This window comes from Neomonachus schauinslandi, chromosome 16 (genome assembly GCF_002201575.2).
Source record: "Neomonachus schauinslandi chromosome 16, ASM220157v2, whole genome shotgun sequence".
In the NCBI taxonomy this organism is placed as follows: Eukaryota; Metazoa; Chordata; class Mammalia; order Carnivora; family Phocidae; genus Neomonachus; species Neomonachus schauinslandi.
In genome coordinates, this window is record NC_058418.1 from 12,354,477 (window position 1) to 12,421,566 (window position 67,090).

General features: G+C 53.0%; 6 protein-coding genes across 12 annotated transcripts in view; 2 read left to right on the forward strand and 4 right to left on the reverse strand.

The window, feature by feature from the left end:
* Nucleotides 1–2,459: 2,459 nt before the first annotated feature.
* LOC110590332 (cytochrome P450 2F5) lies at nucleotides 2,460–25,390 on the forward strand. The gene is made up of 10 exons (XM_021701109.1): nucleotides 2,460–2,472; nucleotides 15,134–15,325; nucleotides 15,420–15,582; nucleotides 17,911–18,060; nucleotides 20,927–21,087; nucleotides 21,422–21,598; nucleotides 21,994–22,135; nucleotides 23,032–23,219; nucleotides 23,814–23,955; nucleotides 24,979–25,390. Exons 2-10 carry the CDS (start codon nucleotides 15,134–15,136, stop codon nucleotides 25,158–25,160), a joined length of 1,497 nt encoding a protein of 498 aa, XP_021556784.1. The 5' UTR covers nucleotides 2,460–2,472; the 3' UTR covers nucleotides 25,161–25,390.
* Nucleotides 25,391–28,159: 2,769 nt separating this feature from the next.
* Nucleotides 28,160–31,641, forward strand: LOC110590192 (cytochrome P450 2F2-like). Its single transcript, XM_021700946.1, is given in 10 exon segments — nucleotides 28,160–28,336; nucleotides 28,961–29,123; nucleotides 29,551–29,700; nucleotides 29,947–30,107; nucleotides 30,319–30,355; nucleotides 30,358–30,485; nucleotides 30,572–30,713; nucleotides 30,808–30,995; nucleotides 31,174–31,315; nucleotides 31,397–31,641. Coding segments are annotated over 10 exon segments (1,533 nt in total).
* A 62-nt stretch (nucleotides 31,642–31,703) lies between these two features.
* EGLN2 (egl-9 family hypoxia inducible factor 2) lies at nucleotides 31,704–40,428 on the reverse strand. 4 transcript variants are annotated; one of them, XM_021701043.2, is made up of 6 exons: nucleotides 40,341–40,414; nucleotides 38,257–39,329; nucleotides 33,429–33,548; nucleotides 32,903–33,039; nucleotides 32,621–32,688; nucleotides 31,704–32,357 (listed from the first exon to the last, which is right to left on the reverse strand). In XM_021701043.2, exons 2-6 carry the CDS (start codon nucleotides 39,091–39,093, stop codon nucleotides 32,302–32,304), a joined length of 1,218 nt encoding a protein of 405 aa, XP_021556718.1. In that variant the 5' UTR covers nucleotides 39,094–39,329; nucleotides 40,341–40,414; the 3' UTR covers nucleotides 31,704–32,301. The 4 variants fall into 4 exon arrangements, with proteins under 4 accessions (XP_021556718.1, XP_044767405.1, XP_021556717.1 ...); XM_044911470.1 differs by lacking the exon at nucleotides 40,341–40,414 and adding an exon at nucleotides 39,783–39,854; XM_021701042.1 differs by having other exon boundaries at nucleotides 32,278–32,688; nucleotides 38,257–39,006; nucleotides 39,230–39,329; nucleotides 40,341–40,408.
* Nucleotides 40,429–41,941: 1,513 nt separating this feature from the next.
* Nucleotides 41,942–50,680, reverse strand: RAB4B (RAB4B, member RAS oncogene family). 3 transcript variants are annotated; one of them, XM_044922109.1, is made up of 8 exons: nucleotides 50,530–50,680; nucleotides 49,266–49,346; nucleotides 48,933–49,047; nucleotides 47,492–47,554; nucleotides 47,250–47,404; nucleotides 46,083–46,183; nucleotides 45,849–45,978; nucleotides 41,942–42,313 (listed from the first exon to the last, which is right to left on the reverse strand). In XM_044922109.1, the coding sequence occupies exons 1-7, from the start codon at nucleotides 50,543–50,545 to the stop codon at nucleotides 45,868–45,870; spliced, it is 642 nt and encodes a 213-aa protein (XP_044778044.1). In that variant the 5' UTR covers nucleotides 50,546–50,680; the 3' UTR covers nucleotides 41,942–42,313; nucleotides 45,849–45,867. The 3 variants fall into 3 exon arrangements, with proteins under 3 accessions (XP_044778044.1, XP_021556649.1, XP_021556650.1); XM_021700974.2 differs by having other exon boundaries at nucleotides 41,945–42,313; nucleotides 45,849–45,983; nucleotides 46,088–46,183; XM_021700975.1 differs by lacking the exon at nucleotides 41,942–42,313 and adding an exon at nucleotides 44,011–44,049 and having other exon boundaries at nucleotides 45,849–45,983; nucleotides 46,088–46,183.
* An 863-nt stretch (nucleotides 50,681–51,543) lies between these two features.
* On the reverse strand, nucleotides 51,544–53,051 carry MIA (MIA SH3 domain containing). The gene is made up of 4 exons (XM_021701101.1): nucleotides 52,923–53,051; nucleotides 52,703–52,836; nucleotides 51,900–52,010; nucleotides 51,544–51,567 (listed from the first exon to the last, which is right to left on the reverse strand). Exons 1-4 carry the CDS (start codon nucleotides 53,047–53,049, stop codon nucleotides 51,544–51,546), a joined length of 396 nt encoding a protein of 131 aa, XP_021556776.1. The 5' UTR covers nucleotides 53,050–53,051.
* A 3,300-nt stretch (nucleotides 53,052–56,351) lies between these two features.
* Nucleotides 56,352–67,090, reverse strand: part of SNRPA (small nuclear ribonucleoprotein polypeptide A) — a 10,848-nt gene continuing 109 nt past the window's right edge. Inside the window, exons 2-8 of one of the 2 annotated variants that reach the window (XM_021701016.1) lie at nucleotides 66,598–66,692; nucleotides 62,809–62,981; nucleotides 60,603–60,782; nucleotides 58,697–58,745; nucleotides 58,572–58,629; nucleotides 58,130–58,218; nucleotides 56,374–56,734 (exon numbers count right to left, since the gene is read on the reverse strand). In XM_021701016.1, the coding sequence (XP_021556691.1) occupies nucleotides 56,598–56,734; nucleotides 58,130–58,218; nucleotides 58,572–58,629; nucleotides 58,697–58,745; nucleotides 60,603–60,782; nucleotides 62,809–62,981; nucleotides 66,598–66,670 (759 nt within the window). In that variant the 5' untranslated portion in view covers nucleotides 66,671–66,692 and the 3' untranslated portion in view covers nucleotides 56,374–56,597. Of the gene's footprint in view, nucleotides 56,735–58,129; nucleotides 58,219–58,571; nucleotides 58,746–60,602; nucleotides 60,783–62,808; nucleotides 62,982–66,597; nucleotides 66,693–67,090 lie in introns of both variants that reach the window. The other variant, XM_021701015.1, reaches the window with a different exon arrangement.

Consider the following 67,090-nt stretch of genomic DNA (forward strand, 5'->3'; position numbering starts at 1 on the left):
AAGTAGGTGTGACCAGATTTCAGCAGAGGTGCTGAGCTGAATCATCTCTGAGCCAACTACGCCCCTGCTCTTCTGAGACCAAACTGTTGCCATGCCCAGCTCCAGAATTTTGAAAGGTGACTCCCCATGTAGTGAACATCTCAATTCATGGCGTTAGTTGGAAGGTTAAGCAGCTCTGAGAGGCCTGTCCTAAAAAATAGCAATCAGATAATAATAATAAACAATTGTTGAGTGACTGTTTTGTCTTACCCATATAATAATAATGATAAGGGTTAATATTTATTGAGCATGTCAGTAGACATGATAACCATTTGTCTTGCGTGGTGTCACCATGTCTTTACAACAAATTCGAGAGGAAGGGACAGTATCAGTGGCATACTGGGAAGTGTTTAACAGCTGGTTTTCGGCAGTCAGGGTAGGGGGATGCTCTGGCTTCTAGCTGATTCCAAGCTAGCAACTCAACATAAAGTCAATAAACAGTGGAATTGTGAAGAGATGCACAGTGGCTCTCGTGAGTTGGTACTGGCGTGTTCCAGTACACCACTAGTTTATGTTCATTTTCAAAGAGAATAAGTAAGACTTCAGTAGGTGAAATGATTTGCTTAAACTCGCAGAACAAGTAAATGGTGAATTGGGTATTTGAACCGAAGCAGTCTAGATGCAAAGCCAAGACTCTTAATCACAGTCTTGTACTGTCTCTCTGGGCTCTCCTTGGACCAGAGAAAATCCACAAAGATTATCCACAAGGAGGATACAGTTCCTCGCTTGCTAGTGTCCCCTAGCAGAGACTGAAAGCCTGATTATGGAATGTTTGTGGAAAATTATAACAACGGCAAAAAAAAAAAAAAAAACCCTCAAGCTATTGAAGAGTCAGATAATTCAGATACAAAGTTTTGGGTTACATCACTCGTAAGTGACCCAAACCAGCTAAGGTCCTGGTTGAGAGAAAAAGAACAATGCAATTTGACAGTGGTAGAAGGACATATAAATATCAGGACCGGGAGGATATGGTGGCGAGGATAATGTGCCAAGGCACCATGGTTTCCATGCATGGGGAAAAGGTTGAATTTTACCAAACTTGGGTGGGATGTTTCTGAGATGAGAGGAGTGCCATTCTAGGGAGACCTAGTTGGGATAGCAAAATATATCATGGTGGGACAGGCAAACTGATGACTTTGGGGCCCTTGATTCCTTATGACCATTATTCTCATTTTGCTAGTGAGGAAATGGAGTCTCAGAGCCATTGAATGACATAGTCATGATTACACAGCTAAAAAGTAGCCATACCCAGACTTGAATCAGATCTTTTTGGCTCTTTCTTGCCCTTTCTCATTCTACACACAGGCAAAAAAAAGTCAAGTATGAAGTAACTTAATCTCCAGAGCCCTGTGTGTTTCATAATACACCATAGTTTGTTTTGTTTTGTTTTTTTAAGATTTTATTTATTTATTTGAGAGAGAGAGAGAGAAACAGCATGAGAGGGGAGAGGGTCAGAGGGAGAAGCAGGCTCCCTGCTGAGCTGGGAGCCTGATGTGGGACTCGATCCCAGGACTCTGGGATCATGACCTGAGCCGAAGGCAGTCGCTTAACCAACTGAGCCACCCAGGCGCCCCAATAATACACCATAGTTATCCGGTTCCGAACATTTTCAGATTTGTGTGAACAGCTCAGGTTCCAGTTTCGGGTGCTTTCCGTGGGGGAGGGGTGGGGGGGTACGAGGAAACCCCAAATCCACGTATCTTGTTTCATAACAAGCACACTAATAACAAGTGCCTATTCAGACTATAACCATCCACGTGCACTGTCTCTTGGGAAGAAGCTGAAAACCTTTGACTCACACAATCTTCGAGGTACGGCATAAAGATTCATGAGATCTGGGAACCACGGTCTCAGTACCAAAGACTTGAAATATTATAATCACTGTACACAGAATCATAGTCCCTTAAAAATAAAAATGTTCTAATATGAACTTTCAAAAATTTCTCTTAACTACTGTAATCAGAGATTCCAAGATGGAAAACAAATACATTCACACGCCTCATTTATTCAATTTGTTATTCCAGATACCTGCCTATTATTAACCAGAAATCTGGCATCTCTATCTTGAGAATTCTTAGTAGCCTCCAAGATAGGTGTCCAAACATTTTGGATTGTGGATTTAGTCTAAAAAACAACCCTCACTCTCATCCACTGCTACTGGAGTTGTGGATTAGTACAACCCCTGAGCACGATTTAACACTATCAGCCCAAATTATAAAGATATGTATTATTTGACTCAGCAGTCCCTCATCTAATAGTTCATCCTACAGGTTTACCCAAATGTGTGCAAAATGACCTATGTGCACGCTTATGTGTTGCAGCTTCGTGCAATAGTGAAAGATTGGAAATAACTGTAGTCCGATGACCAACCACACAAATTATGGAGCAGCCATACCGTGGAATGCTGTGTCAGTCAGGATCCCAGCAGGAAAGGTGAGTCACACACAAATGGGATCATTTAGAGTTTAATGAAAGGACTATTTACAAAACTGAGGGAAATCCAGCGAGGGGTGGCGGAATATTAGCTACCGCGAGGCTGCACTGCATCCTTGAAGGTTCAGAGGGAGGGCACAGTTGCTGGAACCCGACGAGACCCATAGGTACAAGGAGCACCAACAGGAGGCATGGCCAAAGCGAGTTGCATGACCAAGCCTGTCAGCGGGGACAGGAAAGTGTAATCTTCTCCTAAGGAAAGGACCAGTGGGAGGGAAGAAGACATTTTGAAAATAAAACAATCCACCACAGCCAAGATAAGCCTCAGACTTCCAGCAGCTCTTCTCCCTCACAGGGATAATGCCTGTCAGACAGTAAAGTCAGAAAGAAGCAGGGCACCTGGGTGGCTTAGTTGTAGGTAGGCATCTGACTGTTGATCTCGGCTCAGGTCTGTAGCTCAGGGTTGTGAGTTCAAGCTCTGCTTTGGGCTCCATGCTGGGCGTGGAGCCTACTTAATAAAAATAGATAGATGATAGATGATAGATAGATAGATAGATAGATAGATAGAGCAAAGAGTGCAAAGAGATTAAGAAAAACAGAGTCCTTGAAGACATCACATAAAGCCTGAATCCAGCCTATCTGCCTCCTCATGGCTTGCCCCATAGCTCCCAAAAATAGATGCCCATTTTTGTTTAAACTAGTTTGAGTTAGATTTCCGCCACTTGTAACAGAAGTCCTAATCCCGGATCTTTGGGAGGAAAGCCTTTGTCAAGCTCTGTTACATCCTTCCAGAAGTCTTGAGGGCTGACTCAACTCCCATTTGAAAATCTCAGCTGATGAGGAGCACCTGGGTGGCTCAGTCGGTTAAGCATCTGATTTCAGCTCAGATCATGATCCCGAGGTTCTGGGATCGAGTCCTGCATTGGGCTCCCTGCTCAGTGGGAGCCTGCTTCTCCCTCCCTCTCTGCTGCTCCCCCTGCTTGTGCTCTCTCTCTCTGATAAATAAATGAAATCTTTTTAAAAAAAATCTCAACTGATTAACTCTTCCAAGGGAATCAGCTGTCTCCACTAAGAGACAAAGGTGAATAGTATCGTATTCTCCTAACATTTTCTTACGATAGTTTGGAAATATATAGAAAAGTTGAAAGAATTATACAGTAAACCACTACCTAGATTCTGTAGTCAGCATTACCATACTTGCTTTATGACACATCTATCCATCTATACATTCTCTGATCTTTCCACCAATTCATCTATTTTTTGATACATTTCAAAATAAGTGGCAGACATCAGTGCACTTCGACCCTTGACAATTCACAAATTGTCATCATTTTGTAATTCTTCAAGATGAGACTTCCCTTGACACTCAGAAACAAATTTTAGTACTAGAATAAGCATCTGAGAATCTCAGACTCCCCCAATCTTAGAATCAAGGACACCCAAAAACCTAGATTCCAAGATTCTTCTGCATTCATCTTTACCGATGACATCTATAGCTTCTCCTTGGTAGCAAATCTCTTCTAAGAAAATGAGGTTTCTTTCCACCAGTCATCATAAATCCTCCCTACTCACTGCTTGTGAGGAAGGGGATGGCTGGAACCAGTTTGGTTTGCTAACACAGAGCTCCTGCAAAAGAAGGGTTTGAGGTTGGCTGACTGCCACACACAGGGAAAGACAACACAGAAGAAGGAATGAAGGCTAATCCCCCAAATCCCAAAGCTAATAGAGAACATGGGTGTGACTGCAAGTAGTACCAGAAGCAATGAGAGGAATCACCTCCATCCACCAACTTTCCAGAGCTTTCTTGTCCAAACCCAGCCCATCCCCACTCCAACACTTTGGAAGGGTCACTCCCCACATAGCAGCTAAACCCAACTCAGCTCTCAACTGAGATCCCAGGCATCTCTGGGGCTTAGGGGAAGGAAGAATTAGGGAAGGCAGGGGTGTAGGGATCTTGCCCAGGCTTGGCCATAAGTGTAATCTTAGGTATGATGTAATCTTGGGTACGATGATGGCCATTGCTCCCTCCTTTGAAAGTCTTCCACAAAAGCCAAAGTGTAACCAGATGGCCAAGAGCTTGGAAACTGTCAATGACTCCAGTAATCATTAAGCATGTGCTCAGTGTTCCCTACATGTCAAGCACTGTTCTAAGTGCTTTTAAATTTTCAACTGATTGAATCCTTACAACAACCCCAAGAGTTAGTTGCTGCTATTATCCTCATTGCACAGATGAGTAAACTGAGGCACAGAGAAATTCATTAACTCGCCCAAGGCAGCCTGGCTGTAGAGCCCACACTCTCATTCACCACACTGTCCTGGGATAATACTGAGCCAAAGAAATCAGGCATAAGGTACATTCTGAACGATCCCCTTTATAGAAAGAATAAAAGGGGCACCTGGGTGGCTTGGTTGGTTAAGCATCCGACACTTGATTTCATCTCAGGTCATGATGTCAGAATCCTGAGATTGAGTCCCAGGTCAGGCTCCGTGCTCAGCGGGAAGTCAGCTTGAGAGTCTCTCTCTCCCACTTCCCCTGCCCCTCCCCCTGCTTGCACTCTAAATAAATAAACAAATAAATGAACAAATACTTTAAAATAAATAAATAAAAGCTAGTATCTTTTTTTAAGATTTTATTTATTTATTCATGAGAGACAGAGAGAGAGAAAGGCAGAGGGAGAAGCAGGCTCCCAAGGAGCAGGGAGCCCGATGCGGGGCTCGATCCCAGGACCCTGGGACCATGACCTGAGCCGAAGGCAGACGCTTAACCATCTGAGCCACCCAGGCGCCCCTGTAAAAGCTAGTATCTTTTAAAAAATAAAAAACAAATCTCACAGGGCACAGAAAGGATAAATATCAATGAATGGGAGAAGACAAAGCAGCCCAATATCCTCTGAAAGAAAGACAGTGTGGCTATACTTCTATAGTATAAAATTGACATTATGGCAAAAGGAAATGTCAAAAGAACAGAAATAAAAGAAGTAAAACGAATGAATTGTTTAAATAGCAATTAGTAGAAGTTTATTGTGCACACACCAGAAAGAGTGTGCAAACTAGGAGCATTCAAACCAAAACATAGAATGAGGCTCAGGGGTATATTGCTGTTATAAAGCAGCTTATATTGTGAGAAAGCAGTGACTGTTTATTCTTCACAGGGATTGGTTATAATATTGGAGTTTTCTTAAACGATTGAAAGTTTTCTTTTTTTTTAAGATTTTATTTATTTATTTGAGAAAGAAAGAACATAAGCTGGGGGAGGGGCAGAGGGAGAAGCAGACTCCCCACTAAGCAGGGAGCCCTGATGTGGGGCTCGATCCCAGGACCTGAGATCACGACCTGAGCCGAAGGCAGATGCTCAACTGACTGAGCCACCCAGGCGCCCATGAAGATTTTCTTAATTATTGGTCAGTGGTTACCTTATATCAACCTTGGGAAACAGGTCAAGTTTTGCACATCATTTCCAGAAGCATAAGCAAGAAATGATCCAGGTCAAGTTAATCTTCCAACATAAGCTACACGAAGCTTAGTTTTTAATGACTGCACTGGTTTTGTCTGGTCAGGGTGTTTTCAAGGCTGGTCTCCACTTTTTTATTTTAACAGAATTATTAGGAGCAACAGGAATAATTGTGATAAAAGGAGCAATGCACCAAGAAAATATACAAATCCCGACATATGACAATATAGCTCTAAATTACAAGATTGTAACTTACCCCAGCAGTAAGTTTGATAAATCAAACAGATAAAAAAATTAATAAAGGTATAGAATATTTGGAAAAGATAATTAGGTTGATCCAATTAACCACTGTAGATCCCTAAACTCTTCATTTGTGAATCCTCATTCCTTTTGATCGCATGTGAGGTTTTATAAATACTAGCCACAAACCAGGCCAAGACATAAATGTTTATAAATGTTGAGGAAATGATATCATAGACAATACAGTCTGTTTGCAATGCAGAAAGAGAGAGAGAAAGAGAGAAAGAAATCATCAACAATAAAGAGGAGATCAAACACCAAAATGCTTAGAAATGTTGAAGCATACTGCTCTATAATGGACGAACCAAGTAGAAATCACATTGGAAATTTAAAATGTTTACAGCTGAATCTACATCTCAACACTCAGAGGAGGCAGGTAAAGCAGACTTTCAAGAGAAGTGCTTATGTGTGAAAATAGGAAAACTGCAAATTAAGGAGTTTAGCATCCAATATAGGAAAAATAAAAAACAACAGAGAAATCTGTTCTAAAAGGGAAAGGGAAAGAAATAATAAACTTAATAGCAGCAATGAATGAAGCACAAAACAACAACAAAAACCGTAGAGAGAATCTATGAAATCAAACACTCCTCCTTTAAGAAGAAAAAAATCATTTAACTTCTTGTAATAAGTGTGGTAAGCAGAATTCTAAAAATGATCCCCCAAGGACGCACACCTTCATATAATCTCTTTCCCTTGGGTGTGGGTGGGACGTGTGAATAGGATAGTATGTCACTCCCATGACTATGTTACATTATATGACAAAAGGGATTTTCCAGTTGTAATTAGAGTACCAAACCCATTGATCTTGAGGTTAATCATAAAGTAAGATCATCCCAGGAGGGCCTGACCCAGCCAGGGGCTGAGCCCTCCGAAAGGACTGGGGCCTTCCAATCAAGAATTAGTGATCAGACTAAAAATAAACTCCTATAAACCAATAAGAAAAAAAAAAGATATTCAGAGGCAGTCCTCAGTCCAGGAAACTGAATGGCCAACACCCACACTCAACTCAGCAGCTGGCCAATTGGAGAAAAGTAAATGAAAGCGGGATAGAATTTCACACTCATTGGATTAGCAAAATTTTATAACTGATGGGATCGAGGATTGAATGACAACACAGGAATCTTTCTTTATATACTGTTGGTGGGAGTATAAATTAGTTCAGCTGCTTTGCAGAGCAATTTGGCAATGCCAAATCCAAGCCAGCAATCCTGGCTCTAGCCATCGATCCTTGGGATACACTCACAGCTGTGCACGGGAGGTAACCCAGCTAAAATGTCAACTCCGTGAGAGCAGGGCATTTTTGTCTGTTTTATTCTTTGCTCTATCTCCAGTGCCTATACTTATTGATGTTCGATTAATATTTGTTGACTCGATTAATGAATGAACTAAAGACGTGGTGATTTTGAGAGAGATTACTCTGGCTCCATCGAGAAGGTGAGGACTGGCTAGAGGCAGGAAGAGGGATGTACAATGATACAGGTGGAAAATGACAGTGTCCTCTATTAGGGAGGCCAGTTCAGATGGAGTGATTGTCCCAATTGTACCACTCAGTTATTCCCTGGTAAACTCCTCTCCTTCTTTCTCTGATCACAGACAGCCTGGGGGTCTCTGCCTCAGCTCTCAGCCAGGAGGTCCTTAGTCTCGTCTTTAGTAAACTGGGAGTCAAGCACTGGGTGCAATGGGGCTCATCACTCAGCAACCGTGTTCCAGGACCTAGGAAACAAAGTCTGAGCTCCTCAGCCTGGCATCCAATGCCCTTTAATACCTACCGTCCCCTACACTCAAATGCCCCCAGGTCACCAGCAAGAGATTTGGGCTGGGAGGGGACTGGGGGCTGAGAGCAGGTGCCCCATCTAAAGTGGGCAGCCACCATCAGCCCAGCAGACAATAGGACAATCCTTCCGACCTGCTCCGTCTGTCCGTCACTCTCACCTCTGGGATCTTCCTCCCCTGGGAGTCTGTCTTTGCCTGCCCCCCACACCCCATCCCGTGTGAGAACTCCCCTCCCAGTGTCTTCTAGTTGTGCTTCTCTGATTCTTGCCCCTTCTTCCCAGGCAGCTCTTCTCCGGAGCTCCTGTGCTTGCAGCTTCTCGGTGTCTTCTCCTCATAAAGCCAGCCCCTCCTCCAAGTCCTTCAAGGGTTCTCCCCCCAGTGTTATCTGTCCCACTGATATGGAATATCTGTGGTTGTTTGATTCTGCCTGTAACCTTCTTCCACATGTTTCTCCTTGGCTTATTCTCCAATCTCTTACTTATTCTCCACTAATGGCTCTTTCTAGGGGAACGGGTTAATACTGTGTTCTCACCTGCATTGATGTGCCTGTGGGAGGAGAGAGGGTTCATCCCCTTCTGCTCCACTCAAATCTCTAGGTCCTTAAGTCTGTCTTTACTTCCTCAACTCCGCCATCTTTGCTTCGAACCCCGAACCCCGGGTCAAGTCTCCAGGTCTGGGACTGAATAAGGAAGCCACGTTCCCACTGCCCTTGACCCTTGGCATGCCAAAGGGAGGCTGAAGGGATAATGAGCGGGAGTGTCTGTGAGTCCCCAGGGTTGAAATGGAGAAGGCTCTGGAGGGATGTGACTGTTCTTTTCTGCGGGAGCTCCTTGTGCCCAGGAACAGAGGAGGAGGAGAGAGTACCACCAAGCCTTCCACCATGCAGACAGATAGGAAGTAATCTCCCAGCAAAGGATTTGGTGGATGTGGGAGCAATTGCTTCTTTTTCTGCAGGAATCCAGGTATTCATGTTAATTGAGTGGGTTTGGGATTCTCAGGTTCTAAAATGTAATGATTCAAACCCCCTCTTAACCTTTCCTGGGATGGCCAGGGACTCTCGGAGCTGGATTGACCCTGGGTAGAACAGGAACTTTCATTTTGCCACACCGCTGCCCCTGCCCTCACCTGTCACTAACTCAGGAAAGGGTCAGGACTGGGGCACAAGCCAGCTGTAAGCCAATACTGCCACAAACCACCTCAGCCTCTTGTTTGGGATTCTCGCCACCACCCCCTTTCCATCAGTGCCCCACCTGGGAAGAAGATATCTGGGAGCCTTTACCTAGGCTTTGGGAGGTCCAGGAAGGACATTAAGAACAGTTCGTTCTCAGATACCAGGTTTTTACACTGTCAGGAGCTCTGCCAAGCATGACATGCTTAAGTTCACAGAGTTCTCTCAACAGCCTGTTGGTGCAGAGACCAATACCCCATTTGTCAGTTGAGGTCACTGTGGCTCACTTATCCAGGACACACAGAAAGGACAAGGTAGAGCTGGTACTCATGCCCAAGTCTGTCTGATTCCAGAGTCCACGCCTCTCTAATGTCTGTTGGTTCACTAAACATTCCTTGAGCACCTACTATGAGTCAAGCACGGTGGACACTCTTATCACTTTCCAGGAGCGCAGAGGCTGTAAATAGATAAACACACATATATTCTAAACGTCAGGGAGCAGTGAGCGCCTCAAGAAGATACAGCAATTCATGGCTGCAGAGGGATGAAGGTGCCTGTTTCCCATAAGATGATCAGAAAAGCTTCTGTGAGGAAGAGAATTTGATTAGGGATCTGAATGAAGGAGTGAGCCATGCAGATGAGTTTGAAGAACAGAGAAGGCGATCTGTGGAGCTAAACCCAGCATGCAGATTTTTTTTTTTAACTTGAAGACTGGGGTTTTATTTTTTTTTACTATTTTTTTAAGGTTTTATTTATTCATTTGAGAGAGAGACAGAGAGAGTACAAGCAGGGGGAGAGGCAGGAAGAGGGAGAGGAAGAAGCAGTCTCCCCACTGAGCCGGGAGACTGACATGGGACTCGATCCCAGGACTCTTGAGATCATGACCTGAGCCTACGGCAGACGCTTAACTAACTAAGCCACCCAGGTGCCCCATGCAGATTATTTTTTTTATTGAAGTGTAGTTGGCACACAATGTGACATTAGTTTAGGGGTACCACATAGCGATTGGACAATTCTATATGTTATGCTACGTTCACCACAAGTGTAGCTCCCATCTGTCACCAAACAAAGCTATTGTGCTTTTGTGATGCCATTCACCATATTCCCTGTGCTGTACCTTTCATCCCCATGACTTATAACTGGAAGGCTCTACCTGCCCCCCTTCACCCATTTAGCCCTTCCCCCTCCCTGCTCTGGGAACCATCCGTTCTCTCTGTGTGTGTTCTCTGTGTTTATGGGTCTGGTGTTTGGTTTTTTTTTAAGTTTTATTTATTTAAGTAATCTCTACACCCAACATGGGGCTCGAACCCACAACCCTAAGATCAAGAGTCACGTGTTCTTCCAGCTGAGCCGGTCAGGCCCCCATCATTGTGGTTTTGATTTGCATTTCCCTGATGACGAGTGATGCTGAGCCTCTTTTCATGTGTCTATTGGTCATCTGGATGTCTTCTTTGGAAAAATGTCTATTCGAGCCCCCTGCCCATTTTTTTTTATCAGATTGTTTGCTTTTTTGGTGTTCAGTTGTATAAGTACTTTATATATTTTGGATATTAACCCCTTATCAGATATAGCATTTGCAAATATCTTTTCCTATACAGTAGGTTGCCTTTTTGCTTTGTTGATTTTCTGCGCTGTTTTGTTGGTTTTCTTCGCTGTGCAAAAGTTTTTTATTTTGGTATAGTCTCAATAGTTTATTTTTGCTCTTGTTTCCCCTGCCTTAGGAGATATATCTAGAAAAATATTGCTAAAGTAGATATCAAAGAGATTACGGCCTATGTTTCCTTCCAGGAGTTTTGTGATTTCAGGTCTTAAGTTCGGGTCTTAATCCATTTTGAGTTTATTTTTGTGTATGGTGTAAGAAAGTGGTCCAGTTTCATTTGTTTGCATGTAGCTGTCCAGTAGTTGGGAATCCAGCACCATTTATTGAAGACTGTCTTTTCACCATTGTATATTCTTAGAAGGTAGATTTTTTTAAAAATCTTGTTTCACATGGTATTAGACAAGGCTTATCTCCTAACCAAATCCTCCCAACTTCTGATTCCCTTGAAAATCCAGAGCTGTGTCCCCTGGTGTCCCCCATCCTCACTCCCCAACACATAGCATCTAGTATGGCTTCTGTGCAGAGCAGTTCATGAGCCCTCCAACACTGAAGGGTGCTGTCCAGGTTAGAGGTTCTGAAAAAAAGTCTCATCGACCGTGCAGAGGAACTTGGAGCCTATAAGGAGTTCCCTTCCACGGCATGATGATAAAGCCTGTGCCTGGACATCTCTCCCCAAACTCTCCCTATTCCTTGATCTCCAAGCTAGAGGTACTTAGAAAGCATATGACGGGAAATTCATTTCATTCATTTAATCAATCAGCAGCTCTAGGGATGCCTGGGTGTCTCAGTCATTTAAGTGTCTGAAACCCTACAACACAGCCCTCCCTACCCAACGTTTTCTCTGTAGCAGAAGAGCAAGTCAGACTACAAGAAGAACTCAAAGCCCCTTAAAACCCCTTCTCATGGGGCGCCTGGGTGGCTCAGTTGGTTAAGCGACTGCCTCAGCTCAGGTCATGATCCCAGGCTCCTGGGATCGAGCCCCTCATTAGGCTCCCTGCTCGGCCGGAAGCCTGCTTCTCCTTCACCCACTCCCCCTGCTTGTGTTCCCTCTCACGCTGTCTCTCTCTCTCTCTCTGTCAATTAAATAAATAAATAAAATCTTAAAAAAAAAAAAACCCTTCTCATGAATGCCAAGTTCCCCAGTGAGGCAGCCCCATCAAGACCCTCTCAACTCAGTTCTAGGGTCAGTGAAAAGTAACTTACAGGCTTCAGATGGATCCAGTCCTGCCCCCTCCCCCAGAAGTAGGAGTAGATGCCAAGGGAAACTTGAGATATATAATCCTATAATCAAGCCTTCACCCCTCTTCCAGGACCCACCCCTAACCAGCCTCTCTGGGACTTACCCAAGAGCACGGGCCCCACCTCCATCCTGCCACGTGCCTAGGACCTGGGGTGTCAGGTTTCCCAGGATCTTCAAGCACTTCCTCCCTTGCCTCCATGGGAAAGGCAAACACGGTGTATACCCACGGACCTTTGGGGACACCCACACTTCCACCTAGCCTCCCTGAGCCTTGACCTCAGGGGCTCTCTCCCCTACCCTAACTCCTAGTACTGGAGTCCTAGCCTAGATCCATGCTTTTGCAACCTGCCCTTCTTTTTTTTTTTTTTAAAGATTTATTTATTTATTTGACAGAGAGAGACACAGCGAGAGAGGGAACACAAGCAGGGGGAGTGGGAGAGGGAGAAGCAGGCTTCCCGCCGAGTAGGGAGCTGGATGCGGGGCTCGATCCCAGGACCCTGGGACCATGACCTGAGCCGAAGGCAGATGCTTAACAACTGAGCCACCCAGGCGCCCCTACAACCTGCCCTTCTGACCTGGCCAGTGTCTGGGGCAGTAACCTGGAGCAGATACAGTTGGTGGTGGCTGAGGAGAGCAGGGGGAAGACTGTGTAAGCAGAAGGCAGCAGGGGAGTCATTCAAATCTGAGGCCCGAGGGTGCCGGGTGGCTCGATTGGGAGAGCATGAGACTCTTGATCTCAGGGTTATGAGTTCGAGCTCCATGTTGAGTATAGAGATTACTTAAAAATAAAATCTTTAGGGGCGCCTGGGTGGCTCGGTCAGTTAAGCGTGTGACTCTTGATTTTGGCTCAGATCGTGATCTCAGGGTCGTGAGATCGAGCCCCACATCGGGCTCCACGCTGAGCGTGGAGCCTGCTTGGGATTCTTTTTCTCCCTCTCCCTCTGCCCCTCCCTGACCCACTCACGCTCTCTCTGCCCTCTCTCTAAAATAAAATAAAATCTTAAAAAAAAAAAAAACAACCACAAACCCAAATCTGAGGTCCGTTCTCCTGCACTTCCCCCAATCCTCCCTCAACCTCAGCCCACTTCACTGTAGTCTGACTCATAGAGGCGTGAGAGACAGAAAGAGAGAGACTCCCAGACAGTCAGGAGGAGACGATGACTGAGAAAGACTTACAGGGAGAAGGAGTCAGAGAGAAAGAGAAAAAGCACAGAGAGAATTAGAGACAGGACAGAGATGAGAGACCCAGAGATGCAGAGGGTGGGAGGACGAGAGAGACAGAGACATAAAGAGAGACAAAAAGTTTCAGAGGCAGAAGCAAAGTGAGACACACAGAATTTCAGAGACAAACCACGAGAGACAGAGAATGGGAGAACTCCAGCCCAGAACAGAAAGGAACTTGCCTGGGGTCATGTGACCAGGCAGGGGCAGAAATGAACTTGAACCCAGAGAAATAGAGCCAAGTGCCCCACACACCAAAAAGACCCTGCCCCAATCCCTGGCTCATTTTGCCAAGCCCCGAAACCTCAGATCAGACCCAAAACCAGACCCAGGACCCCAAATGGCAAAAAAAAGGAAAATTTGGGGGCACCTGGGTGGCTCAGTTAGTTAAGCCTCTGATTCTTGATTTCGGCTCAGGTCATGATCTCAGGGTCATGAGATGGAGCCCAGTGTCAAGCTCACTCTGGCGTGGAGCCCGCTTCAGATACTCCCTCTCCCTCCCCCTCTCCTCGCTCACGCCCCTCCCCTCAAATAAATAAATAAAATCTTTAAAGAAAAAAATGGAAAAGATTTTGCCTACTGCAGGGCAAATGGCCACTACTGAGCACAGTAAGGAGAGCTGAGGTCAGCCTCAAAGAGGCCACTGGAGGGCTCCCAAGGAGTGGTACCCAGCTGAGCCATCACTCCAGCTGGCTGCGAGCCCCAAGCCATTCGTAAGGTAAGGCAAGAAAATAGAAGGGATTAAAAGTCATTGGGAAAACGGCGCGGGGTGGGAGGGGCAGGGGGTGTGGACAGAGATGATTTAAGAGCAGCCCCCACCCCTCAGGCCTACCCAGAGCTGCAGGGCACAGAACTGGAGCAGATCACACCTCCGCTCAGCAGGTAAAGGACAAGGTGCAGGTCACAGAGGAGGATGGCTCTCAACAGAGGGGTCACCGGCTTCATCTGTCGCTAAGACTGGCTGGGATCTCCCTTGTCACCTCCTCCGAGGGTTCTCAAGGCCCCTGGGCTTGTCTTTCTGGGGCTTTCTCTGGCTCTGTGTTCATTCATTTGACACGTGTTTTAGAGCCCGCAGGGGGGCTGGGCACCAGGACCTCGGTACTGGTGCTTTACCCAGAAGGTGGCATCTCTCTGTGGACTGAACCCCTGGGGTCAGAACCCCTGGTTCTTTTCCCTCTACTTCCGCTTCTGCTTCTGCCCCCTTCCCTGTCTCCAGTCTGTCTTGGTCTGTGTCTCTGCGTGTCTCTGTCTAATGTTCCGTGTGTGTGTCTGTGTGTCTGTCTCAGTGCATCTCTCTTTTGTGTCACTCTCTCTCTCTCTCCCTCAGTCTCTGTTTAGCTCTGTCTCTCTTTCCTGCTTTCTCTTTCAATGTCCGTCTGTATGTCTCTCAGGAAGTATGTGTCTCTCTGTCTCTCCATCTCTGTCTTCTGTCTTTCTCTAGCTCTGTGTCTTCATTTGTCTGTCTCTACCCGTGTGTTTCTATCTCTTATCACTGTCTCTGTGTGAGATTCGGTCTCATGATAGATGATGATAGACAGACAGATAGATGATAGGCGGACATCTACAGATACTCAGATATCTCACTTGGTTTTTCCATATCCCTCATTATCTCCATGTGTCTCTCTCTGTCCCTCTGTCTGTCTCTGTCTGTTGCTGTCTCTCTTACTGTCAGTCTCACTGTATTTTGACTGTCTCTGCCTGTCTCCGTGTCCTCTCTCTCTCCCTCCCCTCCTCTCCCCTTCTCTTCCCTCAATCCCTGGCCTTTCCCTGTCCCTGACTCTCCCTACCTCCTTTCTTTTCTTCACCTGCCCTCACTTCTAGGGCCTGGGGAAGGCAAGTCCCAGGAGATGCGGAATGAAGGGATCCCACTCCCTTCCCAGTCCTGCCCTTTCCCACTCTGCCCTCCAGATGCTTGCAGCTGCTTTCACCATGGACAGTCTGAGCATAGCCATCTTGCTCGGGCTCCTGGCTCTCACCTGTCTGTTCCTGATCCTCAGTTCCAAGGGCAAGGGCCGGCTGCCTCCAGGCCCCAGGCCTCTCCCATTCCTGGGAAACCTGCTGCAGCTGCGCTCCCAAGACATGCTGACCTCTCTCACCAAGGTGCAAGGACCTAGGCTTGGAGGAGGGGGGAATAACTGGGGGAGGGGTCTCAGGGCCCCAGACCCCCCTGTGACGTCTGTCTTCCTACTCCCAGCTGAGCAAGGAGTATGGCTCGGTGTACACAGTGCACCTGGGGCCCAGGCGCGTGGTTGTCCTCAGCGGATACCAAGCCGTGAAGGAGGCCCTTGTGGACCAAGGGGAGGATTTTAGTGGCCGTGGTGACTACCCTGTCTTTTTCAACTTCACTAAGGGCAATGGTAAGCCTGCCCCCCATCTTCTCCACCCCAACTCATTCCACACTGAGGGAGGGGGTAAGGGTGGGGGACTGTCCTCCCAATTTTAGTGATACTCAGGGCCACTGATCTCACCAATTACACCAGCTAGGATGGTGCCAGACAGTGCTAGTCTAGGTAGTCTGTTTCACCTTCCCTATCCCCACATCCCACTACCATCTTGAAATGCACTTCCACACCAATCCCCACCTCCATCCAACTCCAACCCCATTCTCATCCCAATCCCTACCTCTAGCCTAACCACATCATCAAATTTCCATCTCAGTCAAGTGGCCAAATTATCTGGCCCAGCCCACATTGCCCACCTCAACCCAGTCCTCATCAACCTTACCTCCATGTTCCCCATTCCAAAATCAACTTCATCTGTATCTGCAATGCTGATTCATCTCCCTCCCTCCATTTCCATTATGAACCCTCTCCCAGTCTCCACTTGAAAATCTGTTATCAACCCCATCCTAACCCTTCAGTCAAACTGAACTCCACCATCATTTTTCTCTCCCGCCCTATCTTCTATCTCAATCACCTATTGAAGTTTTCAGTCCCCAGTTCCATTTTCAACCCTAATCAAACTACCAACACCAAAACCAACCCTGTCACATATCTACCCAAGCCCAAGCTCAATCTCAACCCCAGTCTACCAGTCCTTCCCATTCCACACAACTCCATTCCCATCGGCAACCTCAAACCCAATTTTATCCTGAGTCCCATAACCGCCCCCCCCCATTGCCCATTGTCATCCCCATCCAAAGCCAAACCCAAATCCACCCATCCAGCAACTCACATCAACTCCAAACCTCTTCTATCTCAATATCCTGTCCTCCTTAGGTTTGGAAATCACCTAGTCTTGTGGGTTTTCTTCTTTTTTTTTTTTTTAACATTAATCATTTATTCAAAAGAAGCCATATATGACGGGGCCCAATAAATGACAAAGGAGAGAGAGAGAGTAAGTTGGCAGAAAGTTGCTCTGATTGAAAAGGAGATCTTGGAGGCTTGCACCTTGGACTATTCTTCTACTCCTAAAGAAGCCCTAGGGCTCCCCCTGTCCCCTTGACTAGATGAGTCCCAGCTGTTCCAGAATTTGGAAGTAAAGAGCTCTGGTTAAAGGCAAAAACCCACTATTGTGTATTGAATACACTTTCCACCTTCGTGTCCCCTTCCTGGGCTTGATCTTATGACCTCACCCGTCCACGTACACCAAATGCAAGGAGGTGGACACAGAGCAATTGAGAAAGTCACCTTGCTACTTTTGCAGAGAACATCTGGATACATACATTATCTGTTACTAAAAATAGCTACCATCTAATTCTTCAATACATAGTACAGAGGGTAACAAAAAACAGGGTTCTGCTGCTTACTGGCTATGTACCTTTCGACAAGTGGCTTCCTCTCTCTGACCCTGAGTCAGCTAGCATGAGGAAAGTTGTTACAAGTCAATGAGATAATGCAGACAATACAAGGCAATCACTGAGATTTTTTTCTTCTTCAGCATCTAGTTCTCTGCTTGCTCCGGGGAAATCAGAGATAAACACATCGGAGACCTTATCCTACTGTAGTCCCATCAACAGACTATGACCACCTACAGTGGTCAGGGCTGGGATGGGGATGCAGGGAAACTTTGGGAGCCCAGAGGAAGCACTTGAGTCAGGCAGGCAGGGAGGGCCAGCAAGGGCTTCCTGGAGGAAGGGACCTCTAAGTTGAGACCTAAAAGATGAAGATCACCAGTCAGGAGCAGACAGAGGGTGAAGAGTGTTCTGGAAGAAGGACCAGCCTGTGCAAAGACCCTGAGTCCAGGGAAAGAAGAGAACAGGGTCTGTCTTGTTCCTGGATGAAGTCCCAATGTCTCAGTGTTTATTTCTCCTTTCTCCCTTATTTGTGCTTTCATTCATTAATAAGCATTCACCAACATCTCCCATGTGGTAAGCTCTGCGCTGGCAATGCTGGGGACACAGTGGTGACCAAGACAGCCCCTCCGTCCTTCCACTCCCACCCCCACCTTCACAGCTTAGAGAAGGAGATAGCCCGATGGCCACACTGTGATAATCCAGAGTGACCAGGTCTGTGTTGAGGGAAACAGAGGCAGAGTGATAAAGACTATGGTGAGGAAGCCCAGAGCCCTATGGAAGCTCAGCGGTGGCACCTGACCTAGCCTGGAGGGTTATGTAGGACTTCCCAGGAGGGGGTAGATTCCAAATTCTCAGTCTCTCTCCCAGCAAACACCAGGAAAGGGGACTCGGATGGCAGTAGTCCTGGGGACAAGTGCATCAGTTGAGCTGGCCCCTCTCCTCTCTCCAGGTATCGCCTTCTCCAACGGGGACCGGTGGAAGGTCCTGAGAAGGTTCTCTGTCCAGATTCTGCGGAACTTCGGGATGGGAAAGAGGAGCATTGAGGAGCGGATCCTGGAGGAAGGCAGCTTCCTGCTGGCAGAGCTAAAGAAAACTGAAGGTTGGGGTCCCCAAACGCAGTAGATAACCCCTAACTCACACCCATCCTACTTAGTAGTCAGGACTGGCCAGATAGTGTGGGCACCAGCTCAAAACCCCTGGAGGCTCCTCACTTGACCCGCAGTAAGAGTGGCGCCCCCTGGAGGTGGATCGGCTTCCGGGGCTGTGTTCCTTGAGGTAATGGTGACCGGATAAGTTATGTGGCGGCCTCTCTGTTGCTGTCTCTGTGTGGTGTTTTTTTGGGTTTTTTTTTAAGATTTATTTATCAGAGGGGCGCCTGGGTGGCTCAGATGGTTAAGCGTCTGCCTTCGGCTCAGGTCATGATCCCAGGGTCCTGGGATCGAGTCCCACATCGGGCTCCCGGCTCAGCGGGGAGCCTGCTTCTCCCTCTGACCCTCTCCCCTCTCATGCTGTTTCTCTCTCACTCGCTCTCTAAAAAATAAATAAAATCTTTAAAAAAAAAAAAAAAAAAGATTTATTTATCAGAGAGAGAGAGGGAGGGAGAGAGAGTGGGCAGGGAGGGGCAGAAGGAGAGAATCTTCAAGCCGGCTCCCTGCTGAGTGCGGTGACACACGGGGCTTGATCTCGTGACCTTGAGATCATGACCTGAGCAGAAAACAGGAGTCCACCACTTAACCCACTGAGCCACCCAGATGCCCCCTCCGTGTGGTATTTTTTTAAAGGAAAGATTTTTATTTTTTATTTTTTAAAAGATTTTATTTATGTATTTGAGAGAGAGAGAGAGAGAGAGAAAGCATGAGAGGGAGGAGGGGCAGAGGGAGAAGCAGGCTCCCCGCTGAGCGGGGAACCCCACCTGGGACTCGATCAGGGGGACTCCGGGATCATGACCTGAGCGGAAGGCAGACACAACCGACTGAGCCACCCAGGCGCCCCTCCGTGCGGTATTTTGAACGCAGTTTGTATAATTGTGGTGGAAGATGATGGTGATGATGACACTCTTGAGAACGCACGACTTGTGGGGCCCTGTGTTAAGCACACTTTCACGCATAAGCCCCTTAAGCCTCTGAACGATCCACTTTGCAGATGAGGAAACAGAGGCACAGAAAGGTCAATTAACTGGCTTGAAATAATAAAGCTAGTCAGTGGAGGAGCCAAGATTTAAACCTGTGTCTAAGGTCCATACTCAACACACTAATGCCCATTTACTGAGTGCTTCCTGGGGACCAGGCACTATACTAAACTCTTCAAATGTATGAACACATCTCACCTCCCCTGAAACCCTGGGAAGTTATTACAAGGATAAACCTGAGGCCCAGAAAGATTTAAGTCACGTACCCAGGAAGTGGCAGAGCTGGGATGTGAACCCAGGTCAAAGCTGCTCACCCATGAAAAAAAAATAAAAAGGACCAACACTTAGGGCACCTGAGTAGCTCAGTTGGTTAGGCATCTGACTCTTGATCTCAGCTCAGGTCTTGATCTCAGGGTCGTGAGTTCAAGCCCTGCATTGGGCTTCATGCTGGGCATGGAGCCTACTTAAAAAATAAAAATAAATAAAAATAAAAGTAACCAGCACTGTTCCAAGAACTTTGTGAAGGAGAACCTATTATAAACCCCAATTTACAGGAGAAGAAACTGAAGCAGAGAAGCAAACAGCCCTCTACCCTGATCTCCAAATCTTGCTGGCTTTTGAGGGGGGAAATGTGGCCAGTGATGCTTCAGGGATTAAATGATATGATGTAAATAAAGCAATAATGACTGCCTGAGTTAGTTTCCTATGGCTGCTATTTAAAAAAAAAAAAAAGAAAAGCCACAAACTTAGTGACTTAAAGCAACACAAATTTATTCTCTTACAGTTCTGGAAGTCCATAAAACTAAAATGGGTTGGCAGGGCTGGCTCCTTCTGGAAGCTCTAGGGGAGAATCCATTTCCTTGCCTTTTCCAGCCTCTAGAGGCGCCCTGCATCCTTGCCTTGTGGCCCCTTCCCCTATCTTCAAAGCCAGCAACATAGCACCTTCCAAAATCTCTCCCTCTCTTCTCTCTCTTTCTCCCTCTCTCCCCACCAACACATCACCTTTTCTTACTCAGACCCTTCTGCCTCCCTTGTGATTACATTAGGCCCACGTGGATAAACCAGAATAATCTCCGCATCTCAAAATCCTTAACTTAATCACGTGTTCACAGGCTCTTAGAGAGGAGGACATGGATATTTGGGGGGGCCACTATTCAGCCTACCACACCACCGTGGTTCACACAGGCTCATGATGGGCCAGGCCCTTAGCCAGTCACACTTTTACTGACTCCTTACAACAGCTCCATGAGGAGAAGACCGTCATCAAGCCCATTTTACATACGAGAAAACCAAGGCTCAGAGAAGGGAAATCGGCTCATCCGGGCCACACCGAAACTGAGCGGCCAAGCCAAAATCCAAACTATGTCGACCTAACTCCAGACTCAGTTTCCGGGCCATGCTGTTGTTGTGATGCCTCATGTGTTATTGTCTGTGATCTGTTCCGTCGTCGGATCATTGGGTGTCAGGTGTCGTGTTGCTGTGCCATTTCTGGGTGAGGTCGTGGTGTTGGCAGACCCTGATGCGCGATTGTATTGTGTTGTGTATTGTATGTATGTTGTTTTGTGTGGTGTGTGCTGTGTGTTGTATCGTGAAGAATAGCCTGTTCCGTTGCTTGGTGGTGTTGTCATTGTGCCAAAGGATGTTGTGGGTTCTGTCCTGCCTGGCGTGTTGCCAAGGACCCGGGGTGTTACGCTGCAGGTCAGGTGGTCAAGACCATTTGCTCTGTGCTGCGAGTCCCATTGGCATGGTTGGGCTGGATGTCGTGCGCTCTAGTGCCGCTCGGGGTCTGGGGTGTTGCACAACGCGCCCCCTGACCCCCTCCGCCCCTCACTCGCAGGCAAGCCCTTCGACCCCACGTTTGTGCTCAGCCGCTCCGTGTCCAACATTATCTGCTCTGTGATCTTCGGCAGCCGCTTTGACTACGACGATGAGCGTCTGCTCACCATTATCCGCCTCATCAGTGACAACTTCCAAATCATGAGCGGCCCCTGGGGAGAGGTCAGGAGGCCCAGGTTGGGCGGGACAGGGTTGGGGTTCATCCAGTCCTGGGAAACGGGAAACAGTGGGCGGGGAGAGGATGCGTTGGACCCTCCCTGGCCCCGCCCCTTCCCGTCTGGCTCCGCCCCCGCATCGCCCTAAGCTGTCTAGCCAAGGTCAGTCTCCACAGACACCGAGGGCCCCCGCCCCACCTCGGTCTCTCCAGAACCCAGCTGACCCACAAAACCCCGCCCGTGCCTACCTGCTCCACCCTGACCTCGCTGGCAACCCCTCCACACATACGCGCGCGCGCTACCTGATCCTCCAAACCCCTCCGACTCTCCCTCATCCCCAGTTGTACAACATCTTTCCGAGCCTCCTGGACTGGGTACCCGGGCCGCACCGACGCCTTTTCCAGAACTACGGGTGCATGAAGGACCTCATCGCCCGCAGCGTCCGCGACCACCAGGACTCCCTCGACCCCAGCTCTCCCCGGGATTTCATCGATTGCTTTCTCAACAAGATGGCACAAGTAAGCCTGGCCTGGAAGTCGCATCTCTGGCCTGACCTGCTTCCCTCCGCCTCAGACCAACGAGGATCCCGGGTTGAGCGGGTTTGAGACCGGTCTCCCTACATCTGGGGAGTGAAGTTGGAACACCTGGCCACTAGGGGGCCCATCGCCAATTAACAGCTCATTAAGAAGTCCTTAAGGATCTGTTAACCGTGGGCCCTGCGGCCGAGATTTTCTCTACCCGGCCCTTTCGCGCTCCCCAGCTTCCCCGAGGAAAGAAAGTTAAACAGGGTCGGGACTGAACGGACACACCCAGCAGGAGGCGTGCAAATCTGTGGGGAGCGGGTCGCACAGACTCCGAGCCTGTGGTCAGTGATCCGGCCCGGGCTCATATCGCCACCCCTCAACCCCCGCAGGAGAAGCAGGACCCGCACAGCCACTTCCACATGGATACCCTGCTGATGACCACACATAACCTGCTCTTTGGCGGCACCGAGACCGTGGGCACCACGCTGCGCCACGCCTTCCTAGTGCTCATGAAGTACCCAAAAGTGCAAGGTGCGCGCGCCCCAAGCCTGGCTCGGAGATCCTACACCAGCGCCGCGGGGCACACCTGCTGGGCACTCGGGCCCCACGAGCCTCAACTCGCCTACCTCTAAGCCCCGCCCACAACCAATGGGCACGGCCCCGCCCAGCATGCCAGATAGCCCAGGCCTCCAGTTTACGCCTGAGACCCCCAGCCAAACCCACAAACCCACACGGAGGCCGACCCCATCCACAGGCTCCCGCGGTCCACACAGTCGGCCGGAACCTGGACCCCGCCCTCGTGGCCTGGCTTTGCGCCCCACCCCTGACCCTGACCACACAGCACGCGTCCGGCCTCAGCGCCCCGATCTCAACAGTCGGCTAGAGCCTGGCCCCGAGCCTCAGCCACAGGGCCAGCCAGGAACCATCACTCTGACCCTCGCTGTCTGACCACCCGCCCACACAGCACGGTCTGGGACCCCCACCTCTCCAAACCCCGCCTCTGGGCGGATCCCGGAACCCTGGCCTCCAGCACTGAGTCTATTAGGGTCCATACCGCCTGCCCCACCCCCAATCTCTCCGGGCTTTCGTACAGCCTACCCACTCGACCCACCCTCCATCCGGCCTGGTCCTCGAACCCCGCCTGCTGTCCCATCCGGGACCTGGACTCCCGGCAGCCCCTAAGCCCCGCCCGCACAACCCCGCCCCTAGGAGCCCTGGCACCAACCTAATTTTCACTCTCACCTACGTCTCCCAAACCAACCCTTCCCTTCGAGGCTCCTGCTAACCATCATAAGCATCTCTGTAGCGGCATCCCTACTGGGAAGCGTAGGCTGGACCCCCCACACACACATGCACACATGCACACGACTGGGAGCCCAGTCGAGCCCACTGGTACCCTTGACTAACGCTCCCCCCTCCACCTCCAGCCCGCGTACAGGAGGAGATCGACCGCGTGGTGGGTCGCGCGCGGCTGCCGGCGCTGGACGACCGAGCGGCCATGCCTTATACAGACGCGGTGATCCACGAGGTGCAGCGCTTCGCAGACGTCATCCCCATGAACTTGCCCCACCGCGTCACTCGGGACACAGCCTTTCGCGGCTTCCTGATACCCAAGGTGTGCTGGGCACCTGGCAATGGACGTCTGGCACACTAGGAAGAGGCATCCCAGACTTGCGAATGGCATCCGGGTCTCTAGCAAGGAGGATCCCAGGCCCTAGCCATCAGTACCCCGGGCCTTAATGACTGGCATCCCAAGCCCTAGCAACAGACATCTGAAGCTCTTAAATCCAGAACCTCAGCCCCTTCCCAGGGCCTATTCAGTACTATAATGGACTGGACCCTGACCTGACCCTCAGACCCCTTGCCCAATACAGCTCCCCTTCCTAGGACCCCTCTCCAGCATCCCCAGGGTCTAACACTTCATCTTGGGGACCCGCTGTGCCTAAACACTGTTCTGAGAGAACTCTCCCTAGTCCCAGAAACCCCAAATCTGCTCTGACAAGGGGAGGTACCCCCCATCCCTGTCAACACAGCTTCTAGCACCCATCATGTGTAACTCCAGACAGCGACACACATTTCCTTTTGGGAGTCCTGGGCTCCATGCCCCTTTATCAAGTTCCGGGGGCCTCCAGCCCTGTGGAGTGAGATTTCAGCTTGAGAATCTCGCAGACCTTCTACCCCTACTGATTCTGCCTCCCCACCCACACAGGGCACGGATATCATCACCCTCCTTAACACAGTCCACTATGACCCCAGCCATTACCTGACGCCCCAGGAATTCAACCCTGAGCATTTTCTGGATGCCAATCAGTCCTTCAAGAAGAACCCTGCCTTCATGCCTTTCTCAGCTGGTGAGAGCCATGGGGACAAGAATCAGGGTCTTTGGGGTCCCATATTCCTACCTCATTCCACTCTCCAAACCCTCTCGTTTCTTCATCCCACCTCATCCTCAGCTTTGGATGTGCGGAGACATTTGTTCTCCCTCCCAACTCTGCTCCCATAGGCAGATAATGGCTAAAATCCTTGAGGAGGGAGGAGGGGCAAGTAGGATATTAATTCAACTTGGAAGCGATCACCGTCAGTCTTCCCACTGGGTGGCGCAGGTGAGCAGTTCTAGTTTCCTTGGCTTTGGTCTTTATCCTGCTGAAAAAAATCTTTCCTGTTTAACCCAGTAGCAGAAATAAAAAGGGGGAGGGAGGAATAATAATAATAAGCCACCTACCATATTGCCCACTGTGTGCCAGGCGCTACTTTTAAGAAGAGCTATTAGAGTGGTGGCTAAGAGTTAGGTTTTCCAGCAAGACCCCAGCTCTGTCGTCTCCTAGCTATAATGGCCTTGAATATGTTACTTCACCTCTCTGTGCCTCAACTTCCACATCTATAAAATGGAGAATGATCGATAGAATTCCAAGGTCCACCTCTTGGAATTGTTAGGATTAAATTAATTAATATCAGTATAGTGCCTAGAGTAACATATGACACGCAGTATGACCTACATGACATTATATTCTCATTTCTTTACCTGCATTTAGCATTCACAGCAACCTAATGAAGCAATACTATCATTTATTTTATTTCATTTTATTTTATTTTATTTTTTATCATCCCCATTTTAAGTACCCAGAAACTGGCTTGCCCAAGATCACAGAACTAGTAATGGCAGAGTCAGAATTCGAACCCATGAACTTGTCCTTGTATCGGCCAGATCCTTTTTGGCCCCGGATTTACTTAATGCATCTTTCCCAGACCTTTAGAAGGGTGGCTCTGTGACGTCGCCAGTCATTAGCTTCGTATGTTCTTCTCCGAGAATTTGCGACTGGATCCCCTCACCCCATCTTATCTCGCCGCCCCTCCGCACCCTCCCACCCCCGCAGGTCGCCGACTGTGCCTGGGCGAGTCGCTGGCGCGCATGGAGCTCTTCCTCTACCTCACCGCCATCCTGCAGAGCTTCTCGCTGCAGCCGCTGGGGGCGCCCGAGGACATCGACCTGACACCGCTCAGCTCCGGGCTGGGCAACTTACCGCGGCCTTTCCAGCTGTGCCTGCGCATGCGCTGACGCTACGGCCCTTCCAGATTCGCGGGTGGGCGGGGAGGCCCGCGGGGGGCTGCCCCAGTCACCTGCTGGTTCCGCTGTGCCCCCATCCCATCGCCCTCACGCTCGCTTCCCCGCACCTGTGCCTGCCGCCTCCCCAGCCCCCAACCCCCATCCTGACCTGGTCTGCGCCCCCAGAGGCAAAGAAACGCAAGGGGAAGGAGAAGAGCTTGCCTCGTTCTATCGCGCGCCCTTTTGGGGGCTGTTTTTATAATTTTCTAATAAAGTATCTTTATAAAAGATTCAAACCTGCCTGGGCTGAATTACAGGGAGGAGGGCAGCCCCCTAGGATGGGGAGAAGGAAGGTCTGGCTCAAAGGAGACACCGAACTGACTAGTTCTACCTTCACTCTTAGAGTGGCTAGAAATTGGGAGAAATTGTGTCCTGGGGTAAGGGCCGGACGACAGCCTGACGACAGAGAGGCAGAGAAACCAAGACAGAGAAAAAGGCAGAAGCCCAGAGATACACAGGACGGGTCTGCAAGAGATGCAGGGTGCCATACAAGATGGAGATGGAGATGGAAGCAGGGAGAACTTGACAGACCCAGAGACAGAGACACAGAGACTGAGAAATAACACTAATACTTACACAGTGCTTCCTATTCACTATAAATGCCCCCCATCTAAATCCCCCTATAAGACAAAGAAGCATTATACACTTTTTAAAAAGATTTTATTTATTTATTTGAGACAGTGAGAAAAACCACGAGCAAGGAGGAGAGGGAGAAACAGACTCCCCACTGAGCAGGGAGTCCGATGCAGGGCTCCATCCTAGGACTCCGGGATCATGACCTGAGCTGAAGGCAGATGCTCAACCGATTGAGCCACCCAAGCGTCCCACATTATACACTTTTAGAGACTCGGAGAGGTGAAATGACTTGGCCAAGATCACATAGCCGGAAGCAGGCAGGGCTGGGAACAGAACTCAGGCTCCAACACTGCTCCCTTCCACGTCACAAGTCAGAGACGCAGAGGGGTACACGGATGGAGAAATGGGGAGACAGAGAGAAGAGAGAGAGCGATAAAGAAACAGAAATGGCCAGAGAAGTCCAGAGAGGAAGAGCTATGAAGGGGAGAAGTAAGACACTGGAAGACTACTCAGACTATTCCTTTGTCTTGCAATTCCTCCCTTTGGGGTGGAGATAGCAGTCCCGGGCACCGGGCCTCCTGACCTGGGACTGGATTTGTCAGCCTGACATCCTGCTGACAGAAGCATTTCTCAATGAATGGGGCGTCTTCGGTTCCGTGGAGTCAGAGTTAGGCAGAGTGGTGGTGGCTCCCCAGCCATGGGTGGAGGTGGCCCGGATGACCATACCCTAAACGGGGTCTCCCCAAGGCCATCCAGAAACTGGGACATGCTCTGCTGAGACTTATAGGCGGTCCCCATACCAGGCGTTGGCTCCTTAATCCCCACACTCTTCTCACCACAGGCCAACCACAGAGTCTGCCCCAAGGGCCCAGGCAGGGGCACGGAGGGGGAGAGAGAGAGGGAGAGACTCCGAGGTCTTGAGGAAGAAAGATGAAGAGACAGCAAAGAGAAACACATGGAAGTACTAAAAAAGAGATGCAGAGAGACAGAGAGATGCAGAGAGACGGACAGGAGAGATCCTGAAAACCATAGACTAGGAGAGACACAGAGAGACAGGGAGGCACTGACAGGAAGGGAGAGACATGCCCAGAGAGAAGGAAGACAAGGAGATTCTAAAGCAGAGCTAGAAATTGAGAGGAACAGAGATGAAGAGAGACAGAGATCTGAGAGCAGAAGGAAAAGGGAACTAGAGAGACAGGAGCCATAAAAGGTGAGACACAGAGACAGACAAGGAGAGAGACGGTCACAAGGATCTGGCAACAGACAGAGGAAAATAGAGTCCGAGTTAAAGACAGAGACAGACAGAAATCGGGATAGAGTCATGCATTGGCTCTACAAACATTTACTGAGCACCCTCTGTGCGCTGAGCACTGTTTTAGTGCCGGGGATACAGAAGCGAACAGGACAAACGCCTGCTCTTGAAGCGACCCAGAGAGGGCAGCTCACCAGGGTTCCTGGACGGAGAAAGCCTGACAGGTCGGGAGATCCAGGGCAGAGGCAGGGAGACGGGGAAGGGGGAGATGAAGGGAAAGAGAACTGAGAGGGATACCAACAGGAACAGAAGCAGAGTAAAACAGAGGCGGAAAGAGAGAGAGAGAGATGAACAAAGAAACACAGAGGAAGACACTGAGAGCTGAAACAAAGATAAACAGAGAGAGACAGAGACCCTGAGAGACACTCCCAGAGACAAGGCCAGTCCCAGAGGCTGTGCCGTCCCCACCCTCTCCCCAGGTCTGGGCCCTGTGCCAGGCACCTGGCGGAAGGCTGGATCCGGCCAGGCAGGGGCCTGCAGGAGGGTGGGTCGCCTTCCTGAACAGTGTACGGGTACAGCATACACGGTTCCAAGAGCAAGGGCATGGAAGTGACAGGGGCTCAGGCGCCTGTCCCTAGGAATCACAAGCACAGGGCACAGGAGTGTCAGGCTAATGGGTATGTCACCAGGGGTGTTTTTAGAAGTGTATTTGGAAGTCAAAAATGTATTTAGGAATCAGAAGTATAGGGTACAGCATTCAGGGGGTCACGGGCCCAAAGGTGGCCAGGGGGTTCAGAAATGCACACCTACGGGTCAAGGAAGATGGACCCCAAGGACCCAAAGGCTCAGTAGGGTGCACCTGTTGGTCAGGTGTATTGACATGGAATGCTAGCGCAACAAAGCTGCCCAGTAGGGCAGGCTGCGCCTGGCACAACAGTGACAGAGCTGGGGGGCTGGGTGGAGACGTTGGGTTGGGGAATCTGCAATATGAGCAGCCTGGAGACACCCACCTCTCCCACCACTCCCACTCCGGGTATCCAGGTATCCGGCGGGGGCTCCACCCAAGACCCAAAGGGAATCAAATAAAGGCGAAGGGGGGCAGGCAGGGAGGTTAAAGGGCATGATGCTCATGGGCATCACAGTGCCGCTGCTCCTCCTGCTGCTGGCCCTAGCCAGGTGGGGTTGGAGTGCTCAGGGTGCCCAGACTCAGGGGGCCCTACCCCCGGGGCCTACAGCACTCCCACTGCTGGGGAACCTGCTGCAGCTGGAGTCCGGACGCCTGGACCGTGCACTCATGGAGGTAGCCCCGACCGTGGGCTGGGGGGCTGGAGGTCCTGGTTCTCTGAATGAAGACAGCTGAGGGCTCTTACCCCATGAGTCCTGAGGAGGGTTGAGGGGCCGGAGTCCTGTGTTCCAGGAAGGAAGGAGACTAGGGGTGGAAGCCGGGAGCCTGGACATCTGCTTGAGAGAGGAGAGGGACAGTGGGCCTGAGTTCCTGGTTCCTGGCAGAATCGCCCTGGGATCCCCCTCTCCCTCCCCGCCCACCCCCGCCCCACTCCTGGGTCCTGAGGGAGGAGGAGCCTAGAGTGAGAAGGCAGGTCGGGGGGGCGGTGGGAAGGGGTGCCGAGGGGTCTGTTCTCCTGGTTCAAGGCGGGGAGGAGAGTACCGAGGGCCAAGACGGCTAGTTCTGAGGGTGCAGAGGGCTCGGGCCCTGGTCTTGTAGATCCCCTGGGAAGAGGGAGCTGGGGTCCTGGACTCCTGCGGATGGAGGAAGGAGGTGGGGATCTGACCTCCTCCGCCAGTGATGAGGGGATGAGATGGGGACTTCTGGGTCGGAAGGAAAGGGAGCAGGGGGCGGGGGCTCTGGGGTGGAGGAGGGGTCAGGAGCCCGGACCAGGACACGCTGAGCACCCACTCCGCGTAGCTCTCTGGCCGCTGGGGCCCAGTGTTCACAGTGCGGCTGGGCCCGCGCCCTGCAGTGGTGCTGTGCGGCTACTCAGCGCTGCGGGACGCATTAGTGCTGCAAGCGGATGCCTTCTCCGGCCGCGGGACCATGGCTGTTTTCGAACGCTTCATCCGCGGAAACGGTGAGTCCCACCCAGGCTGTGGAAGTGAGGGCCTGGACCACCCAGTTTGAGAGATAAAGGGTGGGGCCGGGGGGATGGGGCGGGGCCGAATGAGAAGGCCAATGAAGGCAAACAGCGAGAAGGTGGGGCGGAGCTAAAGTGTAGGAGCCGAATGGGTGGGGGTGGGAGGTGGGCGCTGGTTTCTGCTGCAGCCACTAGAAGAGACGAGCCCAAGAGTCAAAGCCAAAGATAGCAAGCACTGGTGAGGGATCGAGAGCAGCAGTGGTGGGGCCAAGGTGCGGACAGGGCCGAGAAGGCTGGGGTGGCAACCAAGAGGTCTGAAAGCAGCAGAATTGAAGGGTTGCGAGGAAGCCGGCTGCAAAACTGGACGTTTCCAGGATGGGGCGTGGCCAATCCCCAGCCCGCCCCTTCTGTGCCCCACCCCCAGGCTTCGTGTTTTCGAACGGGCGGCGCTGGGGGACGCGGCGCAATTTTGCGCTGGGAGCACTAAAGGAGTTCGGACTGGGAACGCGGACCATAGAGGAGCGCATCCTGGAGGAAGCGGCTTGTCTGCTCGGCGAATTTCAAGGCACCATTGGTGCGGCCTGGTGGGGATGTGGCCAATGATCAAGAAGGGGTAGGGTGGGGTGTCTGGCTAGCTCAGTCGTTAGAGCAAGCGATTCTCCGTCAGGGTTGTAGGTTCCAGTCACAGGTTTGGTGTAGCGATTACTTAAAAATAAAATATTTAAAAAGCAAGGCGGGGGACGCGGGAAGACATTTGTCGTGGAACGAAGTCAGTAAGCGGAGCCACAGCGAAAAGACCCTGTCCTGTTCCGACTCCCAGGAACGCCATTCGACCCCCGGCGGCTACTAGATGATGCTGTGTCTAACGTTATCTGTTCGGTGGTCTTCGGGAACCGCTATGGCTATGAGGACCCGGAGTTCCTGAGGCTCCTGGACCTCTTCCATGACAACTTCCGCATTATGAGTTCCAGATGGGGCGAGGTGAGAGGGCCAGCCTCAGACCCTCCCTCCTGTGTCTAACCTACGCCAAACCCGGAGTACATAGACCTACCGACCTTGGATCATTAGGTCAAGTCTTAGAATCTTGGAAGGGGAGAGTTCTAGAACTTAGAACATCAAAGTCCTGGTGCAATCTCCCCACAGGGGAACTAGTGGACTTGTTCGAGGTCTTGCTGCGGTCTTGTCCCCCTAGATGTACAACATTTTCCCCTCCTTCCTTGACTGGCTCCCGGGCACCACCGAATCTTTCAAAACTTCACGGAGCTTCGGGTCTTTATCTCTAAGCAAATCCAGCGGCAGACGCGACAGCCTGGGGAGCCCCGTGATTTCATCGACTGCTTCCTGGATCAGATGGATAAGGTGCAGGCCGCTGCGACCATAGAACTCTCCCCTTGCCGCCCACCAGGAGGTGCCAGGCACGCCGCAGCACCCATCTCTGTCCACAGGAACAGGAAGACCCAGAGAGCCATTTCCAGGAGGAGACATTGGTGATGACGACGCATAACCTTTTCTTCGGCGGCACCGAGACCACGAGCACCACTCTGCGGTATGGGCTCCTCATTCTGCTTAAGTACCCGGAGGTGGCAGGTCCGGGAGCTGGAAAGCCTGGGGTGTGGGGGCTAGGGTTTGGGGATGGCTGGCAGCCAGGGCGTGCGCAGCTCACATCCTCTGCCCACACCAGCCAAAGTGCGGGCCGAGCTGGATGCTGTGGTAGGGCGGATGCGCACCCCAAGGCTGGAGGACCGGGAGCGCCTGCCCTACACGAACGCCGTGCTGCACGAGATCCAGCGCTTCATCAGCGTGCTGCCATTGGGGCTGCCACGTGCCCTCACCCATGACGCCCACCTGCGCGGCTACTTTCCGCCCAAGGTGCCCACCAAGCGTGGGGATTCTGTGCGGGCCTGGGAGCACCTATAACTGAAACCATCAGCCCTGAGCATGTGCCCTGGGAGCAGGAAAGAAGGCCCACCTTCCCACTGGCTTTTAAACGGGGTCTTGGATGACTAAGCAAGTGCACAGGATAACCCCTGTGCACCCCACCCCCCAGGGCACCTTTGTGATTCCTCTGCTCGTATCTTCACACCGGGACCCCACCCGGTTCAAAGACCCAGACTGCTTCAACCCCACCAAGTTCCTGGACGACAAGGGCAAGTTCCAGAGCAACGATGCCTTCATGCCCTTTGCCCCAGGTCTGGGCCAGGAAGGGAGGAGACGAGGCTGGGCAGGCCCGGGGGGTGCATGGTTCCCACCCTGCATCCCTGTCTCCTCAGGAAAATGGATGTGCCTGGACGCAGGCCTGGCGCCATCTGACATCTTCCTCTTCTTCACCGCCATCCTGCAGCGGTTCTGCCTGCTCCCTGTGGGGAGCCCCACCAACATCGACCTCACCCCGCAATGCACTGGCCTGGGCAACATCCCCCCAGCCTTCCAGCTCCGCCTGGTGGCCCGCTGTGGTCGGGCTCAGCTGCCCTCTGCTCACGGGCTCCCGGACCTTCTTTCCCCCTTTGGTCAATAAAGGCCCCAAACTGCAGATGGACAGGTCTCCTTACCAATAAGAGGGAGCGAGAGAATCAGACGTTTGCAGCTCTGAGGTAAACTTTTATTTCTTTCTTGGCTGACAGGACTCTTCACACCCATGCTCCTCCCAGCACCTTTTCCCCTGCCCACGCAGGGGCAGCCTAGTCCAGAAGGTGCCGTGGCCACAGGGGTTGGGGGGTCACTTCACATTCCAGGCTGGAGGAGTGGGGGGCTTGGGGATACTGTCCCCCCCACGAACCTCTGCCAGCAAGAGGCCATGACATCCCCAACCCCCGATCCCGCAGCCTGGTGGGAGGTGGCAATGGCTCCTTCCAGCTCTCCCCGTCTGAGAGGAGCACAACCGGACAGGGCAAGCCACCGGGCCCCAGCGCCAGTGATGGTGGCTCCCGACACCGGCCCCTGCCCAGGTCACAGCCCCAGCCCCCATCACAGGCCAGCAGAGGTCTCTCCTCCCTGGTCCTCAGCGTCAGACGGAGCTCTCCACACCAGGCAGGCCGGAGGCAAAGCCGGAAGCAGCGGTGGTGGCAGCGAAGGAGCAGCCACCGAGACTGGCGGGGGGCTGGGCCAGCAGCACAGGGCCAAAGGCTCTCCCCAAGTCAGGGCAGGCTGTCTGTCCACGCGGCTCTGGGGCCGGCCACTAGGTGGGCGTGGTCGGCTGTGACACAGGTACTTGGACACCTTTCTGTCCGGACGCTAGGGGGGAGGTGAGAGGAGACAGGGGGTCACCAGGGAAGGGACGCAGAGGCCAAGAAGAATGTGGGAAGATGGAGGAGAGGCCCGCATGCTGGGGGTGCCCAGGAGAGAGGGCTGCCTAGGGAAAATGGGCAGAGAGGAGAAAAAAAGAGCTGCAAACTTTAGGAAGAGACTGACGAGGTGGCTAAGGGGACTCGAGGCCTTGTGAGGTACATGGAACAGGAAGGGCTTGAGGGACGGGATGCCACTGGGGAAGCAGGTACCTAGTTGATACTTGTCTTTGGCTGCTGCCCGCTCCTTAGCATCAAAATACCAGACGGTGATGGCGTACCTGGGGACCAGAGCAGCCCCGAAGGGCAGTGAGCATGACTCTTTCAATCCCAGCCACCACATCCACAATGACACTGCAGTCCACCCTTCTGGGCCTGGTTCTGTTCCACCTGGGCCCGTCAGTGCTTCACTTCCTAGCCACTCCTGGGGTCTGACAGGACTTCGTCGGCACAGAGCGGGACGCCTGAGCACACCCCCACAAGTATCGATCATACCTGGTGGCATAGGCTGGTTTCACCTCGTGGGGGTTCCGCCGATCAGACCAGAAAATGAGCAACCGATCAAAGAGGGGCTCAATGTTGGCAACCACAGGCCGGCCCTCAGGGAAGATCTGCAGCAGGCCGCCATGCACCTAGGGGCAGGCCAGAGGATGAGGCAGGAGGCTGGCGGGTCCAGCCTGGAGCCTCTGCCTTGCACCGCCCTGGGCTCTGGATGTGGCAGCCGCACACATCACCCCCTCCCACCACTCAGGCTCTCAGAGTGAATGACAGCCCAGAGTCTGCGTCACCATGGAGCCAGGCAGGAAGCTACTAAAGACAGGAAATGGGAAAGGGTGGTGCTGCCACCACCCGGTCAGCTGGAGACAAGGAGGTGCCATTTCCCGGGAAGAGCCAGCCAGCAGGCCGACACTGCACTGCCCCGCTGTGGAGAATGCCAGAAGCTGAGCTGGGAGCGCAAAATGGAGTTGATGCAGCCGCCTCACCCTCACTCCCGCCCCCACCCTGACCCCCCAACCCCTACCTTGACATCCCAGTTCTGATTCAGGTAATAGATGCAGGTGATGCAGCGCCCATCGCCGTGGGGATTGTCGACATGCCTCACGTACCCCAGCCCGTTGCCTGGGTAACACGCCACCATGGCCTGGCAGAAACAGATGGGAGTGGGCTTACGGGGCGAGGCAGAGATACTCGGGGAAGCAGCCGTTACCTCCTCTTTCTCACCCTTCCCGGCCCCTCGTCTCTGCCCAGACTCTTCCCAAGGGCTCCAGCCCCCAGACTTACTTCTTGGTCAGCCAAGCCACAGCTCTTGGGCCTCCAGAGCCCACTCCCCACACATACGTGCCCAAAGCCGGGCACCCAGACGGGGCTCAATGAGTAACTGAGGATCTTGTTTTTTAAAGATAACCTGACCCCACCCCCCACCAGACCTTTCAGAATAAAACCAATTTACATGTTTTCTGGTATGGAGGGATGTGGCCTCACAGCCCTGCACCAGGGGTTCCTGACCTTGGCTTCAGCATGGAATCACCTGGGATGCTGATGCCCAGGCCCATCTCAGAGGTTCGGAAATACTTGGTCTAAGGTGGAGCCTGGAATATTGAAAGGTTCCCCAAATAATTCTAATGTACAGCAATGTTGAGAACCGCTGCCCTTGACTACAAAGAATCTCCACTAAATAAATGTATTTCCTACACATATAAACAAGTACCAAAACCCCGAGTGTGACCAGAACCTGAGCTCTAACCCCCACTCCAAGGATAAACTGCTGGGTAGCCCTTGACAGTCCCATCACAGCCTCATCCGTTAAACAGACTAATAAACACCTCCTTTGTTTACAGACCTGGACATTCCTGACCCCCCCAGACCCTGGCTTGTGTGTGTACAGGTCTAGCCACAGGGTTCTGACCTCTCCCAGGTGGCTGCCATCCCGAGGCCTCGGCCCCAGCTGCTCCGGCCTGTTTCCCATCAGGGAGCTGACAGAAAAGCGGATGTGGAGCGAGGGAAAGGGCCCCAGCGTTCCTTCAGACCGAACTCCCAGGTTCAAGGCCCAGTGCTGCCACACCAGCTGTAATATCAGGCGGGAGACTTCGTTTCCTGTCTCAGGTTCCTCATCCGTGAAATGGAGCTGATAAACTACTTCACGGGCAGTTGTGGGAATCGAGTCAGACAAATGTTCAGGAAGGCACCAAGCAGAGTGCCTGCCACGTGATGGAAAGCCAAAGCACAGGCTAAAATGACATTTAAAAAAAAAAAAAAAAGTCCCTGTCCTACCCTTTGCCCAAAGCCACTTGGGAGGGCTGCATAAGGCAAACGGGAGTACTGGTGTGCAGACCCTCCAGCTCCTTGGACCATCTGTCTTGACACCCTGAGCCATGCTCATTCCGGACCAGAGACCGCCGCCGGCGGCTCCCCACTCGCGCTCAGCTACGCCTGTGGGCCACAGCCCCGAAAAACAGCCCTAGGATAAACATTCCTGATCAAAAAGATGGACAGGAGGCTGGCTGAGCACTCCCGGGCAGCCCAGGTCAACTCAATCCTCAGCCTTCTTCCAACACGTTACTCCCAGGGCTCACCCGGCACGAGCAGTCCACAGCCCTGCATTAAACGTGCGCGTACCCGAAGACCACAGCATGCGCCCTGGGATGGAGGCCAGGAGGGCTGCAGCCGGTTGAGGCCACCCAGCAGTGGAGAGCCATGCTTCTCTCTGGCGGCACCGGGGCAAGACCTTGGCCCCCACATCCCCGGGGTTCAGGAGAATCTCTGCACTGTTCACTCCCTGCAAATGGGTCAGTGCTCTGAGCAACCACTTCACTGGGAGAAAAGAACGTGGCTAAGCCCAGGTGGCCTGCAATCAGTGAATCACTGATGAAGGACCGGCAAGCCCTCCCCAGATAGAATCCAAGCAAAGATTTTGCTGGTTCTGCACAAGGATGGGGTGGGGAGAGGGGTCCAGGGCTGCAGCCTCTTTCCCACAATCCATCTCCACACAGCAGCCAGAAACCCTTTCCTCCAGCTCATCACTCAAATCCCTCAAGACCCCCATCACATGCCGAGAAAATGCAAAACATCAATTTCCTATTTTCACAGCCTCTGCCTCCAAGGCCACCAATCTCAACTACTGCCTTCACTCTGCTCCAGCCCCTCAGGCCTCCTAACTGCTCTCTGACCAGGCCAAGCTCATCCACAGAGCCTCTGTCCCTGCCTGGAACACACTTCCCCTGGTGCTCCTTGTTATTCACATCTCAGATCAAAGGGCACCTGAATACTCCGGCTGAAGGCTGATTTTCCATCCACCCCTCTAAATGTGAGATCAGTCCAGGTACTTGTTTACCTAGTACTGGCCCAACGGGCAGTCCCGGGGAAGCCCCTGGGGCCAGGCGTGTGTCCCTAGAGCCCAGGCAGTAGCTGCTTACAGAAAGCACTCCTCTGGGTCTCAGGGACTCCACTGCGTCCTGCCCCGCACACCCTCACACAGGGTCTCCCACCATGCAGGCAGGGGCAGCACCTGTATTCTGGAGTGGAAGGGGAGTTGTGCATGAAGGCTAGGCACAGAAAGAGGCCCTTTAAACTTCCACCAATCCCCACACATACACACCTTGGTGGAGGGGGGGCATCCTCTGGCCCCAGAGAAGCACCTACCTACATCCTGCCCCCACAAGGAAAAGGGACAACAAGCAGAAGGACATGAAAGCCTGCTCCTCACCCTCCCATCTCAGGGAAGGGGCAGCTAGTATCAGAGCCAAGAGACTAAAGAATTAAAGGCTATTGTGACAATGTGCCAAAAGCCCCAACACACACACACACACACACACACACCACACACACACACACACACACACACAGTCAGAAACTGGGGACTGAGCCAATGACAGCAGGCCCCACCTCCACGCTTCTCTTAAAGGGGCAACCAAGCCAGCCAGGCCCTCCCTGTGGTCCCCTATGGTTGTCCTTGATGCCAGTGGGAGTCAACTCTCTCCCACCTGCAGGTCAGCTGAGCAGAGGGATTAGAGACAGCTGGGAGAATAGAACATAGGAGCTCCATTCAGGAACGACCAACAGGCAGGTTGTTGCGGGCCCTAGCCACACTGGTGATCTGTGCCCCCCCACCTTGGAACCCCACACTCTTATTTCAGAGCCTGGGGAGGGAGTCCAGGGGTTGCACGTTGTAGGTGGGGAAGCCTGGAGTGGGCATCTCACCGGAGCGGGGGGGGGAGTGTGAGAGGAACTCCAGTGACTGGGTTGGCTCCCCCCGCCCTGCTCAGTCTAGCCAGGTTTGTTCTTATCCTCCCAGGACAAGAGAACTCACCCGGAGCTAAAATAGTCCCAACACCCCCGCAACCCCCAATCTTAGCCGGGGCCCTAGCCCCAACCACATCCAAGGCACCAAAGGGGAAAGATCTGCTCACTCTACTTTGCCCTCCCCTCCTAAAACTGCCAAAGACTAGCTGGGGACTTAGCTGATTTTCCTATCCTGTGGATAAGCAAACTGAGGCTAAGGAAAGTGTGCTGCCCTGGGCCATTCAGTTCTCACGGTCTCCCCTCAAACTCCCTCCTGCGAGGATGGGTGACCTGGGGTGAAGATGCTGAGCACCTTGTGGCCAGGAGACTCCCTCTCATCTCTCCTGCCTGCACAGGAGCAGAGCCCAGGGAAGGGCCTCCTCTGGCTCTCCAGCTATCAAGTAACGGGAGGGAGGGGGAAGTAGGACAAGTCCGAGCTGGGTGGAGAGGATGCTGGCCTCGGCCCGAGGGAGCCTGGGTCCCTGAGCCAGCTCCAGCTGGAGACAGAAGCTGCACAGAGGCAGAACCCAAGATGGGATCAGAGGGAGGAGGGAGGAGACATTAGGAGCACGGCCTCATGCCCGCAGGGAAGCAAACAGCCCTGCCATCAGCCAGGCGTCACTGGCGTGCAGTAGGCACTCCCTACGGGGCCTTGGCCAAATGACACTAGCCTTGGACTCAAAGCCAGAGCTCTCTCACCCCTCTATGAAGAAAATTATTGTGTCAGAAAGCCAGAAAGGCCCAAAAGACCACTGTCTTGTGCAGAGCTCCTGACCCTAGGTTCTCAAATGGGCAGCTGGAGGCTCAGGAGGCGCTGATGACTGCCCATGAACTAGACAAATGAGCATTTTTCTTAAAAGAGGGTCTGTGGTTTCAGCGTTCTCAAAAAAACCCAGGTTCCAAAAAAAAAAAAAAAATTAATGTATATTTACATAAACTACTGTAGAACAAGAAAACGGTACCAAGACAAGACACAGAACAGAGAATCAAGGGAACAGATCAGAACTGACAAGAATACAGTGGTGGACAGAAAGGATACAGGACAGGCATTAGCATGGGGAAGCATAGTGAAGATGAAGGATAGGATCCCCCTCCCGCAAGGCCAGCACCCAGGCACCCAGGAAGCTGTCCCGGCCCCAGACGCCACAGTGTGGCACAGGGGGTACAACGCAGTCCAGCGCCAAGCACAGCGGGCAGCACCTCCTCGCTCAGCCTGGCACGGGCCTCACCACTGCCACCCTCCCCACTCTGCCTTCTGGTTCTCCTGCCTGGGAGACAGAAGGGACAGACCAGAAGACAGGCCAGAGGCAGGCGACTGAAAGGACAGATGAGACAGGGATGGATGAAAAGAGAGGCGAATGGGGAAAGAGAAAGTGCACAGACCCCCAAAGTCCCCACAGGGAGGGAGAGCCCCAATCCAACTGCAGCACCAACACTCACTCCACTGGAGCTGCCCAAATCCTTTAGTGACCCCACAAGCCTATCTCCAAGGGCGCCGATACTCAGAGCACCAGGTGCCCACCAAGCAGGTGCTGGGGGGCCCCCTCCACACAAGGCCCTCACAGCCTTACCTTGGTGCGCCCGTTGATGACGTAGCCACCCAGGCGCCCAGCGCAGTGGCGGATCACAGCGTCCACGTGGGCCATGAGGACCCCGATGCTTCGGCAGCCCGGCTCATGGCCTTCCACCCAGGCAATCTGGTCCCCACGAATGCTGCGTGGCGGGATAGCCCGCTGGCTCACCAGCTGCCCGTCACGCAGGCGCCCGCTCCGCTTCAGGGCCTCCACCTCGGCCAGCACGCAGCCACCCAGCGCCGCCCCCAGGAAGCTGTCCTTGACACAGATGCCATAGTACCGCATGCAGGGCACGATATAGTCCAGGGCCAGGCGCTCAGGCGCGGCGGGCAGCACCTCCTCCCTTGGCCCCGCGCTGGCCTCGCCATTGCCACTGCTGCAGCCCATGCTGCCCTCCCCTTCAGCCTCTGCCTCCTGGTTCTCCTGCCTGGCCCAGGACCGCTTGCTGGGTGCTGGGGCGTCCCCACCATCCTCTGCCCACTTCCGTTTGGGGGCCTCAGGCCGGGCGCCCTGGGCCGCCAGTCGCTGGCACCCCTTGGTGACCAGTGCTGCAGCGCCCTCACTCTGCAGTGGGCGCAGCTCACCACCATCCTGCCCGCCGAAGCCCTCCCGAAGGGGGCTGGCTATCGTGGAGGTGGCTGTGGCCCTGGGGGTCCCACTCCCCGCCGAGGCCTCACCAGGCGCTCCTGGGCGGTGGTAGGACGGTAGCAGGGGACAGGGCAGGTAACTCTCCACCCCCATCCTGGCCCGACCAGGCTCCAAGGGCTCTGACACAGAACCCGGCAACTGAGGAAGAGCCTGACTCAGGGGCTGCGGCTGGCACGGGCTGTCCATGGCAGCAGCGTCTTCATCCCCCGGGCATGGAGGGCACGGCCCGGGCCCATGGTGCCACCCTCCTCCGCCTCCGCCTCCTCCACTTGATGCAGCCGGGGGCCGGGGCGGCTGAGCCTGGCGTAGGGCAGGGTGAGGCAGGGCAGGCAGCAGAGGCTCTTCTCACGCCCTGGGGGTGCTCGCTGGTCCCCAAGTCCTCTGCCGCCCCTAGGGGCTTGGGAAAGGACCCGTCAGGGTGGCTGAAGGGGGAGAGAGGAAAAAAAGGAATGTGAGAAGAGCTAGAGGCACTCGGAGTGGGGTAGCGGTGAGGGGTGGCAGGGGCAGTAAGGAGGAAGTCAGATTTGGCTACACGGTCCCCCAAAATCTGAGGTCACATTGGGGAGAAGACCATGGGAATTTGGGGAGGGGGACAAGGAGAGAGGAGGCAGTGAGGGAGGCAGCCAGAGGAGCGAGGCTGGGGAGATGACCCAAAGACACAGGACTGCGGTGGGGGCTGTGGGAGAGCATCTTCAGACACAGCAAACAGAAAAGACGGAGAGGGCCTCAAGTAGAAAAGGAATGCTAGAGCAGTGGGGAGCGGGAGATCTGCCTGGGGATTCCAGAGACACACGGCGGGAACGGGGTGCTCCACAGAGCAAACCGGGGAGCCCAGAGACAAAGAGAATGGGGGGCCCAGAGACGGAAAAGCCGACCGGGTAGAAGCTGGGAGGGCGGGCCTGAGACAGCCGGACAGAACGGGGCGGAAGGGTCAACCTAAGCCCAACGGGAGGAAGCCCGCCGGCGGCTGACACAAACCCAGACGGAAGGGAGGGCCTAAGACAGACAGACAGACGGAAGGCAGCCTCGGGAGGAGGGTCCACGGCAACGGGGGAAAGGGCGGGGGAGGGTGCACGCACTCGGGGACAGGACGGGAGAAGGCGGCTCCTCCCAAGCCCCTTCGGTGCGGGCCTCCCCGCTCGGGGCGCTGTAGGCGACGGAAGCCGGGCCTAGGGACCGCTCGGACCACGAACCCCCTCCCTCTCCCCACCCGCCCGCGCGCGCTCCCCCACCCCAACCCCCCAACGGCCGGCACTCAACGTGCCCGGCGCGTTCCCTCCCCCACGCCCTACCCCCACCCTTCCCTCCCCGGGGTCGCCGCGCTCCGCCACGCCGGGCCGGCGCGCGCCCCCACACCCCGCCCGACTTGCGCCGGCGCCCGAGCTCGAGCGCCTTCTTCGCCCCGTTCTCTTCCCTCCCCGAGCTCTCCTCACCGAGCTTTTTCCTCCGGCCCCGGCGCCGTCGTTTGTGCCAGCCGCCCAGCGCCGCACAGCGCGCCATACCCCGCCCCCACCTCCCGCGACGCTCCGCCCCCGCCTCGCCCGGCGGGCACGTGACCGCGCCCCCGGAGGAGACGGAGCGTGCGCAGGCGCGAGCCGCGCGGGGCGGAGCAAGGAAGGTCAGCACCCCCCCCCCCCCCGCAAGATAGGGGAAATGGGTCGGTCGCCCACAGGAGGCTCATTTGCATACTGCACTCCGCCCCGTATGGGAGAAAGGCTGTTAGAAAGGGCAGGATCACGAAGGGCGGGGGGAGTTCCGCGGTTAGGCCAAGCAGCGTGGGAGTGGCATACAAATACGTCTATTTACATAGGCCGGCCCACCCGTCAGAGTCCCGACCGCCGGAGAATGACGCTCAGCGGGGCGGGACAGTGGCATGCAAATGATGTTATTTACATGGACAGCCCCCTCTTCTCGCAGCCCCAAAATAGGGCTGCGATAGAGAAATGTCTGCGCAGTTAGTTGAGAAATGTATGTAAATGCGCACATTAGTTAAGTAATTTACTTAAGTACTTTCTGTAACGGAGGGAAAAAAGTGCGGAACATCCCTGAGAGAGGAAGACTAGACTGGAAGGGATGCCACAGTATGACCCGCTCCAACCTGCCCTTCCGGGACAATTGTGGGAACCCGAATAAAGCAACCTAGGAAAGCTACGCAGAGTACGCAGAGAAGACATTTGTCTAACAGCCTCGGGTCTAGAGAACAGTTTGGGCGACCCAGCCTGGAAGGACTATGCAGATGAGGTCATTTAAATGCCCCGCCCCCTCCACCACCGCCAGGGCGGCGGCGGCGGGGTGGGGCTGGGGGGCTCAGGCCTACCCTGTGGGTGGGCTACTGCTGACTTGGGGATGGCAGAGAAGTGGGAGTGTCCTGAGGGGGCTGCACCTGTCCCTGGCAGAGCACTTGCGAGTTTCGTCAGTTCACCACGACACAAAAGAGATACACACCGGTCTCAAGTATGCACAAGTCAGGGTTGCACAAAGGCCCACAAGGTCCTCAGGGGCATACTCAGGGTTCATGGTCACACGCAGCTGTATCAGGGGTGCCAAATTCACACAAGACACACACAGACCTCAGGGGCATAAACGCACAGTCACACATGCAACAATCAGACACTGCCTGGGACCTTCAAGCATCAAGGATGCATGGAGATCACCTATAGGCCTGAATTTTCATTCCCTGGACTTGGTCCCAAACAACACCAGCCTCATGGGTACAATCACCAAGGACACAAAGTAGTCACGAGCAACAGTGTCACACACACAATCAGGACATATTCCTACAGATGCTGTCACACACACCATCACAAGCACAGGACATCAGTGCTACACAGGTGGGCCCCCAGCATGCCTTGTCACAACACCGTGCGGTTACAGACTCCCTCCACAACACCACCTGAGTCATGGTGTCCCCCCACACCACAGCCAATCCAGAAACATGACCCCCACACACCATGACACGTGGTTCTTCTTCCATCAGGGACCTCTTCTGTCTCCCCTCCTTCCCGATCCCCCCAAAATAACAGAGGCCAAGACACAGGTGTAAACAATGCTTTATGGGGGTGGAGTGGGGACTGGACAGGCCTCCAGGCAATAAATAACACGTACTCGCAATGGCGGGGAGCTGGGGCCAAATGCCCTGGTCTCAGGCTTTGGGAACTCTTTGAGTATGGTTAGGGGTTCCGGGGGGACAGGGGTTAGCCAAGACAGAGGAAGCAGCAGCAGGTACGGATTCCCCCTTCCCCCGTGGCTCAGTCTTGCCCCTCAGCCAGGCCCCACCAGGCCAGGGAAGGGGGACAGGTGGCGGGGCAGCTTCTCTGGGGCCAGGACAGGTGAGGGGCTCGGCCTCCCAGGGCCTGGGTCTGGGCCCCAGCCAGAAGGGCAGGGCTGGTCCTGGAGAACGGGTGAGCTGAAAGAAAAGTGTGTGGTGAACTAAAGGGACCCTGGGTCTGCCTGGCTGGTGTCTCTGTCCCTTTTCTGGGTATCTTCCTGCCCTCCTATCTGTGTCTGTCTGTCCATACCTTTCTCTTTCTTCCAGAGTTTCTACATTGTCTGATTTTCTGTTTCTCGTCTGCAGGTAATTTGGGGCTGTCTCTGAGGGCCTTGCATTTCCCTGTTTGTCTCAGAGAGCTGATCCCTTAAGTCTGCAGAGGGATATCTTAGTATCTAAATTTCACGTCCCCACCTTGGTATCTCTGTGTCCCTCTATGCTCCTGGATTGCCCTGGCTCATTCCAGTGTTTTCCAAACTGAGGCAACACCTTCAGTTACTGGTTGTTGCTTCAGCTACATATAGCATTACCTGGGAGCTTCTAGAAATCCGGAAATCACTTCAGAATCTCTGGGGTGAGGCCCAGGCATCAGACTCTTTTAAAGCTCTCCAGGTGATTTCAATGTGCAGACTGCATTAGTGGGTTGGGAAATCAGTGTGGTGGGCCTTGGGCAATTTTTCAATGAAATAGAATAAAATAGAAAATATCAGAGGGGCATCATATGTAATAAGAGTATTGGTCCAGGGGCACTTGGGTGGCTCAGTTGTTAAGCGTCTGCCTTCAGCTCAGGTCATGATCCCAGGGTCCCGGGATCGAGCCCCGCATCGGAGTCCCTGCTCAGCAGGAGGCCTGCTTCTCCCTCTCCCACTCCCCCTGCTTGTGTTCCCTCTCTCACTGTGTCTCTCTCTGTCAAATAAATAAATAAAATAAAATAAAACTAAATTAAATTAAAAAGAGTATTGCTCCATAGGGACAGCAAGCAGACTGGTGGGTGTCAGAGGCTGGTGGGGGGTGGGGAATGGGGAGTGACGGCTTAATGAGTATGGGGTTTCCTTAGGGCAACGAAAATGTTTTGGAACATTTTCATGGCTAATGTACGCCATGTGAATTTCACCTCAATAAAAAAAACAACAACAAAAACATAATTATTAGTGCTAGGAAAATATGTTTCAGCTTTATGTGTGTGTAACTGTATCAGATCGAGACATATAAAATGTATTTTCTCCTGCAGAGTGCAGTCAACAACGTTTGAAAAAGCGCTGTCTTACTCCATTTGATTCACTGAGGGCAAACTCCGAAATGGATGCTATACTAAAGCCCTCAGGTGACGAATACATACCCATCCATTTCTACACAGCCCAGACTCTTTAAAATGGATAGTCAAAAGAAAAATAACAAACAGCCCTCATTTATCAAGTCTTTACTAAGTGTCAGGCCCTGTGCTAAGGACTTTACATGTATTGATGTAATTAATCTTCTCAACACCCAGAGGAGGTAGGTACTATTATTTTACAGGTGAGGAAACCAAGAACCCAGAGTGGTTAAATAATTTGCCCAGAGTCACGCAGATAGGAAATGACAGAATCAGAGTTGAAACCCAGGCAGCCCGGCTCTGGAATCTCTGACCTGTCACCTCCTTCCCTTCTCAGATGGGGAAGACAAACGCAGCACTGATCAAGGGTTCAGAGATGAATGCTTTAAAAAGTAGGGGGCAGGGCGCCTGGGTGGCTCAGATGGTTAAGCGTCTGCCTTCGGCTCAGGTCATGATCCTGGAGTCCTGGGATCGAGTCCCGCATCGGGCTCCCTGCTCTGCGGGAAGTCTGCTTCTCCCTCTGCCTCTCTCTCTCTCTCTCTCATGAATAAATAAATAAAATCTTAAAAAAAAAAAAATTAAAATAAATAAATAAATAAAAAGTAGGGGGCAGCTGTGAAACCCCCCAGCTAGAGGTAGGGACCCCAAGTGGGAAGCTAATAAAGGTATCCTGCAGGAAGAATCATTTTGGCAAAGATCAGATAATGAGGGGCAGTTGGCAGAAGAAAGGAGGTTGGAGGACAGGCACGTCCACTGAGGCACGGCAGATGCAGAGGCATGAAGGAAACAGGGCTGCCCAAAACACTCATCCTTGACTCCTCTCTCTCAAATGCCATATCCATTCATCAGGAAATCATGTTGGCTCTGCCTTCAAAGTATATCCAAGGTCTGAGCACTTTTCCCCACAGCCACCCTGGAGCCGCCAATGGCTAGAAGCAGGGGAGGGGGGCAGGGGCGTGAAGCACAGGGGAGAATTGGCAAGACATACACTCTCTCAAAGAGGTGGGGATGGGACCTCATCCTGTAGGACCTTGCAAGCCCAGCAAGGAGTGTGGACCAAGCATAGGGGAAGCGAGGCCTCCTGGAGGAGAGGGAGGAGGGAAGAGAGGGAAGGAACAGTGTTCCTGGCAGAGGGAACAGCATGAACAAAGACCCAGAGAAATGGGAAGAACTCCAGGGTGCCTGCAGCGGCCTGAGTGGTGGGGAGAGGTGTGAGTTGAGGCAGGTGAGGCTAGCAAGGGCAGACACCAGGCTAGGAGCTTCGGCTCTGTCCCATGGACCCTGAGAGCCATGGGTGGTTTTAAACGGGGGAAGGACAGGATCAGATTTGTGCTTTAGAAAGACCCAGTGGCTACATCAAGAGGGGACAAGACTGGAGACAGAGACCAGGGAGGATACAAACCTAGCCACGTCTCAGTCCCTCTTCTGCCCGCCACCACCCTTCCATCCTGTCCACCATTGTCTCTCAGCCTGACTCTGCAGTAGTCTCTCACTGGTCTCTCAGCAACCACTCCTGCCCACCCCCTCCTCTCCTCTATATGCAGCCAGAGGGATCCCGGGAACACCTGAATCAGGTCCTGTCCCTTCTCTGCTCAGAGCCCTCCCATGGCTCCCATCCGACCCACGGTATAACCCAGAACCTCCTATGGACAACAAGGCCCTATCCGATCTGCTTCCCCCCACCCCTGACCTCAACTCCTTCTCACCTCCCCCGCCTCCCAATGCACACACATACTCTACTCCAGCCACATTGGCCTCCATGGACTTCCTCATCCAGGCCAGGCATGCCCCTACCTCAGGGCCTTTGCACTGGCTGTTCTCTCTGCCTAGAACACTCGTCCCCCAGGGACCCATATGACCCCCCCCCCTTCCCTTCCTTAAGGTCTTTGCTCAACTGTCACCTTTTCAGTGAGGGTTTCCCTCATCATCGAAAATCTCCACTCCTCACCTCCCTACCCCCCGTTTTCCCTTTATTTTTCTCCCTGGTTCTTATCTTAACTACCACGTCATTTTCTCATGTGTCTTGTTTATTGCCTGTCTCCTCCCAAGAGCATGTTGGCTCCACGAGGGCAGGGACTGTCTGTTTGGCCCACTGCTTGAACAGGACCTGGCACACAGCGGACACTCGATAGATATTTGCTGAATTATGAACAGCTGGGTCTGAGATCCAGGGCCGTGAGCTGGTGGCAAGATGGAAAGGACATCCCCGAGGCCAGGACGATGGCTCCTTTCACTCCACTCTCTTTGCATCTTTCTCACTCTTTTCTCTCATCGCCTCTCCTTTTCTATGTCTCTGTCTCTGCTCCGTAGTCCCCCTTGCCAGGACCCCACCCCTGCCGTCCCCGGGCCCCAAGCTCCCACCTGGCTCTGCACACACGTCTCAGCAGCCACAGGGCTGAGGGGCCACGGCCTGGGCGCTCCGAGGCTGCCGCAGCTGGCGGAGGGAGGCGTCCCCGTACTGAATGCCTGAGCCCATCCTCTCAGGGTCGAGCTCGCCTGGGGGCAGGGGGCGGTAGGGGAGAGGTCAGGACTGGTCCCCTGGGGACCTCTGGGCCCTGCCTTCCGCTCCCGCTCCCACTCTGGGCAGTCAGGGGCCTCACCTGAGTCGATCTTGTTCAGGATGGTGCGGGCACACTTCAGGAAAGCCTCTTCCACATTCTCACCCGTGAGGGCGCTAGTCTCCAGGAACATCAGCTCTGGGGGCAAGGCCTCGGTCAGTCCCCACCCGCCCCTTGACTCTGACCTGCCACCTCTCATTCTGCTCCTCAAGCCTTCCACCTCTGCCCTCACTCCAGGCCCTCGCCCAGGCTGCTGCCCTGCCACGGAGGGTCCCCCTCCCCAGGCGGTTCCCGCCTACACACCTCCTCCTCCAGAAAGTTCTCCCTGACCTCCCCGCATGGATCAGGTGCCCTCCCCGCCCCCTGGGCTTCCACAGCCCCCTGTGCCTCCCCTATCCCAGCCCTGACCTCTCGGGGCTGTCACTATCTGGAAAGGGTCCTGTCTCCCTTCCCCACCCACTGGACTGTGAGCCCGCGAGAGCTGGGCCCAGGGTGTCTTTAATGCTATGTCCCCAGCACCATCAAGGACAGGCCCAGGCCCACCACAGTCCACCCTTTAGCCACATGACAAGGCCTCACAGAAAGTAAGAGGCAGGACTCAAGCCTACATCTTTCGGATTGGCAAAACATCCTCCAAATCTGGAGGTTACCAACTGGTGGGACACGGACAAACCCTGAGCTAGTAGGTGTTTGGCCAACACGAAGTTTCCAAATGAGTTTATACTCACACACCTTTTGATGTGGCTGTCGGTCCTGTCCACGCCCCTAAGGCTAGTGCCTGCTAACTTGGGGTCTACCCTGTCCTATCTCCCTTATTCCCAAAATAGGCCTGTCCTCTCGGGCCATCGGAGTTTGCAACCTCCACATTACGCCAACAGCCTGCACTGGTGGAAAGCTTCTTAGCAGCCAACATTAATCAAGCATCCAGGCAGTCCGGAGGGCTCTCCAGTGCTCGACCCCCTTAACCAGCCCGCGCTACGCGAGGCAGAAACATTGTGATTCCCACTTCCCTGACAAGGAAACGGGATCAGAATGGTCACACAGCTCACAGGTGGCAACACTCGAATTTGAACCCAGACCCTCAATCTCCACATTCCCCTGCTAGGCACAGCCACAGACAGCCCTGAGGCCCACGGGCCACAGTGAACAGCCCCCGCCCCTCTGCTGAGGCCCCTCCCCCACTGGCCCACCACAGGGTCCTCACCATTCTCCTGGGCAAAGCGGGAGGCCTCCAGGAAGGTGACCTCACGCTCAGGGTCCAGGTCTTTCTTGTTGCCACAGAGGATGACCACGATGTTGGGGCTAGCCAGTGTGCGGGCGTCCGTCAGCCAGGCAGCCAGTGAGTTGTACGTCTCCCGGCTATGGAGAAGGGAGAGAGGAGGGAGGGAGGCAGGCCCAGGATAGGGGCCCCGCCCAGGCCCTGCCCCACCCTCTCTGTGCACCCACCTGGTGATGTCATACACCAGCAGGGCTCCAGCCGCCCCTCGGTAGTAACTCCGTGTCACCGACCTGTGGGGCCAGGGGGACCCAGTCACCCCCGACTGCCCTGAGATTGCCCCCCTCTGCGGAGAGAGACTGGTGGTTCGGAGGCCCCCCTTTACTGCTGGCCCATCCCCCCAAAAGCTGTCGGCGGTCTGGTCTCACAATTTCCTTCTCTGCTGGTCTCTCTGTCTCCCTCAATCTCTGTCTCCCTTAGCTGTCTGTCTGCCTCTGTCAGAGTCTCTCCCTGTCTTGGACTCTCTGTGTGTCCTTGTCTTTCTGTATCTCTTCATTGGTCTGCGTCTTTCTGTCTCTCTCACGTGTGTGTCTGTCTCATTCCCTAGGTCTGTCTGTCTGTCGCTCTGGCTCTGGTTCTCTCATCCTCACTCTTGATTCCTCACGCATTCGCTCCTTCCTCATTTCCTGCCATCTCCCCTTTGCTCAGTCCTGGCCAAGTGCTCTGATGACATCTGCTTGTCCCTCTCCTGCCATGTCTCGGGGAGGCCCTGTTCCCAGGGTGGCCGACAGCCTGCATCTCTGTGTCACCTGTCTGTTCCTCCTCGAACTCAAGCAATCATTCCACAAGCATTCACTGAACACGTACTGCAAACCCAGCACATGCCGCGTACCTTCGCCCTGTCTGTCTCGCTCACACAGCAGAGCAACACACCGATATTAACTTAGCAGCTACTATGTGCTGGCCTGGGCCCACACCTCTCCATGGACTCGATTTCCTCATGTCCCTCTTCTCGCTGTCTCTGTTTCTCAGACTCAGGGTTTCCACGCATCTACCACCTTGTGTGCAGCCATTTCCTGAACACATACTGTGTGCTGAGCCCCACATGGTTCTCTCCCCTCCACCACACACACCCATTTCTCCATCTCTCTGGCTCCGCCTGTCCCACCCTACCGGTCTCTAGCTCTGACCTGTTTCTCTTTGTGTCTCTTTATCAACCTTCCCTTGCTCTTCTTCTCAGTCTCTGTCCTTCTTTGTCCCTTTCTGAGTGTATCTCTTGTTTGCCTCTCTTTCAATCTCTCTCTTTCCACCTCTGTCGCCTGCCCCCATCCCAAACGCCTCTCCCCAGGCACAAGTCTCCATCCCTCCACCCATATGGGTCGGTCTACTGCAGTCTCTCTAGGGTCCATGGGTCTCTCCCTTCGTTATGCTTCTTTCTCGACCTCATTTTCCCTGGCTACCCCTGCTCTCTCTCCAGGACCCCTGCTCTCTCTGGCTATAGGCACCTGCACTCAGTCTCTGTCTCTCTCCCTCAGCCTTGCCTACCCTCTCACTGTCCCTGTGCTCCTGTCAGATCTCCAAGTGACTGCACACGGCTCTGCGACTCCGTCTTCCTCTCTTTTTCTCTCCCCTCTCCTCTGCCCCTCTCCCTTGGGAGCCCGGCCCACCTACCGAAACCGCTCCTGGCCAGCTGTGTCCCAAATCTGGAGCTTCACAGTCTTCCCACCCACGTTGACCACCCGAGATCCAAACTCCACGCCGATTGTGTGGTTGGAGTCCTGTTTGACTGGGAGTGGGAGGGAGAGAAGAGGCAGTGCAGGGGCTCAGAAGATTCCCTGTCCTCCCAGGCCTCCTCAGCCTGTACAAAACCATTCTCGTTGCTGGGGTGACTGAGGATCAAGGAGGATCTAGCAAAGGCGAGGGCCAGGCAGCCAGCCCTGCCCCTGCCCCCGCCATGCCCACGCCCACAGTTCAGTGCTCCCGGGACCACTCCCAGAAACTCACACTTATTCTCAATGAACTGATGAAGGAGACATGATTTGCCAGTTCCTGCACTGCCAATCACCAGGAATTTGAAGAGGAAGTCTGAGCAGATGGAGCCAAGATCAGGGAAACCCAAATGGAGAGAATGATACAGGGCAAAACATGGAAACCAAGAGACCATCACAGTTACAAGGGGACAAACAGACACAGGCAGAAACAGAGCAACAGTAACAACAATAACAGACAATTCTTATACAGTGCTTACCACGTAACAGGCACAGTTCTAAAGTTCTTTACTACAGCAAGCTCACTTATTCCTCAGAAAAACTCTACAAGGGAGGTATACTAACAAGTATCCCCATCTTCCAGATGAGGAAACTGTGACCAGAAAGGTTAACTGGCTTGCCCAAGATCCCATAGCTGGGCAGGGCTGGGATTCGAACCCAGGTCAGCTGGCTCCAGAGTTCAAAAGCTTAGCTATTACCTTGTTAAAGCCTCTTGAGAGCCATCTTATCGAGGACTACAGCCTTGCCCTTGCCCCTCATGACTTCACCTCCCACCACCCTGGCCTTCAGTCTACTACTCCCTGAAAACTGCAAGCTGGTTCCCACCTCAGGGTCTTTACACTTGTTCCCTCGGCTTTTCTCTACTTGTTGAAGGAATGTAGCTCCTTCTTACTCTTAAACTACTGCTGCTTCTACCGCACCCTGCCCTCCCACCTCCTCTTCATCCATCCATCCAGATTTTCCAATTCTCGGTCCCTCCGTCCCTCCCTCTACCCAAGGTACTGCCCCTGTTTTTAAGTTTAAGCCCCACCCCTTGCCACTAGTCCCTCCCACCACCTAATTCAAGGACAACTCAACCCCAACCCCACTGCAGACCTCTCAAGCCAGAGCAGTCCCGGGGTCCCACAGCATCCCCTCAGGGTTCTCCCAGCCCACCATCCTCAAGCCCTGCCATTCACAGAGTCAGCCCCACCCCATCCACTCAGGCTCCGCCCCGACACATTAAGACTCACCCTTTCCCTCCAGGCCTGCGCAGGTCCATCAAGGCTGGCTGCCTCAAATCCCGCCCCAGATCTATTTAACCCACACACCAGACCCTCAGGCTCCGCCCAAATCGATGGAGCTCAGCCTCGGACCCACTAAACCCCTCCCAGCATCCACTAGGCCCTGCCCCATGCCAGACCCCGCCCCCTGGCACATAAGGCCCCGCCCCACTCCCCAAAGGCCGCATCCTCCCTGGGCCCAGACCCCAGACCCCGACTTCGGCCCACCACCCTCACCGTAGGTCTCGGCCATGACTCGGTCGCGGCCGCTTGGGGCCGCAATATGGCGCCGCGGCCGCGCCTGCTCCTCGGCTGGCAGCCACTCCACTCCGGCTGCAGCCCCGGCTCCTTCCTACTCCCGGGGCCGGCGCCGCCACTTCCGCCTCCACCCCCCTACGGCGCGACCCGCTAGGGCTGCGGGATACCAGGCCACGCTTCCCCAACACAGGGATTGGCGAGCTCGACGGCCAGGAGGCGGAACAGAAGGCGCGGATTGGCGGCGTGAGAGGGGACGGGTCAGAGGGGGAGGGACCAAGACGAGCGATTGGCGGAGCAAGTGGGAATGGACCGTACAGAGATGTTTAGCCGAGCTGAGAAACGGATTTGGTCAGGAGTACGGGTGAAGAGTCGAGACTCTGGATTGGGTAGGAGCGGACCTGGGGGCGGGGACATGGCTGCAAAGGGGGCATGGACAGGATTGACAGACCCTGAAGAAGAGCGGATATTGAGCTGGCGAGCGCTCTTTCTGACCTCAAAGGCAAAAAAGACGAAAACTCGGGGGTGGGGGGGATACGCGCAAGCTAACCTCCCACCTCCCTTTGCAGATGATCTTCCACGAAAACCTCTATTCTGTCATTTATGTCTTCTTCATGGTCCGGTTGGCTCATTCCCAATAGTTCAACTCACTCCCACTGGTCTAGAGAGGACACTAAAACCCGCAACCGGGCCGTTTGGGTTATTCCGCCTTCTCACTTGTTTGTGTGTGATATCTAAGCTTAGGAGCCCACCTGCGGTACCCAGCATGGAGCAAAGAGCTTTTAGTCAGTGGAACTCTGCCTAGCAACCACTGACGTTACCACAGTCAGGGGGCTGACTGGCTAAATTCAGAAACCTGGGGAAACATTTCCTTTGTTACACCTCCTTCCGCCCCCCCCCCCATAAAGACCACAGAGACCCGCATTTTGCACTTGGCTGATATATTTGCATAAAGCCTGGAAGAAAAAAAACAGCAGGAACAGTGGTAGGCTGTGCTCACTGGCAGTAGAAATCCCACTTCTGAAAAAGAGAAAGGGAAAACAGTGGGGAGAAAACCAGCGGTCGTACCACAAAGGATCTAGTGGTTTTAGCAAAGGCTGTGGCGACAGGGGCCAGGTTTGGCCAAACACGTGATATGCAAATTAGGCCAGAGCTCCCTGATCTTTGCACCTCTCAATCTGACAGGGACTTAAAAATCACTCCCCATTTTACAGATAAGAAAACCGAGGCAGGGAATTTGTCCTAGCGCACACAGCTACGCTGCCAGGGCGCCAAAAGCAGGAGTATCTTTGTCAATCATCACAACCCCAGGGTCCTCCCTCTGGATCCCTGCCAGCTCCCAAGACACTCACATCTGTCTTCACATCGATTTTGCCAGGTTTCAGGGTCTGGTCCTCACGTACAACACTACTGGGGAAATAGCCCAGGCGAGCAGCTAAATCTCCATAGTAATCTCCCTGAACCTGGAGAGGAAGAAGGCAAAGCCTGGGTCTGGGAAGATGGCAAACTTGTTCCTGCTGAAGATCATAGCACTTTTCTTCTTCCTGATCTCCAGATGGCTGGCTCCATGCTTGTCACTCAGATCTCAGCCTACAGTCACCGCAGGGAGGCCCTCCCTGACCACCTGAAGTAGCCACCCAGTCAGTGTGTATTAATTCTCAGAGGAGCACGTATTTGCTGATATTTTTTGATGGCTTGTCTCCTTCCATTAGAATAAAAGGGATCGGGGCACCTGGGTGGCTCAGTTGGTTAAGCGACTGCCTTCGGCTCAGGTCATGATCCCAGGCTCCTGGGATCGAGTCCCACATCGGGCTCTTGGCTCAGCGGGGAGCCTGCTTCTCCCTCTGACCCTCTCCTCTCTCATGCTGTTTCTCTCTCACTCGCTAATAAATAAATAAATAAAATCTTTAAAAAAAAAAAAAAAAGAATAAAAGGGATCATTCGCTGTTGTATCTTCAGGGTCTGGAACAGGGCCTGTCACGATAGTGGGTGCCCCATAATGGCTCAACAAGGTAAAAACCAAGTAGATCACAATAGCCCTGCCCCCCCAAACTATTTCAGTCCACCCCCTCAAATTTTCCCTTTGGGTGGAAAATTAGGGTGTACTCCCACCCCAGCCCCATATCCTTTCCTCTTTTGTTCTCCCAAGACTCACACTGCCTCCCCAGAAGAGCCGCCCTCGGCCCTTCAGCTTGGAGAAGACATACACGACTTGGCCCCTGTGTATGGTCAGGAAACGGCAGTCGGGGGCCACGTAGTCCTGAAGGGCCACGGCCATGGAGATGGGGTCTGGGGAAGGAATAGAAGGGAATGACAGCACCCCCCACATGGGCTGGCAGCCCAAGCCCCCAGGCCCCCCAACCCCCAACTCTTACAGCTGCATTCCTCATCAGCACACAGCTTGCGGTCAGCCAGCTTGGGCATGGTGTGGCCCCCGACACTAGGCCCCGGGAAGGCAGACAGCAAAATGAGGACACCGAGGAACACTGGCAACCCAGCCATCGTGGACTCCAAGCAAGAGAGTGACCGAGGGGGAAATGGGGTCTCCAATTTCCTTCTGCCCTCCCTCTCTCCAGCAACACAAGGAAACCTGTGTTCTCAGTCCTGTCTCCGCCCTTAACCAGTCCCAAATTTCGCCCACACCACCTAGAGGCTGCTACCCAGCCAAAACCATTTCAAGGAAGGGTGAGGGCTGCCTGCCCAAGGAAACACCCAGATAGGCCCAAAGCAGCCCAGGCCACTCCAAGTGACAGCCACCCCCAGCCCCCTCAACAATCAGAGTCCCAGACAGGCAGGCTGAGATATTTAATTCCATCTTCTCTTGAGGCTGCTTGGGTACCTGGGCCCCTCCGCGAACAAAAAACAGGGAGCTAGTACAGAAACTACCTTGGAATTTCCTGTGCTCAAGGACAGAACAAGGCAGCCTTTTGATCCCCAGGAACAGCCCCCACTCTCAAGAACCAAGTATTTTATGCTGGGGCTTATGGCTAGCAATGCTCTACCATAATCCCTATTTATCTTCACAAGCCACTTCCTGACTGGGTGACCTGGGCTGAGCGATTTCTCTTCTAAGAGCCTCGCCTTACTAAAATAGGGACCAGGAAAGCTAAGTTATTTAAAGAGCACTCAGGGGGGCACCTGGATGGCTCAGTTGTTAAGCATCTGCCTTCGGCTCGGGTCATGATCCCAGGGTCCTGGGATCGAGCCCCATGTCGGGCTCCCTGCTCAGCGGGAAACCTGCTTCTCCCTCTGCCACTCCCCCTGCTTGTGTTCCCTCTCTCGCTGTCTCTGTCAAAATAAATAAGTAGGGCGCCTGGGTGGCTCAGTTGGTTAAGTGACTGCCTTCGGCTCAGGTCATGATCCTGGAGTCCCGGGATCGAGTCCCGCATCGGGCTCCCTGCTCGGCAGGGAGTCTGCTTCTCCCTCTGACCGTCCCCCCTCTCATGCTCTATCTCATTCTCTCTCTCAAATAAATAAATAAAATCTTTTAAAAATAAATAAATAAATAAATAAGTAAGTAAGTAAAATATTTTAAAAAATAATAAAATAAAGAGCACTCAGCACTAATTTTTATCTTATTAACTCAAAGGGACACTCTACATCACCTTAAGAGGGCTGCCATGGAAATGGCAGGGGACAGCCTTCAGAAACTTGCCCAAGGTTAGAGCCGGGGAACGGAGGGGTCAGATTTGGCTCCAGGCCCACACCCGTCACTCACTGCGTGTGGAGTTGTCTGCTGCCGAAGGTCAGGAGAAAACGGAGGGGGGATCTGAACTCAAGTCTCAACCTCTAAAACTGCGTCTCCAGTAGATCCCCGTGCCCAAGGTCATTCTCCTGGATGGCCATCTCCCGGCCTCGGGCATTCTCACCTATGGCCTTGAGTCCAAACTTTTGTGAGGGGGAAGTGGATTGGGCCGCATGGGCTTGGGGGTGGGGAAGAATTCATCAGGGGCAAAGCCTGGACCTCAGCCATCTCCACGCACCCAATACCCAGCACCGCCACTGTGGATGGGAGAAACAGCCCTGCTCCAAAGTCACATCTGATGATCGGCTTTCCTTGATCACCCGGGACTGTTCCCCAGCCCCACCACCCGTTGTTTTATCAGAACGCAGTTTTTGCAGTTGGCTTGTCGATTTCATTCACCACTGCGTGTCCTGTGCCAAGAAGAGTGTTTAGCACGATAGGTACTCGGCAAGTATTTGCTGAGTTTATGGTGCTTCCTGGGGGCCTGACAGTGGGTGTATGTTGGCCGTGGTGGTGTGTACCAACCATGAATACCACAGGACTAACATACAGGAATTCTTCCCTTACCTGGGAAGAAAATGAAGCTCGGAGCCGGGACATCAGCTGCTCATGGGGAACAGCTAGGGGGTCCACCAGGCAGACAATAAAACCAGGATCTACTGACCACAGAACCTGCGGTTGCCAGTGTGGTGGGCGAGGCGTTTCCACTTGCCATCAGCAATAAGGCCTGCCTCTCAGCGGAGATAACAATCCCTTTCTCCTTTCAGTCTTTCGGATCCTACAAGGAGAAGGACTGTATTTGGTGCTGTAAGTATCACTGCAAACGTGGATGATGTTCCTCTTTAACAGAAACGAGCATAGCACGAGCAGGCTTGGGCTTAGAGCCTTTATGGAAGATGACCAGAAAGAATTGAACACTCTTCTAATATTTATTTTTGTGGTCAATTTTCTACTTCTGGCAAATGATCTCAGTTTTCTATGTACATGACCTGAGAAAGGGTCTTAAGCAATATGTGTATTTTTGAGTCAATTAAAAAAATTTCCAGGGGCGCCTGGGTGGCTCAGTTGGTTAAGCGTCTGACTTCAGCTCAGGTCATGATCTCAGGGTCCTGGGATCGAGTACCCTGTCAGGCTCCCTACTCGGCAGGGAGTCTGCTTGTCCCTCTTCCTCTGCCCCCCCTCCCCATTCTCTCTCAAATAAATAAATAAAATCTTTAAAACAATTTTTTTTTTTTCCAGAATCAGGTTTGTTAAGAGACTGCTAAAGAAGGTCCCTCCTTTGATCTCCCTTCTTATCCATACCTTCAGGGAGATTACATGACTGTCCAATCAGAAACTCCATTTCCTAGATTCCCCTGCAGCCAGGGGACTGCAGGACGTGGTTCAGCCACCTGCCCGAGGCTCCTGGCTGGCGGGTGGCCAGCAGGGAAGATTAGCGGTGTTTGAAGTGGCCACACCCTTTGTGCCTGGTCAGTGGCTTCCCATGTGGGCCGGGCACTTCCATCAGCAGCATTGGTGCCTTCCTGAAGTCCACACTGCAGCTCAATCAGAGACTGCAAACTTCAACTCAAGTGTCTCAAACCCAGGCTACCACTCCTTCTATCCTTACAATGAATTCCTGAGCACCCGGTTCCCTTCCTTTTCTTCCTGAAGTATCTAGCGTGGTTTCTGGGGACTGTTGCTACGACAGAAGGCATTTTTGTGAAGATTCAAAAAAGGCGAAGAAAAACCTTTCTTAACACTACCAAGTTAGGAAAAAACATACGAATCTACAAAGTAAATAGTGCCCCCTTAAAGGTGGGTGGCATCCTTGTGTAGTACACAACCTGCCCAACTGCACATGGCAGCCTGGGTTTCAATTTCCTGCTCTGAATGCTGATGGAGACAAAACAGAAATTTTTCCAAACTAGTAAAGATGCCTGAAGTAGACAAAGTTACTACATTATTCTGTTTTCCCAAGGCTGCAAACCCCAGCATGCTAAGAGGTTCAAACACCCAGAATATTCTGATGTGCAAGAAAAGGCGGCACAGACGACAAGGAAATAAAAACGACAGATGGTTGTGAAAAACCGAACCTCAAAAAAAACCATTTTAATTCCAACCTAACAGCGCCAGGTGCAATGTCTGGGGACAGACTCTGGGTACAATGCTGTGTGGCGACCACTCACTCACACACGGCTCTGAGAAGGCCCCCGAGGGGGACTTACCTTCAGGGGGCTGAGCCAAGGGGGGGAAGGGGTGGCCCCAAAACAGGGGGCAGGGGCAGGCAGGGGGAAAAGGTGCTACTTCTTGGCAAAGGAGATCTTCATGGCATTGTTCTGGGTGATCTTGAAGCCCTGCAGTGCATCACGAGCAGCCCCTGCCTGTACCTCATTGTCAAACTCCACAAAGGCGATGTCGTGCCGCCCGGGGACCAGTCGGACCTCCTTGAAGCCAGGGAACCTGAAAGAAGGGAAGAAACCCCAGGGATCCAGACTTGGTATCTCCCCCGAAATGTTCTGGCATCGGGAGCCTAGAGAACAGGGATACTGCTACACATCCTACAATGCACAGTAAGAAAGGATTATCCAGCCCCAAATGCACACAGTGTGAAGCTGAGGAACCCTAACATAAACAAGTACACACAATGTAAACGTGTCATTTAAGGAAATATTTTAACATGAACACCCATGTCTATGCAACCACAACTTAGATCAAGAAACAGGACACACAGGAGGGCCTGGGTGGCTCAGTCGTTAAGCGTCTGCCTTCGGCTCAGGTCATGATTCCAGGGTCCTGGGATCAAGCCCCGGATTGGGCTCCCTGCTCAGCGGGGAGTCTGCTTCTCTCTCTCCCTCTGCCCCTCCCCCTGCCTGGGGGCTCTCTCTCTGTCTCAAATAAAATCTTTGAAAAATAAAAAAATAAAAAAAACAGAACACTGCCCCCATGTCCTTCCCCAATCATAACGCACCCACCCCGTTCCAGAAATAAACACTACCCTGACTTTTTATGATCCGCTGTTTCTCTCACTTCCCCCTTGTCTTCCCTAACTTCCTTCCCCATTGGGCAACCATCCTCATGCGTGCTGGGTACACTTTCTTCTGCCGCTGTTCTTACAAAGTACGTATTGTTTTACAGAAGGATATACGTGTGATATTGTTTTTTTCGGTCTTACGGAGTTTCTCAAAATTCCCTGTCGTGTTACAAAGAACCATCCGTGCTGCTCTATTCTTCCAACTGCCCCAGAGCAGGTCATGGCGAGTAGCGCGTCTGACCTCTCCCTCTTCCCCAGGCTGGCTCCAACTCCCCACCACCCGGAGGAATGAGGTCCATCCACATCCCTTGGGACTCACCTTAAGAGTATCTTTAGGATATTAAGATTAGAAGCAGGGTCACCAGGTGAGCACATACAACCTGCTTCACTGAACGCAACAGCCATAGTGGTTACACCCCATCCCCAGCACATGAGGTTTCAATCATCCCCATCTCCCACCAACACAGTTTGATTTTGCAGCCGATTTGGGCCTCTAGCCCATGCTCGATGCCACCTTGCCGTTATTTTATACACACCAAGCACTTTTCTGATTTAGAGGCTGGAAAGAGGAGGCCCAGGGACTCCCCCACCCCTCACGAAGTCGAGGAAGGTCCCGCACTGCTATACCCTAGGCCTGCCACTACCATACCTCCTCAGGCTGTGGGCCTGGCCTCAGTTTCCACCTTTTAGGCCTCTAGTCACTGTCCTGCCTGCAAATGCTAAGCAGGCTCAGGGCTCCACAGCAGAACTCTGAGGCCTGGCCCCATGGTGCCATCTCCTGGTCATTGCCCTCTGGCCCCTGCAAAGCTACTGGCCCCACTTACTGGTTGAAAAGCATGGACAGCATGAGCTCGTTGGTCTCCTCGGGCAAGTTGGTGAGGAATAAGATGTGATTTGGTGGATTTTCTGAAAGCTGCAAGGAAGTGATAGAGCCCATGAGTCTAGGGGTACCTAGTGCCTTCCTGTTTCCCACCCCCACCCCGCTTGAATTCTTTCTGCCCCCTTCACCTGACATCGCTGATGTTGCCTGTCTACACCACCTTGCCCCCACCAGCCTACAAGCCACTAAGAGCACTGCTGTATCCATCAGTGGGTGCTCCGCAGAAGTTCACCGAATCAAACCAGGTTCTGGTCACCGCTCCAGCCTCACCCTGACCGAAGCTCCTCCAACAATCCCTCTCTTTCCCTCCAACAGACCCCCCACCCGTCCCTTTCTATTCCCATGTTCTAGCTGTTTATGAGACCCCAGGAGAAGGAGACACTTACAGGCTGGGCAGGCGGCATCTGCCCCGGCATAAGCTGCTGCGGGGGCATGGCCCCTGGCGGGATCTGGCCAGGAGCCAGGCCTGGAGGGGGGATCATGCCAGGAGGCGGCATGTAGGGAGGCTGGCCAGGCATGTGGTGCATGATGCGGGGCGCCTGGGTCATCGGGGGCATGCCCTGCGGAGAGACGGAGGGCAGGGCTGAGCGGGGCGGGTTTGGTGTCAGCAGGAGGCAGAGCGGACCAGAGGGTGTCAGGAGATCCAGGGTGTGAAAGACACAGGGGAGAGAGCCCAAGGCACCCATGGAGACAAAGGTCACCCGAAGGAAAATGGATGGAGCAAAACTGACCCAGGCTCAAGGCAGATATCAAACTAGAAACTTAAAAAAATTTTTTTAATGTAGAAAAACTAGCCAACGTGACCCAACTGTTCATCACTATAGGAAAAAAAAAAAAAAAAAGACAGGAAAATGCTAATGACTGTTAACAAAAGGAGTGGAAGTAAACACTGTAATGAGCAGTTATACTTTTCCTTGGGAAGGGGGGGAGAAAAGAGACCTACAGCGAAAAGAGGAACAGAGAGCGGAAGGCGGAGATGGACAGGGCTAGACAGGGCAGATGTGGAGAGAAATGGAAGGGAGCCAGCCCGAAGGCACACAGCTCATGCCCCCAGGGGAGACGGGGCTGCCGGTGGCGTGGGAACCACAGCTGAGGACTCAAAGGTAGACAAAAAGCTGGGTGCAGAAGAGGGGATTGGGTAAGAAGAGGGAAGCTGAAAAAAAAAAAAAGAAGAGGGAAGCTGGGCAGGAACCCCGGGCCCGCTGCTGACGCCAGACAGAAAATGACCTGGCACTGGTGAAAGCCGGACAAACAGTGCGTGACCCGGGCAGAAAAGCCAACGTGGAGACCCAGCAGTAAGGAACAGATACAATTCGCCTAGCTCTTCTGAAGTACTTCGTGCTTTCTCGATTCTATTTAGAAAACGGGGCGTTTCTACTTCTCGGGCCCTCACAAAGGTCACGAAGAGATTTTCCCGTTTCTTTCTAGAAGCTTTATTGTTTTAGCTGTCACACTGAGGTCTACGGATTCATCTCAAATTAACTTATATAGCTGAAGTAAGACTAATTCTTTGCCTCACAGACATTCAATTCATCCATTTATTAGCAAAAAAAAAAAAAAAAGTCCTTTCACCACTGGACCTCGGTGGAGCCTTCACCAGCTGAGAAACCATGCCTATGTGGACCTACTTCTGGACTCTCTTCTGCCACCTGGTCCATCTCCATCCCCTTAGGCCAATGTCACATTATCTTGACGCCTACAGCGGGCCCCCCAGCTTCATTCTCCTTACCTGCCTTGCCTTTCCCCAGCCCTGTGGAAATGGACCGCCAATGTCCCCAAAATTCCTGCTGGCATTTTGATCGGAATTGTGTTGAGTGTTAGGCCAATCTGGAGGACTGGCATCTTAGCAAGTTTTGAGTCGCCTGTCCATTTGCTGAATTCACCTCCCATTTCTCTCAGTGAATGTTCTATACTTTTAGTAGGTGGTTTTTGCACACCTTTCGTTGGATTTAATCCTGAGCTATTTTAAAATTTGGAGTCTACTTGTTTGTTGCTAGCACAGAGAAATAAAACTGACTTCTTCCACACTGACCTTCTCTCTGGTGAGCCTGATAAATTAAATTCACTAATTAATCCAAAAAAGTTGGTTCGTGGCTTCCTCTGGATTTTCTGCATAGACATTAAGACATAGGCAACAAGATTAAGGTCAAGGGGAGAAAGAAACCAAGGGACAGAGACACAGAGAAAGAAAGCTCCTGAAAAAGTTGGGGAAGCACAGAGGCATTTCCAAGTGCAGAGTCCATCACCCAAGTGCGCAATCCCTCAGAGAGAGGCACACAAGTTCTGGAAGGAAATGGAAAGGGAGGGGGCCAGAACCCCAAGGAGAGACCTCCCCCACCCATTGTGCCCACATGCCAGGCCACAAGGCTAAGGCAGGCCTGATGGGGAGAGGGCATCATCTCTGGGCCCTGGCTTACCGGGACAGGCCCCTGGACAGCCCCCACCACGGGGGCGGCTGCCCCACCCTGTACGGCCTTCTTGGCCGCTGGGGTCTCCTGGCTCTTGGGCTTCCTCTTCTCCCGCTTGCGGTCCCGCTCCACGAAGGTGCCCTTCATCTTGGCAATGATATCCGAGTCAGTCTTGGCATACTGAATGCGCTGCCAAACAGAGAGCAGAAGGGTGAAGAGCGTCAATCTCAAAGCCAAATTGCCTGGGTGCAAAAGCAGACCTGTACCAGAGGCTCAGTGAGTAAGGTTATGGAAATCCCTTGGCCTCAACGTCCTCATCTGTAAAATGGGGACTGTGGAAATTTCCCACTTGAAAGGATGACTGTAAGGACTAAATGAGCTTAAGTGCTTGGAATAGTCGCTGGCACGCATTAGGTGTTCGGTCAGTGGGTTGCTGGGATTCTGAAGGAAGATGGGACAGTCCTGAGCATCAGGCCAAAGGCAGAAGCCCGAGAAAATAGGGCCAGGACAGGAACACTATGCAGGGGGGTTCCAATCACACAAGAGTTTAGACCCCCAGGCTAAAGCTCATGCTCAGCGGTCTATGGAAAACCTCTATTCTGGGGGTACAGCCCACAAAGGCCCCTGCCCTCATGCTGTACGTGGTGAGAAAGACACGAAGAAAAAGATTAAAAAGTGGCCGACTCAGAGCATGCGACTCTCAATCGCAGGGCTGCGAGTTCAAGCCCCAGGTTGGGCGTGAAGCCTACTTAAAAAAAAAAAAAAAAAAAAGGTAAGAATCGAAAATTTCAGAGTGTGGCTAAGAGAGGCCTCCGTGAAGTGACACTAGTGTAGAGACAGAGAGGAAGATCTAGGAAAAAAGCGTTCTACCAAAGGGAACAGTAGACAAGGTGTGCAGCATGTTCAAGATCAACGGGGATGAGGAGGGAGGAGTTTGGGTTTTTTCCCTGGGAAAAGCTGGGAGCCATGGAGTGTCCCAAGCAGGGAGTGAGGACATTTCCCGGGTGTGCTGGAAGCAGCCCTGGGACTGCACATGGAGAAGAGCCTGTGGGGAGCAGGGGTCCAAGCAGAGACCAGGAAAGCCACAGGGGAGGAGGAAGAAGCAGGCAGCGGCAGAGGTTCTGAAGGCAGGCCTGACAGACTCCCTCACAGAACTCACTCTCACGTGAGTGTCTGAAATGCTCCGCGCGGTGATTTGGGGAGCAGGGGAGGAGGATCAACACGGTAACACTATGATCTTTATACTTCAAGAGCGAGTTCCCAGCTGTTCCAGAAAAGCAATGGAAGATGCACTAAGTCTGGGCTCACACCCAGAGGTGACAGCAGGCACATCCATGCCCCCTCCACACGACGGTAGGGTTCCAGGCTACCCCACGGCTCCCGGGGCCCACTGTCTTCCACGGGAGGTGACCCGCCTGGGACCTGGACACCCAGCATTTGCTGTTCCCTCCCCAAGGGAGTTGGTTCAAGGAGGCATAGTCCCATCAGGTGAAACTCCACTGATAGAGGGATAAGAAAAAGGCCCCAAGAACCAAAGATGGCTGCCAGTGATACGGCAGGAATGCTAGTTCAGGGCGGGAACTTTAAGCCATTCCCCACCGCCCAGAATGCAGCCCCGCTGGCTGTCCACTTGGTCTCTTGAACCCCTGCAACCCACCCATTTCTACCCATTCATGGCCCCCACCCTGGTCCTGGCCAGGGCTCCTTCACACCCAGCCTCCCCTAACCTCCCGCCTCTAATTCACTCTCCCCAACAGCCAGAGGCATCTCCCTAAACCCTTCCATGGCTCCCAAGCACCCCCACCCCACACCCACCCTTCGCTCCAGCCAAACCGACTTGACCCACTTTCTCAACTACAAATGCTCCCAGTTATCTAACACTTTCTCCCCCGCCTCCCCCAGCTAGTCCTTCTCCTTTGAGCTTCACATCCAGAAAGCCTTCTCTGAACCCCCAGACTGGGTGAAGTGCCTCTCCTAAGCTCCCCCAATATCTGTGCACTTCCCCTATCCCAGCCCTGGCCCCTCTGGGTCGTCACCATCTGGGGTCTGAAAGGGCAGGGCTGGGGGCTCCCTCGGTCACTTGGCGCCCCCCCCCACCCGCCCTAGTACAAAGAACAGTAAACGCTGACCAAGAGCCAGAGAGATTCCTGACTTTAGGGGACCAGACTACGAGTGACAGGAGGTCCAGACCCACCTAGTCTGCCACGGCACTCACCATGGGCTTGTCGTAGAAGGGGAAACCCTGCATGGAGCGCAGGGCGTTGGTGGCGCTGCTGACCTCCTTGAAAATGACAAAGGCCTGGCCCCTCATCTTCAGGCTTCGGGAAACCAGGATATCCAGGATCTGGCCAAACTGGGAGAAGATGGCATAGAGGGACTTCTTCAGCTCTGCAGCGGGAGGAAGGGAAGGCCCATGGGTGACTGGAGGTCTTGGTACCTTGTCCTGGGGGCTGAGTTCCTTTTTCAGAGCCGAGCGAGGCCCAGGAGGGAAACCATCAGCCACCTGACACGCTGTCACAGGTCGGGAACCCCTCAAGGGCCAGCAATACCAGCAGGGGTGGGTTGTGGGGGCTCCTCTGAGAGCATGGAGGGTACGGGTACCTCCTGCTGGATGAAGAACAGGAGGCCCACGTAACAAAGGGCCCATGACAAATGCTCGATAAATGTGAGCGTGCTTTTCCCCGTCACCAGCACCTTGACCCAGGCCTGTGTGAGGTGGCCCTGGCCAACCTCTCCAACCTGGTCCCCCCACCTTCCACCCCACCGCCCCTATCTCCAGTCACACTGGCCTCAGAGCCCTTTCCCGGGCCGGTACCCGGCTGCTGCCTCAGGACCTTTGCCCCGGCTGCTGCCTCCACCACAAGGACCTTTCTCCTGATGTGTACACCACTGCCTCCTTCTAGTCACCCAGCTCTCAGTAAAAGTGTTCCCACTTCAGAGGCCGCCCCCGACCATCCTGTCTTAACAAAGGTGCCCCGTTGTCACTCTCCCCACTCCTTGCACCCTACTTGCTTTTCCTTCACAGTATTTCCCACCTCCTGACCTCACATTTGCTTCCTTGTTTGGCTATCCTTAACTACAAGCCCCTCCAGTTGGCTTACTGCAGTGGCCCCAGGTTCAGTGCAGATTCTAGCACCCAGGTTTCACCAAGAACATTTGCATGAAGAAAGAGACCACTAAATGTTTTACGGAAAAAACTTCACTAAGTTCTCACCACCACTTCGTGAGACAGCGACCGGAACGGTCTCAATTTTACAAACAGGAAAACAGGCACTCAGAGGATTCATTGCTGGCTCAGGAGGAGTGCCCTGAAGATACTGGGAAGAAGCTACAGAGCGGGGACCAGGACCCAAGTCCATCTGAACCCCCTGCCACCGTATCTCACAAACAAACTACCACACCTGACAGAAAAAAAACAATCTTATGCAAAGAAGGCATCTGAGGGACGCCTGGGGGGCTCAGTCAGTTGGGGGTCTACCTTCGGCTCAGGTCATTATCCCAGGGTCTGGGATCGAGCCCCACATCAGGCTCTCTGCTCCGCAGGGGGCCTGCTTCTCCCTCTCTCTGCCTGCCACTCCCCCTGCTTGTGCTCTCTGACAAATAAAATCCTTAAAAAAACAACAACAAAAAACAAAACAAAGGAGGCATCTGAGCTGAAGACACCTGCTGAAAGACTAGGTGAGGGAAGAAAAGAAAATAGTGGGGTAAAGAGGGAAGCAAAATGTGTTTTGGCAAAATTTGCCAAAAATTCTCCTGATGCCATTTCTGGTGTTTCTCTCCACCCCCATGAACCCAGTTTGGGCCTCGGTCATTCCCCTGGACTCTGGGCCTCTCTCCCTTCTCGCCCACTCAAGTTCACCCTCCATACGTTGTCCTCACACCAGACTGTGTCCCTCGCCTGGCTCCCTGATGGCCTCAGGACAAAGTCTAACGGCCCACCCGCCCACAAGATCCCACAAACTATCAGTGCACTGCTCACCGAAAGGTTCTCCCTGTGTCACAAGCCTCAGTCACACAAAACTGCTTGTCGTTTCCAGAATGGCCCGGGCCCTCTTTTGCTGCTAGACATCTGCACATGTTGGTCCGGGTTCGGAACACTCTTCTCCCTCACCACGACATGTACACTGTGCTTCCCCTACCTGGAAGGCTTCTCTGAAATGTCTCCTCTTCTATGAGAGAGAACAAACCCCTCTGGCGGGATGCCCCATCCCAGTCCTGACCACTCTGCTTATGCTTCCCCAATCACGGCCCTGGCTACTCTGGGCTACCGCTGTCTGGAAGCAGGTCTGCCTTCCCCACTGGACTGTGGCCCCATGAAGGCAGGACCAGGACTGTCTGTCACCAGTGTTTCCCCAGCACCACAGAGTACTGGCTGGGCACGATACTCTAAAGGCACAAGGGGATTGACATGCTTGTCTGGTTTTCTTCAACAGCTCAAACTTAATTCCAGCAAACTCCTTTGGTTCTCCCCGAGAATTTTCTCCACCCCCGCCAGAATTTTCTTTTTTCTTTTTTTTTTTTTAAAGATTTTATTTATGGGCGCCTGGGTGGCTCAGTTGGTTAAGCGACTGCCTTCGGCTCAGGTCGTGATCCTGGAGTCCCGGGATCGAGTCCCGCATCGGGCTCCCTGCTCGGCAGGGAGTCTGCTTCTCCCACTGACCCTCCCCCCTCTCATGCTCTATCTCATTCTCTCTCTCAAATAAATAAATAAAATCTTTAAAAAAAAAAAAAAGATTTTATTTATTTATTTGACACAGAGAGAGTGTACAAACAGGGGGAGCGGCAGGCAGAGGGAGAGGGAGAAGCAGGTTCCCCACTGAGCAAGGAGCCTGATGCGGGGCTCGATCCCAGGACCCTGGGATCATGACCTGAGCCGAAGGCAGACGCTTAACCGACTGAGCCACCCAGGCACCCCCACCCCAAAAATTTTCTTAAGGGGATAATAAGTGATAAATTTTATCCAGCCCTTACTAACGACTGGATACCATAAAGGGAAGCACTGCATGGATGTTTGGCCAATGTAATCCATGTAACATCCATGCAAAGAAAGTACTAAGGCTTTGTTCAATTTTCTTTTTTTTTTAAAGATTTTATTTATTTATTTGAAAGAGAGAATGAGAGAGAGAGAGCAGGAGAGGGGGGAGGGTCAGAGGGAGAAGCAGACTCCCTGCCAAGCAGGGAGCCCGATGCGGGACTCGATCCTGGGACTCCAGGATCATGACCTGAGCCGAAGGCAGTCGCTTAACCAACTGAGCCACCCAGGCGCCCTCAATTTTCAAATATAGAAAATGAAACTCAATAAAGGTGATAAAGAAAATGGAAAAATACGTCCAATGTCAAGAATAGAGTTCTTAAGCAGAATTCCACACTGGTGGCCTCAACCACTTTACCTTGTTGTGTGACCCTGGGCAAGTCACATCACCTGAGTCTGATTCCTAATCTGAGAAAGAGAAGTAACAGCTCCTTCCTGAAATATTGTGAGAATTTAACTTAATAAAGATGTCCATATCAGTACCTGATAATGGTGTTAGCCATCTTACTCGTATTTCATTTCCTTTTTGAAATCAAACACCTCCACAGTGGGCTGATCACTGAGTACGTGACGGTGACCAAGACCATCCCAGCGCTTACTCTCATGGAGCTCACACACCAGTGCAGACAACCCCGTAAGAGCCCAGAACCATCAGGGCTTGAGCGGGACATGTCCAGCGCCTCTGGGAAGTCAGAGGCAGGCACCTGAGGGGAAAGGGGACGCCGAAGGGTTCTTGGAGGAGTCCTGTGAGCTGAAACCTTCAAAGACGAACAACAGTGACCAGGCTAATGGCCAGAGTACAAGATGGACTGGAGGCGCGTTAAAGACACAGGAAGCAGTGTGTGCAAAGGCTGAAGGATTAACTGACGGTTTGGCTGGAGAAAGCGAAGGAAGAGAAGTGAATGCGGGGTATGCAAGAGGGGGCCGGCTCGTGCGAGGTAACCTGGAGTCTGGACTATCCCCAGAACTCACCATCCTTCTTGATCTTCTCGTTGAGGTTGTTGATATAAATAGTGTGGTTGGGGCGGGTCTCGGGAACTGCCATGGAGATAGATGCCGAGGTAGAGCTGAAAGAAGGAAAAAAGGTAACTTCAGCCCTGGGTTTCTCCAAATCCTCTGCCCCCAAACGGGCTTAACGGGCTGCTCAGGGATCTTCCTCCCAGGAGGAAGTCGGGAGAGGCGGGAAGGAGGCACAGCTTGGAAAACAAAGCGAAAGCTGGACAGCTTCTTCTCCCCGCGTGGTAGAGGGAGATCTCGAAAGGTTTACTACGAGTCCCAAGATGCTCTACGCGACCCAGTAGGCGGAGCGTCCTAAGTGGCGAACCCCATTGGCCCACGAGCTCAAAGGACGGCCCAGCAGAAAAAAACCCGGATGTAAAAGTCAGTTAAGGAAAGACACGACTGAGGCGCCCTAACCTCGCGCAGCGGGAAGATAGTTTCCCCACACGAGGCGCGAGAAGGCCCA

Excerpts from the sequence above, each read along its gene's own strand:
- LOC110590332 (XM_021701109.1), top strand. The coding sequence starts at position 15,134 with ATGCTTGCAGCTGCTTTCACCATGGACAGTCTGAGCATAGCCATCTTG. Across the intron at positions 18,061-20,926 it reads AGAGCTAAAGAAAACTGAAG|GCAAGCCCTTCGACCCCACG; the intron begins GTTGGGGTCCCC and ends CCTCACTCGCAG. Across the intron at positions 21,599-21,993 it reads TTCTCAACAAGATGGCACAA|GAGAAGCAGGACCCGCACAG; the intron begins GTAAGCCTGGCC and ends CAACCCCCGCAG.
- RAB4B (XM_044922109.1), bottom strand. Across the intron at positions 47,405-47,491 it reads CTGGTGTATGACATCACCAG|CCGGGAGACGTACAACTCAC; the intron begins GTGGGTGCACAG and ends CCTTCTCCATAG. Across the intron at positions 45,979-46,082 it reads ACAAGATCGACTCAGGTGAG|CTCGACCCTGAGAGGATGGG; the intron begins GCCCCTGACTGC and ends CCCCCAGGCGAG.
- EGLN2 (XM_021701041.1), bottom strand. The coding sequence starts at position 39,093 with ATGGACAGCCCGTGCCAGCCGCAGCCCCTGAGTCAGGCTCTTCCTCAG. Across the intron at positions 33,040-33,428 it reads ATCAGAACTGGGATGTCAAG|GTGCATGGCGGCCTGCTGCA; the intron begins GTAGGGGTTGGG and ends GCCTGCCCCTAG. Across the intron at positions 32,689-32,902 it reads AAACCAGCCTATGCCACCAG|GTACGCCATCACCGTCTGGT; the intron begins GTATGATCGATA and ends TCTGGTCCCCAG.
- MIA (XM_021701101.1), bottom strand. The coding sequence starts at position 53,049 with ATGGCTGGGTTGCCAGTGTTCCTCGGTGTCCTCATTTTGCTGTCTGCC. Across the intron at positions 52,837-52,922 it reads TGCTGATGAGGAATGCAGCT|ACCCCATCTCCATGGCCGTG; the intron begins GTAAGAGTTGGG and ends TTCCTTCCCCAG. Across the intron at positions 52,011-52,702 it reads GGCTCTTCTGGGGAGGCAGT|GTTCAGGGAGATTACTATGG; the intron begins GTGAGTCTTGGG and ends CTTCCTCTCCAG.